The sequence below is a fragment of the Urocitellus parryii genome, chromosome 10 (genome assembly GCF_045843805.1).
Source record: "Urocitellus parryii isolate mUroPar1 chromosome 10, mUroPar1.hap1, whole genome shotgun sequence".
NCBI lineage: Eukaryota > Metazoa > Chordata > Mammalia > Rodentia > Sciuridae > Urocitellus > Urocitellus parryii.
The window spans coordinates 127,026,784-127,098,872 of NC_135540.1; the positions used below are offsets into that span (position 1 = coordinate 127,026,784).

General features: G+C 37.5%; 1 protein-coding gene across 1 annotated transcript; it reads left to right on the top strand.

Moving 5' to 3' along the window:
- Positions 1-4,907: 4,907 nt before the first annotated feature.
- Dhx15 (DEAH-box helicase 15) lies at positions 4,908-52,733 on the top strand. Its single transcript, XM_026403094.2, has 14 exons — positions 4,908-5,135; positions 11,187-11,622; positions 15,577-15,770; positions 28,703-28,862; positions 30,007-30,225; positions 35,009-35,176; positions 39,727-39,813; positions 40,688-40,837; positions 41,221-41,329; positions 42,087-42,278; positions 45,038-45,160; positions 48,370-48,560; positions 50,448-50,617; positions 51,551-52,733. The coding sequence occupies exons 1-14, from the start codon at positions 5,065-5,067 to the stop codon at positions 51,666-51,668; spliced, it is 2,388 nt and encodes a 795-aa protein (XP_026258879.1). The 5' UTR covers positions 4,908-5,064; the 3' UTR covers positions 51,669-52,733.
- The last annotated feature ends 19,356 nt before the right edge of the window (positions 52,734-72,089 follow it).

Consider the following 72,089-nt stretch of genomic DNA (forward strand, 5'->3'; position numbering starts at 1 on the left):
TTCATGGAAACAAACGTGAAATATTTGATGTCAGGAAAGGTCCAAGAAAGCAGATATTGGTTGGATTTTGGAGTTGGTCACCTGTTTTGTCCAGCAATGAATCAGTGGTGTCAGGTGCAACATAGGTAACATAAGCAAGCAGAGAACCGATCCTGTGCTGGGAAAACCACAAGGTATACAGCAAAACTGGGTGCAGTGTTCTCAAGTACAGGGAAAGGAGTAACTATAAAGGGACTGGAGTTTGATGCTATTGCTAAGTAGAATTGAGAGAGACAATGAAAGCCTTAGAGTGATTACTCTGCAAATCAGAGCTAAGTGTGAAAATGAGGAGCCCTTCTGAGGAGCAAGGAAGGCAGAGAAAACTGAGGCACAGTGTCAGGACTTACATGTAATAGTAGCCAGGCGTGGTGACTGGAGGATCCCAAGTTCAGAGCTAGCCTCAGCAACTTAGCTAGACCCTGTCTCAAAATAAAAATAAAAGTAAAAAGGGCTGGGGATGTGACTCAGTTGTTAAGCATGGCCCTGGGTTCAATCACTGGTACCAAAAAACAAACCCCCAGAAACAACAACCACCACCAAAAAAGCAACTTAAACATGATAGTAGCAAAAGATTGCCAGGTGTGGTGGTCCATGCCTGTAATCCCATGTCTCTTTTCTCAAAAAGCCTTCCCTCATTCTCAATCTGTAATCCCAGTAGCTCAGGAGGCTGAGGCAGGAGGATCGTGACTTCAAAGCCAGCCTCAGCAATGGTGAGTTCCTAAGCAATTTAGTGTGACGCTGTCTCTAAATAAAAAATACAAAACAGGACTGGGGGTGTGGTTTAGGGGTCAAGTGCCCCTAAGTTCAATCCCTGGTGCCTTTCCCACACACAAAAAAGAAAACCAACAAAAGACCATCCCCAGTACCTGGGCAGTAACTTCTAAACTTGTGGAATTTCCTGAGTGATATCTTCATTATTTATGGTGGGCCCTTGGGCCCCACCTGATTGACTCTAACCAGGGATGGGGAGCTAGTCATGCCAGAAAGACCAATCACATGATTTTAAAGGGTTGAAGCTTTGAGCCACATATCAGCCCAACCTCCTGACCTTTAAGGAGGGGAAGGGGGTTAGAAATTGAGTTCAATCTTGGGACAAGTGATTCAGACAATCACAGCCATTATAATGAAACTCCAGTTAAAATTCCAGACACTGAAACTCAGTGGAGCTTCATGGTTTGTGAGAACACAGATGTGTGGGAGGGTCACATGTCCTAATGTCAAGGGGACACGGAGGCTCTGATTTGTATCCTTTATAATAAGTACAGTGCTTTTCTCGGTTCCACAGGTCATTCTAGCAAATTATCATATATGATGGAATTGGGGGAAACCCTGATTTTGTAAACTTTATAGAAGTACTGCTGGTTTGTGGGCCCCGGAATTTGTGGATGCTCTGATGCGAAGGTATCTTCAGTCTTGTTGGGGACTCTTGTCTTTTAACTTGTGGGGTCTGAGGTAGCTCTGGAAGGTTAATGGCCAAATTGCCATTGTGGGCCACAGATGCCACCATAAGAAAGGACAGAGCTGATTCCCCAGGGAGCTCAGATTCTCCAACACACAACTGCCTGGAGTTTGGGAGTGGGGTCAAGTCTTCACACCTCTGTCATGTGTTCTGGCTGCCCTTGGCATAGCAGCTCTCTTTAACCAAGAGGTTTTCTGAACACAGCTGACAGCTGGGGGATGTCTGTGGGCAGCACTGTGGGTTGCTGAGCCGAGTCTCATTCTCAAGTGGGATTTCACTGCAAGTCAGAGCGCCCACTATATTTTGTAACTATTTCTATCTCTTAAATAGTAGAGAGGATACGGTGATTAAAAATAGCACTGAAAATTATTTCAAATTTGTTAGCATTTTGTAACTAAAGATAACTCAAGAGAGGGAGATTGGTGGGTTGATCCTGGCAAGTCTTTGTGAGTGATCATATTGTCTTCCCACTTAAATCATTTTGCTGTCTTCCAATTGTTCAGGGATCGTGTCTTACATCTTCAGCAGGGCTCCCTGGGCTCTGCAGGACGTAGGTCTTCCTTGCATCTGGAGAACCACATTTTCCTCAACTCATGGCACACAGGGCATTCTCTCCATGGGTTGCACATGACTTTTTGAAATTTCAGGCCTCTGCTTGGAATGTTTGTTTCCCTCTTGGCCTAGCAATTTCTTTTCTCTTCCTTCCTTCCTTCCTTTCTCCCTCCCTCCCCACCCTCCTTCAATGTCTCTTTTCTCAAAAAGCCTTCCCTCATTCTGTCTAGATCAAGGCCACCTGCTACACTTGCTCATGGTGCCTGTCCTGTATAGATGGCCATAGCTCTACCAACAAAGAGACTAGCTAATTACTGTCTATATCTCTCTCCCTCCAACAAGTTTCATGAAGGCAGGAACTGTGGCTATATTGTTCTTTTTTCTCAGCACTTAACTCAGTGTTAAGTGCCTAAACATTGGAGCTTAAAAAGTATTTGTTGCATCAACAAATAAATCAAGAAATTAAGGGACGGCAACGGCAATTCAGTGTAGTGGTTAAATGTATGGGTTCTGAAGTCAGACTGGGTTCTAATCCCCCAAATATTGACTCATCTACTGAGAACTCTCAATATTAATTCTCTACTTGGACAATACTGTCAATTCACATTGACGATATCAGACTGGGAGAATTCATCTTCAATAACCATACCTTAGTAGAATAATGTAGAATGAGAATATCTACTTAGCAGGCAGCAGCTCAGCACAGCAGTTAATCTCACATACTACTGGGCTGAATCCCAGAGCTGTCTGTTTGGTTGCAATACTTAGCCTCTCTATGCATCAGTTACCTCACTTGTAAGTGAGTAAAACTCACAGTACCTAACTATGAAAAGAGGATGAAATATGCAAGGAAGGGCGTCTGGTTTACTAATTTAGGTTAGGAGACACCTCTGGCTTGAAACCTGGAGCTCATAAGCAGCACAGAACATTTCTATCAGGTGACTAAGTTCAAATAATAGATCAGAGGGTTGTCTAGTAGATAGCAGGAGTACAGGAAATAGAATATAATCTGGAAATTTTCCAGCAAGCTGGGGCAGAGCATGGTGGGAGGCTCTTCTCTACTCTAAGGATAATTATACCTAAAAATCCAGTATGGTTTATTTAGTCCTGGAACTCCGCCCCTTCTCCCAAGGAGTGTGAATATCCTGGAAGACTCTGGACCTCTGTACCTTTTAAATTCTGGATTTCAGAAAGACCACTGTCCTTTCTTCAATCATTCAGGTTACAACACAATTGGTTAGGATAGTTTTCTTTAGACAAGCCCAAGGTCCAAGGGAAAAAATCTCATTCTTGATTTCTGTCCCCCTTTTACCAAGTCTCCTTGTACATTATTGAGAGGCTGATTCTCTTATGTTGGGGAATATCTGCAGGTAGAATTCTTCATTATTCTCCTATTTCTCCACATTTTAGAGCACTTTATAGCAGCTCCCAAACAGAACCTGGAACCTGGGACTAGACTAGTTAGTATGAAATCTGGATATTGATTCTGTCTTTGACACTAATTGGCTATGTGAACATGGTATTACCAAGAAGATTGCAGGTTCTCTCACTGGTAAAAATAGGGCAGAAAATCAGCTGGTAACTTTTTCAGGATTACAATCCAGTGATTATTCATCATGATCTCTGACAAAAGACAATACATGTAGTCAATGTAGACGTAGGGTGGAAAGCTGTACTGAATATTTTATAAGTTAAAAAAAAGAATATTCACTTTTCTTTGTGCCAATTTTGGTAGGTGGATTTGGTGTAAAAATAAAAGTCCTCTTATCAGTTTCAGTTGTATTTATCTTAGCTAGTTCAGTTCTGAGAATTTGCTGAGAACCAGAGTAACAGTCTTCAGGGGAGCAATCAAATAGGCTCCTGTGAAAGACAGAGACTGTGGCTGGGGATGCAGCTCAATTGATAACAGTGTTCACCTAGCATGCACAAAGCCCTAGTTTTGATCCCTGGCACAGCAAAAAATTAAAAGTTAAAAAAAAATTATAAGGGTTAACCCTGCTTGGGTTAGTCCATAGACCTTTTTCTCTTCTTTGAGAATGAATGCAATGAGCAAAGCAGACAGATTCTCCCCTCAAGTCTTAAGGGTCATCCTGCCCCACCAATTTGCTCTCTTTAGGGGCAGCCATAATGGCTGTGTGATTTATTGATCTCCCTTAGAGTTAACACGTCCTTGTCTATGAAATACCTTGCAGGGTTGCTGTACAAAATGAGGACAGAGGTAGGGCTAACACTGTGAGAGTGCATAAAAGGCACACAGGAAAAAAAAAAAGTAAAATAAAGCGAATAGTGACCCTATAGATAACTTTCTAGTAAAAACATCTATCTACAGCTTGCATACATGTCTGTACTAGGTTAAAACAGGACAAAGTGAATTATGGCAAGTCTTAACGCTCTTTTCACCTCAGTTTTCTCATTGCAATTAATGTCTGGTGCAAGCCTGCAAGTTCTAGGTCTGGAGTTATTAAATAGTTGTGTTCCAATTCTGCCTTTGCCACTTATTGGCTGTTTGGTCATCATCAGTTTCTCAGCCTCCTTGGATCTCAGATTTTCCTAAATCTAGGTGATACAGATGGGTAAGCCTTCCTAACTAGGACTGTACTTTTTCAACTTCCCAAATGAGAGGTTGAAATGGAGTGTCAAGGCCACCAGGCGCATCCCCGCCCTAGCAGCGGCTGGGACTGGCTCAAAGCTCGGGGAGGAGGGACAGGGCGGGAGGAGAGGAGCGTGTTCTGACCAATCCCGTGGCTGGCGGGACCGCAGTTCCCGCCTCTGGGTGGCGTGCGCGTGCATCACGCACGCACGCTCAGCACGCACGCTGCGGAAGCGCGCGCGCAGGCCCAGCCCTCGTCGCCGCCGCCATTTTAGCTCCTGGTTCCGGCCGCACGGTGTGGGCTGTTGTAGCGGGAGGGGTGGGGGTCCCCAAGAGTTAAGTCGCTGTCCTCCACTGTGCCGATACAGCCGCCAGCTTTTTTCTCCTTTCTTCCTTCTTAACCGCTCGCTCGAAGAGTGCGAAGATGTCCAAGCGGCACCGGTTGGACCTGGGGGAGGATTACCCCTCCGGCAAGAAGCGTGCGGGGACCGATGGGTAAGCCAGGCCGGGGGCGCGAGGCAGCGGCTCGGGCTTTGTTGGGGTCCGGGCGGGGAGCGGGCCACGACCGGCGTGGCCGAGCAGGTCGCGGAGCCCGAGCCTTTGTTTTCTTTGGGGCTCCGTTCAGCGGCGGTCCGGGCGGAGCGGCGCCGGTTCGGCCCGGCAAGGGCGCCGGGGATGTTGGCGGGGCCGGGTCGGGAGGTGGAGAGGCCTGTGGCGGCCACCAGGGCGCCGCCTCCGCCAGGCCCAGCCTGCCAGAGCCACTTTGGACGGAGCGGAGCGGGAGCGGAGCGCGGACCTCGTGGCCTCGGTTCCCGACTGAGGCCTGGCGAGGGTGGGGGAGGGCGCGGCGAGCGTTCGCGCCCAAGGGCACCGGGTTCCGGGCCGAGGGCCGGGAGAGGGCCTGGGAAGGGGACGGCGCCGGGCCGCGAGGGCGGGGAGCGCGTGGGTTCTCATGTGGGCTGCGGCGGGGGTGGCGGGAGTTGAGCGCGGAGTCCGGGGGCAGGGGGAGCGGAGGCCTGCGGGAGGAAGGCACCGGAAGGCTGCCTGGTGGGCCGGAGGCCGCGTCCCGGAGTCTAGGGGAGCAGCGTGGCGGGAGAGCGCGTCCCTCCGTCCATTCAAACACTTCGGAGTAGACGGCAGGCAAACTTCCGTCGGCCGCCCACTCTCCCGCCATCTCCTTTATTTCCTGCTTTGGTGAAGACGCTGCTAGGGCTAGGAGTTGGCAGGCATACTTTTCCCCCCTAAGTTTTTATTTGAAGGAGCTTTTGAAATACGGAGACTTATTCAAGAAGTGGTTTTCATGCTCATGGCAAAAATATCGCCATGTGGAGGTTGAGAAATACAAGATTCATAGTGTTCCGTATTCCTTTTCCTTAGCCTTTCCCTAAAGGTACCGAGGAATTTAGCAATTAACTTGAGGAATTGTATCACAGTCATTTTCTGGTCCAGTCAGTGTGTGTTTTCACTCTTGAAGAGCAGAATTCTCTGGGTAATAGGCAAAAAGAAAAACCTCAAACAAAAGTTCGAATGACCAAATACCTTGCATAATTTCATCAGTTTTCCACGTAATCTTTACTGTCAAAGTGGAGTATAAACCAGAATGGGATGTACTTTTTGATACCTTACATATATTTAATTGTAAATACAGAAATATTTATGCTGATTTATTTTTGTAGGTTTTTTAGAAATTATGATATTAGGTATAGTAATCATACAATAACATAATAACACAGCATCTTAGACTGCTCCCTCAAAAAACATGAGCACGTTTAAACTCTGTCACAGACTCTTAGAGTTGGAAACAACTTTCAAAAGAGTATAATCAACTCCATTCAAGAAATGAGAAATGGAGACTCAAGAAATGAGAAATGCAGACGGGGTGGCGTTAAGTGGATTGTGCAAGTTAACAGTTTTATAGTGGAATCTGGAATGCTGCTTTTTGAATTTCCACTCTCTGACACACAGTCTTATACTGTACTTAGAATCATTACAGCTTGTTTTAGTGACATTTATAATAGGTTGGTAAAGCAGGGAACACTTGGTTCTTGATTTCCTTTCAAGTAAAAATAAAATTGCTTGTCGTTGGCTAAGATGCAGCTAATATCTCCAGTAAGAGGTCAGGTTGGATCAAAGTATACTGGAGAATTGACTCATCAGGTTTATTGTGTATGCACCATTTAAAAGGGCTTTCCTTGGGATTAATAGTCTCATGATACACTTAGGTGAATGCTCCAAAACAGATATCCTAAGTGGATTTTTTGGGTCTCTGATTCCCCATAATATTTAAGATTTGCCTGTATTGTGGAGTTCATCCATGAAATAGTGCTTAAGGTCTGGATAAATTCTGGAGGAAGTTTTCAAACTAACTTATGTGTCATTTGAGTGCTATTTCTCACAGGGCTAGTTTTCTTTAGCAGTGGACTTCTGAAGTTTGTTATGGCTCAAGGCGTGAAATATCAAATTTCCCCCATTTGATAATTTTAAGTAACTTGTTGAATGACCAATAAACCTGTAATGTGTTTTTTTTGTTGTTGTCGTTGTGTTTTAGTGCTGATAGTTAGGAGGCGTATTTGTTTGAGAGCACAGGCATATCACTTTTGTGAACTCTTGTTAAACATGATTGTCCCGTTTCTCTAGTACTAAGAAGGGAGGGTCATTTATTTAGTGGGAGATTTCATCCATGCTCTTGCTCGTATATTATATAAGGGTTTATTTACTCCTGGCATGTTTTTGTTTGGGAGCAGGTGGAGAAGTTATAGGTCTCTTGCGTATTCTGCCTCTTTCCTTTTTTCCATGACCCCCAAAGAGTCTTCAATATAATGTTACTAACATCAAAACAAACCTCTATGAAGTGTGGAAAACACACTAGATGTTGGCTTTTCGATATTTCCTGATTGATACATTGGTTGTTTATTATTATATACATTGATATAATACAAATAGAGCACATAATGTACACGTGACACTTCCAGACTTTTTACATGTATAAACACATTTTTATGACAGTCCTATATGATAGGTGAAGAAAGTTGCAGAAACAAAACACAAAAGGCAAATTCCTGGAAATCTTCGAAAAACATTTTGTGATGAACAATTTTGGACAGTCTTGGCATTTTTACTCATGACTATGAAGTATAATATGAATATCAGTAGAATCTCTATTGTGTGCTTTTAGTTTTGCTCAGATGTCATTAACTATCCTTTTCATTGGATGTGTAGTACTCCACTTGTAAAGGTATATCATAACTTACCCAGTATCCTGTTCCTTGCTGTTTAGATGGTTTCCCAGTTGTCATTTTATAGATTAAAAGTATCATGAACATTCTTATGTATACATATTTGCACACTCATGGGATTGGAAGCTTGTGGAAATAAGATTGCCAGAAAAACAGTGTGTGTTCAAAATATTCTGATTTTGATGACCAGCTTATATCTTCATTTGCAGCATTTTAATACCTATTATCCCTCGTGAATTTTAAATCCCCCCCACCCCCCACCATACCAGGGATTGAACCCAGGGCTGCTTAACCACTGGGCCACTTCCCCAGCCCTTTTTATTTTATTTATTTATTTATTTATTTATTTATTTATTTATTTAAAGAGAGAGGAGAGAGAGAGAGAGAGAGAGAGAATTTTCAATATTTATTTTTTAGTTCTCGGCAGACACAACATCTTTGTTGGTATGTGGTGCTGAGGATCGAACCCGGGCCGCACGCATGCCAGGCGAGCGCGCTACCGCTTGAGCCACATCCCCAGCCCCCTTTTTATTTTTTATTTTCAGATAGGGTTTTGCTAAGTTGCAGAGGCTGGCTTTGAACTTGTGATCCTCCTGGCTTAGCCTCCTGAGTCACTGGGATTACAGGCATGTCCCTCCATGCCTGGCTTTAACATGGTAATTCTAACTTAAAAAAAAAAAAAAAAACTTTAATAATAACCAACATTTACTGGGCATTTTCAGAGTTAGACAACACTTTCTCGTGTTAATTCATTTAATCTTTTCAATACCTCACAAGGCATTAATAGCTGTGTTTTGAGATGAGAAAAGAAATACTGTTATATAGCTACCTTAAGTGCTGAGCCAGAATTGAGCTGAAAAATTGTATAGAATCATACAATTTTTGTGCTTGACAAAAATACATATTTAAAAAAGAAAATATGCATAAGTACAAGCCTATACATATTTATGAAGCAGAGGGTTTAAGTTCCCACTTAACAGACTTAATTTTTATCCTTCCTATCCTATTGAAGATAGATAGCTTGAACCATAAGGCAGAATTTCTAGGTGATTGAATTGTTTTCTACATCTGCCTCTTTCCTTTTTTCCATGACCCTATAAAGTCTTCTCTGTTACTTTCTTACTTTAATCTTACTAATACTTTTCACTATGCAAATTAATAAATTGAGGCTTACGCCTTAACCTGTGGTTATACCCCTTTTCTTTCTATACTGATTGCCTTCATTTCTTAGTCAGCTCCTAATCTTTGTGTCTTCAGAATGTATTTGATATTTGCTTCCTGTGTTGTAGAGTTTTTTTTTTTTTTTAAATCTATGGATGAAGTTGGTCTCTGAAAACCATTCTTTATTGGCACAGGACTACAAGAGTATGTAATACATAGTTTACTTCTTCCATAATCCCTCTTCCCCCCAGTTTTGTAACTATTGAATTTTTGGTCCATATCTTAAGTATCTGATATTATGTGAGAAGTACAAGAGGAATTTATTAAACATTTTCTTTTCTCTGTCCTTCTTTTCTCCTCCATGATGGTATGAGTATTAGAAACAATCCTTTTCATTTAGACCAGATGTTCTTAAAGAGTTCACTCTAGTTTTGTGTACCATTATCTTTCAGATGGCTACTCTGAATTATTTGTGACTATAGTGCTTCTCACTTGGTGAGCATATTTCTGCTTGCCCAATTGTAAACTATTCCCCATCCACATTTTGGGCTAATATGAATGCTTATTAAATTTGTTGAGCACTATAATAAGGTAGAAGGAGGGAAAGAAAGCGGGTAGTTGATAGCATATTTCAAAGATAGGTCAGGACTCTAAAATTTTGAATTGTGAGACTTCATTTTATGGTTAGTAATTTTTCACATTTTCTTTTGGTTTTGAGTAAAACTTTCTAGCTTGTATACCCTATAATTCTGTAGCATGTGGACATTGAAATGGAAGAAGGAAAAAAATCACCTGTTTAAAACAAGGATTTTCCCCCTTAAGTCTTTTTTTTTTTTTAATGGAATAGAATGGCATATTTTAAGAAGGAAAAGATCCGATTTGATTGGTCAGCTTACCATTTCTGTAAATGGACCATTCTGACTCAGTGCTGGGTTTAGTATTTTAGCTTTGGTCTGTCAAGAATTTACTATTGCCCCATTGATGTACCATTATGGAGAATGACTGCTCTTTCTCTGCTACTGATACTTACAGCACAGGAAATTTGTACTCATTTGTGTATTGTGAATAAGGAGCAATGACACATTTAGCTTCCTGTTGGTCCTCATTATTTTTAATCTGGGTCTCAACACCTTGTGGCAAGTTTCTTTGCTACAAACTCCTTCTTTGCTATAGGAGTTTGTCTGAAATAAAGTGGATTAGTAAAATGAGCAAGCAAAGATTATTTTATTTCTGTCACCAGGCCCTCAGAGGCCACCAGATACAGCCCTTTGTCTTGCTGCTTGTCAGGTTTCCTCACCTAGATTAGTTAAGGTTATCATTGTATTGGGACAATCTAGTAACTAGAAGTAGATATCATAATTGACTACTTAAAACTGGCCTAAGTTTAATAAAGTGGCTGCCTGCATAATTTTAGCATTTTTTTAAACAGCGGTAAAATGATGAAGCTAGTTTTAATTCTGCTATATTTCATTTATGGTTGGCCAGTATATGCGGTTTTACCTTGTACTTCCAGTGTTTTACTATCCCCAAAGGCTAAATGCAAGAGTAGACACTGAAAGCAAAGGAATAAAAGTGTTTTAGAATTTTCATTTTTCTTGTAAAGCAGTATACACTTACTGAATAAAATTGAGGAAGTACTGGAAAGTATAATTAAGAAAGCAAACTTGCAGATAATCCTCTAATTCATATTTGTATTACTTGTGATACTGTATGTAACATTGTACTGCGTTCTTTTCATTTAGCATTAGAACGTAAAGCAAAGTGCAGCTTGAAGGAGAATCTAGGAAAGATTGTGGGACTGTCTTCTTTTGCCCAATTTATTTCTGTCTTCCCCACTCCAGCTGCAGTCTCTGACTTCTGTTGTGGAAATAGGAAGTTTTTTTTTTTTTACAGATTTGTTTCTTAGGATGTCTTAACCTTATGTTGAAGTTTGTAGTAAGATAATTTGAGGCATCATCAAGGAAGGAAAAAGTTTATGGTGGAGTGTGGGAAATTCTTGATTGTTATTTCTAATAGTTATGTAATTCATTGAAATTTTACATTAATTCTTTCATTAGGTTAGTGAACATTTGTGCTCTTATGACTGTAATATTGCCTCTAACATTATGCTTAAATTTTAGAATCTGAATTCTAAAATTTTTGTTCTTAGGAAAGAACGAGATCGAGACCGGGATCGTGAAGATCGGTCTAAAGATCGGGACCGAGAACGTGATAGAGGAGATCGAGAGCGGGAGAGGGAGAAAGAAAAGGAGAAGGAGTTGCGAGCTTCAACCAATGCTATGCTTATCAGTGCTGGATTACCACCTTTGAAAGCTTCCCACTCAGCTCATTCAACCCACTCGGCTCATTCAACACATTCGACACATTCTGCTCATTCAACACACACTGGACATGCAGGACACACATCACTTCCACAGTGCATTAATCCATTCACCAATTTACCCCATACACCTCGATACTATGATATTCTAAAGAAACGACTTCAGCTCCCGGTTTGGGAATACAAGGATAGGTTTACAGATATCCTGGTTAGACATCAGTCATTTGTTCTGGTTGGCGAGACTGGGTCTGGTAAGACAACACAGGTGAGTTACTTTTTCTTTTTTCTTTTTATTATAGTTGTTTGGAACTGAATATTACCTATTCTTTCACAAAGTAGAAAGCATATGTAGTCATCCCTACCTCATGCCAGAACTAATAAGACATCTAGGATATTTTTCAAACATAGATGAGTCATTATTTACTGGGCTTCTGTTAATAGATAATGTAGGCTTCACATGGGCAGGTATGTTTGTAGAAATGGAAACTTGGGCCAGGATATCATTTGCAGTTAAAATACATGTAGCCAAATTGCCTTCCCTTCATAAGTAACCTGTCAGTTTACCTTTCCATAAGCAAGTGTGAGAGCATGTTTGGGAGTATCACTGGATTGGAGTTTTTACAGATCTAATAGGTGAAAAAAATGAATCTGGGGTAATTTTTAATTTGTGTGTGTGTGTGTGTGTTTCCCTGAGTGAGGTTAACTATCTTTTTAAGTTATATGGACTGCAAGTCAATTTGAGTATTTCATGGAGGCTTTTCGAAAACTACAGCAACTAAAATAGAAAAGCTTTTATTGAAGACTGAACTTTAGTGAGTACTATTTTCAAGTGATGGAAAACTTAGTGCTGATGTTAGGAAAAGAAACTGTAGCTTTTTTTTTAATTAAACAAAATTTTAAAAGTTTTAGAAATGTGCAAGTCTATAACTCTTAATTATGCTAATCTATTTCATTAAGTCCCATGTTTTCAAATTTGCAAATATTTCAATGAAATGGACACATGTGCATTCAGATACATTGGAAATAATGTAATACTAATTAATTATATCACTAATTAAATACTACATACTATATATTTTTATAGATGTTTCACATCTAATACAATTGGACAAAATGGAGCATTGTCAGAGTATTTTAAATAATCATATCAACTGTTTTACTGGTTTGCAGAATATTAACACACCTGTTAATTAATCAGGCATTGTGTACTTTACATGTATTATATCATTTTAAGTTTATATACAACTCTGCAGGGAAAGTAATCACATTTTATGGAGGACCAGAATTCGGCTTAGATTAATGAGAGAACTCTGGTTTAGTGGGCTCCTCTGGGTTAAATAGTTTCTGGATTTAGGTAAGTTCAGCATTAACAATTTTGTCCCTTTTCAATAACCAGTTATGTTTATTTCATACTGCTGTTCTGTGGTCTGATGTGGTTCAGAGGAGTTTTTATTAGTAGTTTGGATAATTTAATCGATTCAAGGCACAAGAGGCTTGTGATGATTTGGATTACACATGCTTTCAGGGGTTACTTCATGTGAATATTGAAGACTGCAGGGAATTTTGGGGATGTGAAAGGGAAACTAGAAAGTTTAATCAGTAAATTTCACCCAAATGCTTTTTAGTATACTGTTATCAAACTTGGACACAAACCTAATAAAGAGTACTTAGCTGTTGTTTTGGTTATCCCTGCCTATCAGAAAATGAAATCAAACATAATTTGAAATAATGACTTTAACTTTTGAAAGAGCCATAGAAAAGACATTTTGCATTCTTTTGGTGTGCACATACTGTGCCTATATTTGAGAAATTAAAGCTAGTTCAGTCAGAGGAAAAACATGAGTGAGGGTACAAGTTTAGAGAAGGGAACACTGCACACTTTTACTAGTGTACAGGGTGTGTGAAGGGTTGGTGGGGTAGGTCAGACTGGAGCCCTAGGTTGAGCCTTACTACCTCTTGCCATAGGTAAGGAAGCCATCAGAGTTTTTAATTGGAGGGGAGTGACACAAATTTTTATTAAAAATGTTCAGTCATGAAAGACCATATAGGAGATCCTAACAAGTTTTGACTTTGTGTGCAAGGTTAGTAGGAATGAGGAACAAAGAATGGAGTCTGTTTTTTACTGTCACTGAATAGGGGACATGGGAAGAATTAAAAGAACTTGAAGGAAGGTGAGAAATGGTTTTGCTTTGAAGTTGATGAATTTGAGATACCAATAAAATATTCATTATTCAGAAGGAGATGTGACTACTAGGTTAGGGGGTAGGAGCTAGAGTTAGGATTGACTTTGTTCTGTTGCAGGCAAAGTTGGAATTTAAGAGAATAGAAAAGGCTACTCAGGACAATATATAAAACTGGAAAGCCCCAAGGAACAAGGATTAGGTTTTGGGAAAATAGCCCCAAGTGGAGGAAGGAAGAGCAGAGCAGATGCCTACTTTGAGCAGACCAGTCGCCCACATCTTTCAGGATATGCATCCCTTCCAAATTATATTTCCTTCCAAATTATATTTCCTTAGAAAGTTTGAGTAGATGCCTTATCATAAGCTGTTTTGGGAACCCTTAAAAATCTCTGAAACCCTTTCCAGGGTCCAAGAATTTCTTAGTATTTTTCATACAAAACAAAATATTGCAGCATACTGAATGTAGAGACAGAATTGAGGTTTCTTCCAATAAGCTAGACATGAGAGATATGTAAAAATAATAAAATGTGCTCTACTAGCCAAGTATTATTTTATTTGAAAAATATACATTTTAAAAATAGAAGATAGGTTGTTACTAGTAATTAGTAAACAATTTAGCTGCTTTTCAGTTTTAACTTCGAAATACAATAAATGTATTAATTGTTTGGTATCCTCATTTATTTTAACGGTATAAGGAGTTCTAAAAGAGAACTGCTAAATTAACCAAAACTATATATTTTTAAATTATCAATTTCACTGTAGTGAAATTTTTAAAAATGTGAATAAACTTGCCTTAAGAATTACGAATTAATTTTAAATATTTTAAATTTGTAAGTCAGTACTTTTGAGGATTGGTAAAATGAGGGTAGATAATTAAAACCTCATAAGAAGACCACTTAACATGGGTCTGTTGGTTTGTAATACCAGGAAGACTCTGCTATTTTAGTGAAGTATGTTGTTCATTTAAAACCATGTAAAAATATTATTATGTTCTCAGAGAAGCAACATAATCATCTTTCATTTGTTTCTCCAGTTACAAGTTATTTCCAAATTAAAAAGTAACCTAACTAAAATGTAATAATAATGCAATAATCAATACTACTTATCAGATGTCATTGTACACATGGTGTACCCAAAAACCCCTTGTTTTTTCTATAGCATTAACACCTGATAGGCTTTTGGAAGCTTTGGTGAAGACAAATCATGTCCTTGTAGCAGTAGATTCCAGTTTTATGTGATGGTCATTTGCTTTTTTCCCATGGTTCTTTTACAGTTAAGTCAGTCGAGAAGAACCATAAGATGAGAGAATCTGTGAGTGTGTGGATAATTAGGAAGGAAATATGCTGTCATCCTGACAACCATCTTGTGGTTGAGATTTTCTCTTTCCCCTTTTCCCTTGATTGACCTTACTCAGCAAAGTGCTATTGCTGTAGGCCATATTGAATTTGAGACTGGTAATTACTTTAAAGATGGTACCCAAAGTGTTGCCACTGTGCATAACATTCCTGAAAGATGGATTGGAGTACTAGTAGGTGCTAGGATTTGGCTTCTGCTGGCTTACAGAATTTGAATTGAATTAAAAGATACTTGTGCAAGAAGGGAATATTTTCTACTTGTATCTGCATATTGTAACTCATTGTATGAATTTTGATGCTGTACTTATTGAAACTAACATTTTTGTTATTAAGTAGAATTTGTTTCAAGTAGGATTTTTTTTCATTGGGTAGACAAATAGTTAATGATGGGACCACTTAAACATTGGTGAGCATACCAAGCAAAGCTTATGTGGACCTAGCGCACAGAATGTAATCACATCACATCCTTGTTACACATGACCTCTTTGGATATTTTTCTATCTAAATTATATATGTTAAAGGAGTTATAATATGATATGTTAAGTTTTTGTTATAAATAATTCTCTGTCACTTGCCTAATTGAATTTTATTTTAAATTATTGGAATGAGATAAAAGTGCTTTGTATTAAACATAGTTGATATGCGGCAGAATAGAATTAATTTAAATGTGAAATTATTTGATAGATTCCACAGTGGTGTGTGGAGTATATGCGATCATTACCGGGACCCAAGAGAGGAGTTGCCTGTACCCAACCCAGGAGAGTGGCTGCAATGAGCGTGGCTCAGAGAGTTGCTGATGAGATGGATGTGATGTTGGGCCAGGAAGTTGGTTATTCCATTCGATTTGAAGACTGCAGTAGCGCAAAAACCATCCTTAAGTAAGTACTTTATCTTTAAAAATGGATGCTTTTTCTAATTGTAGCTTTTCTGCCACTTGTTAAGAATTTTGCAAGTGGACACTCAAGTTATAAAAATTTAAAATTTGAATAATTCGAAGTAGGCCACCTTTGACTTGCCAGGTGACATTTTAATGTGGATTCTTTTTCTTGGTTATAATATATGTTGCTTTTTAGTAGAAATTGAAGTTGGCAGATCAGGTTTTAGTTGCTTGAGGTTGTATCTTAAGTGAAAATGTTCCTATAAAATGTGTAGTTTTAGTAGACATGCTCTGAAATATCATTTAAATATGATAGAAATAGAAAAGTAAGATATATCTTAGTGGTCTGGGGATGTAGCAAAGGTAGAGTGCTTGCATGAGGGCCCAAGTTCAACCCCCAGTCTTGCCAAAAAGAAAAAAAAAATGGATTTATCTTTGTAGAAGGACAGCTAATGTTAGAAAGAATGATGTGTGAGTAAGATGGGATATGATTTAATTGTAGGCAAGGGACTTTTAGTGTTAATTTTGCAGATCTTGATATGCATACATAATGAACTAAAAGGCCAAATCTTGTTATGTAATGTACTCAGGGCACCTGAAGGTGTGTTGGTTCCTCTTTATAGCTGTGGTACATGTGGTCATACTGGTCTTTTTGAATGTTTTAACTTGACAAAAATGTTTTCTTCATTTTATATAGTTGCATTCTGCACAAGTGGTATATATTTCCGGATAGTCATTTCTTTAAAAATCTCATTTTTTTTCCTTATTGCTTTTGTTTATCTGCATTTATATGACATTTAAGTTATTTAAAAAGCTTATTTCTTGATGGGCACAGTGGCAAATGCCTGTAATCCCGGCTATTCTGGAGGCTGAGATTGCAAGTTCAAGGCTTTCATGGTCATGGTATTTGCCTGTACTGTGAAAATCATCCATGAAATAGTGCTTAAGGTCTGGATAAATTCTGGAGGAAGTTTTCATACTAACTTCTGTGTCATTTGAATGCTATTTCTCACAGGGCTAGGGGATCTAGCTCAGGGGTAGAGCACTTGTCTAGCATGTACAAGGCCCTGAGTTCAATCCCCAGTACTGTAAACATAACAAAAAACCTGTGTCACAATGCAATTTCCCAAAGTTTTAAAAAAAGACATGTTGGAACAAAATGTTATGTGGTCAGTGACATGAGTCTTTGTTGATGGATCTATCTGTATCCATCTATAGGATTAGGAAATAAATGGAATTCTTGTCTCTTTTTTAAAATTTTTATATTTTATAGGTATTTTAAAATGTCTGCAGAAGTATACTAGTTTAGTGAACTCCATCTTCAATCTTGTTTCACCTATATCCCAGTATTTTCCCTGTCTCATATTTTTTTTTTTTTTTTTTTTTAGAGAGAGTGAGAGAGGGGAGAGAGAGAGAGAGAGAGGGACAGAGAGAGAATCTTAATATTGATTTATTTTTTCTTAGTTCTCGGCGGACACAACATCCCTGTTGGTATGTGGTGCTGGGGATCGAACCCGGGCCGCACGCATGCCAGGCGAGCGCGCCACCGCTGAGCCACATCTCCAGCCCTGTCTCATATTATTTTGAAACAGAGTTTAGGTATCATGATTTCATCTTAAAATATTTTCTGTGTCTCATTTTCTTAAAATATAACTGTCACAACTTTAAAAAATCCCTTCAAACAAAATATTCAATCACTTCATGTTTTGTGTCCAGTTTTCCTCTAGTCTTTTGAAATATATATTTTGTTTCGGTAGAATTTGATATACAATTTCATTTTTAAGAGCAATTGAGCTTTAAAATGCTTAAGTCTCCTTAACTTTGATTTATAAGGGGTATTTTTTGTGTAAATCTTAATCTTAACTAAATAAATTTAGTGATCACATTATTTATTGGTTGTTTGTAATTACATTGTAATTGACAATAATTATGTGAAATCATAGCTCATTTGATACTACTGTAAAGTACAGATAATGTCTAGGACTTGAAAAAATAGAGTAAAATTTTACTTGTCTTTAGTAGGCATACCTTTCTGACATTTGATTCACTGTATCATATTTGGGCAAGTTACAGTTAAGATTGGAATTTAGAAATCAAATGTGAGAAAGTTACCAGTATTATGTGTTTGTGTGTCTGTCTAGTAGGGAGTACGCTTGTGCAAGATTTTAAGTTTTTAGTAGGGAGTGACAATATAAATATACATAAGTAAAACATGTTTAGCATTGTGATGTTTTCTTGTGGAGCAGTTCCCAAAGGTTATCTATAACTAAACCTCTTCAAGAAAATTTATTCCAGACAGGGTAAATTTATTAATGTTCCTCCTTAAGGTAGGGAGTAACCAGTGTTGTTTTTAAGTGACACTATATTAGTAAAAGGGTATATATTATTTTAAATTGCTTTAAAAGGAAACGTTAAAATTTCCAGTGTAATTCTTATTTAATATGAAGAGGACTAATGGCAGTTTTGACTGATAAGAATACTTCATTAAGAACAGTGGTTTATGATTCCCTTGGTGTATTTCATAGTCACATATCAACCCATTAAGAATCAACATGTTATAAACATCTAAAGTTGTAACTGACTGAAATCACTTATATAGTTAATTGGGTAGGAAGAATGCATTCATCAAAATATTCTCTGAAGATTCTGCTTGAAGGACTCAGAATTTAAGAGTTTTTTTGAGAATAGCCACATTGGTGTATTTTTTAATTGTACACAGAGTCCAAGGTAGTTTCTTCATGGTTTGAGATACATATGGATAGATGATGAGTCTAATATTGTGCTGTTTTCAGAGGATCAGATCTCATATAAGTTAGTGCGTACTCTGGTTTTGAAATCATTAGTAGCTAGCTCTTCAGTCCCAGTGGACAAGTTGCTAAATGGTTTTTGTGTTCTGTTAGGTATTTGCTTGTTCCCATCCTTTACTTCTTAAACTTATGCAACATATTTATTTTCCTATTGCTGTCTTGGTTAGAAATTGGGGGGGGGGGGGCAGCCCGATTGAGATGGCTTCAAAGAAGGGAAGACCAGATAGTAAAACACAATGATGCCATGCCATGTTTGTGACTGGTCAGTAAAAATCTTAATTCATTCTCATGGAAAGGAGAAGGTATCGATGGCATCTAGCACTTACTTCTGCAGTGGATTTTAAGAAGCATTTTGTAGTTGGAGTTCTACAGGATTTATTTATTTATTTATTTGTGGTGCTGGGGATTGAACCCAGTGCCTTGTGTATGCAAGGCAAGCACCTTACCTACTGAGCTATATCCCCAGCATTTGCAGTTGTACATGATTTAAGAAATTCATCACTTTTTTTGAGGCAGATGAGTTTTTTGTTTGTTCTTTTGTGGTGCTGGAGATTGAACCCCAGAGCCTTGGGCATGCCAGGCATTGCTCTACCACTGAGCTGATTAATTTTTAAGGAAGATAGTGGCTTGATAATCTTGTGCCTGTGAAGAAACACAATATTTGGTTGTTAATTTGGTAGCCAGTTTCATTGTTATTTTAGGGGATATGCCTTTTGTTTTATTCCAAAGCTGCAAAATTACTGAGGTGTTTTGATATCAAGGCAATCCACTTATGTACCATGTAATGCTTAGTCATTCACTCATTTAATTGAGTACTTTGTGTAGGTTGAGCAGTGCTAGGTATAGTAACAAAAAAGAAATCTGGTTCTTGTCCCCATAAAGCAAATCAAGTATAAATATAAAATTTCCAATTGAGGTAGAGTCCAAAATAGAATATATGGAAGTATGCTTTGAGGATTCGATTCAATTTGGAAAAGAGAAGTGTGTATTTAAATCAAGGCCTAAAACAAAAGTAGTACCAGCCAGAACAGGGATTGGGGTGCAGGGTGAGTACGTTCCAATCAGATGGAACAGTGGGGTTTTTTGTTTCTTAAACTTTGTTTTCTGAATGGAAAAAATCATGACCTTTTACTTGAGAAGGTCCTACAGTCCTATACCTACTGTATATTCTTTAAATATCCAACTGATTTGTCTAAGTCAACCTTTTCATATCAGATCAATTTTAAGATGTTAAAGGACTAGTTTGTGTACCATGTATAGATAGATGATTAAAGATAGCCTTTTTGGTCTTTCTTGCTTCATTAAACCATAAACACAGGGAATGGGGTTTGTGTCTGTATCTGTGTGTACTTGCCATGCACACAACAAATAGAACCTTTGTTCCTTTTTAATCTGAGGAAGTTAAAGTCACAACAGGAGTTTGAAATTTTGTCACTATGTTGTGGAATTTGGATGACTTAAGCATAGTCATGACAAATGGATAGATGATTCATGAAAAGACATTTTCTCTGACTTTGTTAAAATTTCTTTTGTTAAGATGGGGTATAGTATATATAATTTGCCTTTCCCTCCCTAAGTTTTTCCATTTGGGGTGTCAGATTCATTTGAAATTTGGAATTTTACAACACCAAGGACCCCATCTGAGATAAAGTTTATGAACCAGAGCAGCTTTTAGAGAACATGTGTGTTAGCTCTGTAAGACTGTGTACCACCTTGAGATGTTTATCTGGTGTGTAACTTCAGGGCAAACTGCTAAAAAGACAAGAAAAGGTAAAGACAAGAAGATATGGTTGAAATGTAATTTAATGACTAGAGAGATGAACAGTCTGGGATTTCAGGGTATGATAAACTGTCCCTTGGAAAGCTTGAGTGAGATAAGTTTTGAACAGACCAGCCAAAGAATGTGTTTCCATACAATTTGGATCATAAACATGTAGAATTTGTTTTTAATCTAAATAAAATAATCTTTGTAGGCAAGAAGATGAAAGAGAATACCAGAGTATTTTAACAAACACAAGCTTAATAAAAACACTACTACAGTAAGGAGCTGGAGGGTACATTAACCTTTAAGGTGGGCACTGTCATTGTAAGGCATGGCCATAGCAGATTCTTTCATGTCCCTGGCAGATTCTTTTTGTGCCCCAGGAAACAATAAACTGAAGCAGTTCTGTTTAAGGACTACTACAGAATTTCAGAGTGGTTGTTCAACAGGCACCCTCATATAAAAGTAGATGATTTGAGATGAGAACTGAAAGTAAGTAGATCCCAGAACACTGCCTCTGGGGTCACAGTACCTAAGTTGTGTCCTAGCTCTGCCACTTAGCAGTATGATTTTGACTGTTAATTAACCTTCCTGTACTTACTGCTTTTTCAGAAGATGGAAATTATAATAACTACCTTATGGGGTTGTTCTGAGATTCATGTTAATTTGTATGTAACCCTTAAGAATAATTTTCTGATACTTAAGCAGTGTTTCACCCAGCATTGCTGCTGGTAGTGGAGATTTCCAGCTTGAGAATGTATTGGTTCTTATTAATTAGCTAATAAAAACAAGAAAGGAACTTATAAAAGCAGTTTAATGAAGTTCCTTTTAACACAGTAATTGAATTGTAATTGAGAAGGGTTAATTGAATTCAAACTTGACATTGTCGAATGAATGAAGCCATATATTCTTCTAGGGCTGGAGGTCAGAAGTGAAAACAGGTGTGGTAATTTAAAGACAAGTTACAAACTAATTTATTGAACATCTGTTATGTGGGTAGACATTGTTCTCCTTCAAGTATAGCAATTACGTTATGGGAGTAAAAAATCAAAGTGGTTGGTTACCACTTTAAGCAGTTCTTAAACAGAAACAAGAAAGTTATTACCCTAGAAGTAAAAATTTTTTGGCTTTTGTTAATTGATCAGATGTTAACTTGATGTTTTACTCCTTATTACATTCAAATTTTGTGTATAAACTTATACACTTGTAAGGGATTAATTTTAGAAGGCTTTCTTTGCACAGTGTGACATCTTAGAAAATATTGAACAGAATTGATGCATTCATCTCAGCTTTCTGTAAGTGCTGTGGAGAAGGTGAAGGCATTTCCTTCAACACTTGTGAAAGTTTGAAGAGTTGGAAATGAATGTTGGGAAAAAATTTAGTCGCTTTACTTTTTATCATTGATTTCTTATGCTTTTTTTTTTTTTTTTTTTTTGCTTGATTTGGTATCTGGCTCTGAAACATAACTAAATATATTTTAGCTGTTGGCCATAACAGAGGTTTAAGTTCTGGTGTCTTAAACATTTTAGCTAAGAATGAATCCATACATGTTACAAAGGGTATTTGATATATTCTTTTTGTCTAGTTTATTGTATTTAGAACAGTAAAACAAGAGATTCCAGGTGTTCAAAATACCACATCTTGCTTGTGATCATTTACATACAGTAGTTTTCACCATAATCAGTATTATGGTGCTTTTGTGGTTATGGTGATTGGTGTTGCTCCTACAGTGTAATATTGTTGCTGAGAATATGTCAAATTGAACTTGAGCCTATGTAAAACATCCATAGGAATGTATGGGTCCTGTTGAAATGATGAGTCACTTTGAACTAGTAGTTACTGTGGTGTCCTTATGTTAATTATGGAAAACAGTGGTATGAATTATGATTTAAATCATTATGAGAATATTTATTTTTCACCAGAAATATGGTATTAAATACATTGAGTCTTCATTGACATATTTATATCCAAAGAAGTGGTTTGATTTTTTTTTAATTGATTGTGATATATATATACACACACATAAAATAAATTGCCTTGTCTGAATGTCTATACCTTGGTTAGGGTATTAATCAGGAGATTTTAATATTCAAAAACAAAATGTCTTTTCATAAACTGCTATGTTCACATGGATCAAAGTTTTCTTTTATATCATTAATTTACATTCCAGTAAGCCTGTTATTATAAAGTCAAACCATCCTAAATTGGGACCTTGGGGCCTGACTGTAACCATTCTGTCTTATGATACATGTTCAAGTTAACTATAATGTAGTGTGTTAATCTAAAAACTCAGTGGCAGATAGAAAATTTATATATACCTTAAATGTTTATTTTTATTTTAATATAAAACTTATCTATACATCAAGTTTATTAATATTGGGTCAACATCATTTTGTTGAGTGTAGGCCCTTTGTTTAGAATTCCATTTTGCTAAAAAAATCTAGTTCTTTAGCAAGGCCCTCAGCAACCTAGTGAGATCCTGTCTCAAAAAAGAAAAAAAAATCTGATTCTTAAGGTGGATTTTAACTCGGAATACTTAAAAAAATACATAAGTGTTGCTTTTCTGGAATAGGAGAGAGAATTCAGTTTTGAAATTTTAGAATTCTAGACCCCTTCCAATCTTTAAGAATTGTCTTGCACATTTGATAGTTTGTGTGTGTGTGTGAAAGGCTCATCTTTTTCATTTTTTCTAAAGTATGCAATACTTAAAGGTTCATATGTAGAATTTCTTTTTTCTGTGCTTAGAGGCTCTCATTTCATGTCAAATGTAATAATTTGTAATTTGTCATAAAAGTGATAAGTTCAGTAGTTGATCGAAATGCAAGTTTCATTATCTGAAACAATATGGCCAAGAAACAAATGAGAAACTGGTCAAAAATTGTATCTAGTATTCAAAGTGCTGATTTTGTTAAGAGCTCCTACAAATCAGTAAGAAAATGGCCAGCCTTTGAAGTCATCCAAGAATTTCTTTGGGTGATGTGGATGCATGTTTTAGATCTTTAGATACAATTTTGAGTTATCTGCATAGTTATACCAGAATATAGTCTATACTTGAAATGCAACCATACTCTTGACAGTATGGGAATAGCACTAACTAGGATTTTCAGAACAGATTTTTTGTTTTTGTGCTGTTCGATTCTTCTAGAACAGTAATATAAAGTTGTTTCACTCTTTTTTATTAATGGTTGCCTGCCATTTTTTATTGTCTTCTAGTTTGACTAATCTGATTGGTTAATATTTTGCAGTTTTTGGTATTAGAAACAGTTGGTGTCCTCAGCACCCTCTTAGAACTTTGTATGCACAGTTTTTACACATTGGCATATGTGAAATGAATTCCCTCAGTGAAATTGGTTGGATCAAAGGTTTTGCTTGAATTTTATCAGCCTTTGCCAGATTGCCCTTCATGAAGATTTTATCTACTCCCACCAGTAAGGAATGAGCAGATGAGTGTTTCTTTGCCTTTCCTGTTATAGCTTAGTAAAATTTATCTTTAGTGAATCTTGTAAGTGAAAAATGTAGTCTCCTTATAGTTTTAATTTGCATTTCTTTTGTATGAAATTGAGCATCTTATAGGTATGTATTAGCTATTTGTATATTTTTTGGGATCTGAGACTGATGCTTTTTTCATTTGTTGAGAAGGATTGCTATCTGGTTGGCAGCAGTTTATAAGGTGGTATTTTGAAATGCATATCAAATTTCAGAAAATTGACAAAACATACAGTATCACACAATTGATAAAATTTGGTATTTGTTTGGTTTCTTATCTTTCTGTGGTTGGTTCTTACTGATTTGTAGAAGCTCTTAACAAAATAGCATTTTGGATATAAATTGCAATTTTTAACCAGGTTGTCATTTATTTCTTACAGGTAATGAAAAAACTTTTGATTTTGATCAAGTACTGAGCTTACTGCTTTATATGATGTCCCAGGCTTTACAACATAACCTGCCCAAGCTTGTTTTAAGTTATTTAATTCTTATATTCTACTTTTGTGTTTTTATTTTAAGCATCTTTGCCCAATCTGGATTTGGTTGGGGAGGAATTCATAAGGTTTAGGGTAATTTCTCTTACCACTCCTTTTGCCACCTATACAAAATAACAAAACATTGAGCTATTGGGCCTTACTTCCCTGTGTAGTTAATTTTTTTTTCCACACATTTAGTCATTGACACTAAAGTGAGGAATAATTTATACATATTGTTTATTATTAAATTTTTAAATGATCTGTTTGGTTTTCTTTCTTTTTTCTTTTCTTTTTTTTTTTTTTTTTTTTTTTTTGTAGTGCTGGGGATTGAACCCAGGGTCTTGTGCATGCTAGGCAAGCACTCTACCAACTGAGCTATATCCCCAGCCCTTGTTTGATTTTCATTTAGAAAAATATGAATGTTTTTCTTAGTTTATGATTTTTCCTTAAGCCAAAGGAATGGGATGTTTCAAAAATTTAAAAATACATGAGTACAGAATTATAAATAATATATGTGAAGGATCTAATGCATTACTATGCTTTGTTCAGAATTGGTGATGTCATCTGGCTGGATCACAATTGGTTAGCTTGTAGTTACTCTTTCTGCATGTAGTGATTGGAATACTGTTAAGCTAGGATGGTGCTATCAGCACTTTGAGTTTTGGGTTTATTTCAGTAATTAAACAGTGCTTGAATATCTGAATTATGAGTTAATTCAAGGGAGTCTGATGCTACATTAGGCATCTATTTGTTTAATCTGCCTCTTGTTTAACTTTATTAATTTAGACTGTCTTAAACTTTAGCAAGAGTTTAAGACTTAAGTCTAGTGTATAGAATTTAACGGTTCTGTTAAAACACAGATTGCTATGCCTCACCTTCAAAATTTTTGATTAAGTAATTCGGGTGAGGCACAAGTTTTCTGTTTCTAATAAGTTGCAGATAATTTGTATGTCTTTAAGTGAATAGATCATTTCAAGTTTGGTTGTCTTATAGCATTTTTGTTTACTTATCCATTATTAAAACTTTAGAATTATGACTCATCTTTTAGCCTGGGTAAATATTTATTACTAGTAAGAAAGGTAGTAAAACTTGACTTAGATAAAGGGAAATGCTCTGTGGCTTTTAGGACCACCAGTATCTTCCTTGTTATGTCTTTTATGTGTTATGTGTCAGGTGGATTGATATCTCTCTCTCTCTCTCTCTCTCTCTCTCAAAGGGTTTCTTAAATTTAGCAGTATAGCAAATGATCAAGTACTCTTTTTTTTTCTTGCTTTAGTCTTAAATTAACAAATTTATTCTTTAAATTCTAGAGACCAGGGATTCAGAAGCATTGCATTGACAGAGTTGGTTCCTTCTGGAGATCCTGAGAGAAGAGCTTTTCATTTCATGATTCTTCCTAGCTTCTGATGACAACTAGCAGTCCTTGTTATTCCTTGCCTTATGTATCTCCAGTCTCTTTCTCCATCTTCACCTGGCTACTCTTTGTGTCTCAAATTTCCCTCTCATTTCTTTTCATTAAGGATATGTGTGATTGGGTTTAGAGAGCACCATAAATGTTTGTGATCTCATGGGAAGATTTTAACTTAACTACATCTGCAAAATTTCTGATTTTTAATAAGGTCACATTCCTAGGTACCAGAGGTTAGAACTTGGTCATATCTTTCTATAGGTACCTTTTTGTTGATATACATACATGTAGGTGTGTTCCTTTATAGTAGTTTTTAGGACAAGTGTGCTAGTGTAGGAGTGTGCTATCATAGCACACCTAAGATTGGGAATCAATGTAACATATAAACTAGTTTTAATAAGCTATTTAACTGGTTTTGAGACTCTGGAAAAGTTAACTGCTATTATTCAGGTGTTTTCATTGGAAAAGAAGAGCACATTTGACTCTCTTGACCTTCCAACCTTAGAATTGCCATTTTTTGTAAAATCTGTTGTTCATACAACAAGCTTCACTTGTTAGTAAACTTCACATATTTTGTGATGTAGGAGATATTTAACTACAGCATCTCATGGTTTGTATCACTGGGTGATTAATCAAATTAACATTGAGGAAACATTAGGAATTTTCTCCGGAATCTGAAAGACAGGGTTTGAATGTGGTTGACCATTTAATTTAGTACTTATAATAAACATGGTTGTTGATTAAAGCATGGCAAATAATAGTTCCATTAACTGATTTGTGATATTCATTTCCTCTTAGGAAAAATGCAGAAGAATGGCTATGCTTCTGTGTATCTCCATGTTGTGGTTGCCTAACGCTTGAGAAATGGGCAGAGGAAAAAAAGATCAAAATAGAGTGGTTTTTTAAAGTGTTTTAAGAAATTTTCAAGTTCAAGTTGTATTATTAGTTTTGTGATTTTCCTCCTCCCCCATTTTTAAAGTCCAAATCGATGCATATCTTATGTGGGATCATTATAATTGGTGGCCGTTTGGTGGTTCCCATTGCTTGTGAATGCTTGCACTTGATCTGGCTGTATATGTTATCGCTTCATTTGAGTATTGTTAGTTATCGGGACTACACGTACTGAATTAGCTAATTAAAATGCCTTCAAAAAATGTTACCCTAGGAGTCTCTGTTGAATGAATAGCTAGCTATTGAGTATCTGGAAAGTTGAGAAACAGTGATAGGATATAAATTTTCTAGTATTTGGGCAAAATAGTATTTGCTCGAATGCAAACATTTATTCTTTAAAGCCACAAATTAGTTCTATTGAAACTAAGGAAGTTACCCACAAATGGATTATGTTTTGCCATTGAGATAATGTGCAAGAGGATTGCCCACCTTGTGTCAGTAATACATCCAAAGGCACAAACTGCCAAATGTCCTCAAATAGATCAAAGAAATTCCAAAGGATCTAGAGGCCATAGTGTAGCTGACTCATGCACTGTGTTGGACTAACTTTAAGGCATTGAGTCATATTTTAATTGGCAGTGTTTTTTCTTTCACAATCTTAATAAAATAATCTTGTAGGTAATACGTTATGTAGTCCAGGTTGTTGGTTTTTTAAAAAATACCACCACCAAAGTAGAAGATAGGAAATATACAATTGGGACGAAATGGACTTGTTTGCCCCAAAATTGGTTAAATTTAGAGTTAAGTTTTAGTGAAGTGAAGAGAGGGATTCACTTCTCTTGTATACTGCCTGCCAGTTTGCTGAACTTACTGCTCCAGCAGATGGCATTAGCTAAAAATATCAAGTTGGTTCATGAAAGATTAGGTTAGACTAATCATGAAAAAAGAGCCAGAGGATGAAGTCATAAATGATGATTTCAGATAATTTCTACTGCTTTTAAATATGTAAATAAAATCATGGGCTTTTATTTACTGAATGAACAGTGAATTCAGCATTTAAAGGCATATTGTGTTTTGTCCATGGGCCAAACCGAGGATATAATTGTTTTGTATGAGTGTTAGCAGAGTGGAATGGACTGGGAATGAATGGCTGATACTTAATCTACATGGTGCTTTTCCTATGATGCTTAGATTCCATATTAACTGCCTTCTTTTGAGCCATTCCTAATCCTGGTTTCCCTCTCTTTGGTTCATTAATCATTCTTATGTTGTTTGCCTTTTATATTCCATTTACGTACCAGCATTTCCACAGTGCTGTTGCTGCCTCTCAGTCCTAAAACCTTTATGAATGATTTCTTTTTATGCTTCATTAAGGTGTTTTTTCAGGTGGGAAAATGGTAGGCGTATTTTCTGTGAGCCCCTTTCAACCAAGAACCTGAGCCTGTGAGCTTTGTTAAGAATTGTTAGGGCTTTACTTTTTTGAAATGTGCATTTGCATGTGGTAACATTTTAGTGGTGTGATGTCTTAAAGCAGCTGAAAATGGTTTATTGGTTTTATTTTGCAGGATGAATATTTACATCTAAGATTATTTTTAAGAAATTCATTTATATCTAAGTGTCCAATTTGTGTGAAACATGTGTGGTCATTGCCTTCCATAATCAGCAATATTTTGGTTTTTTTTCAGTACATTGCAGTATTTGAGAAGATTTTATGATGTATACCTTGTTTGGTGTGTGCTCTTAAGACATTCTCTTGAAACTTAATTTTGTAATTAATCGTGAAAAAATAACATTTTTGGGGGGAAAGTCCTGTCCTCCCTTGTCCCCACCCATGCTGGGAGTTGAATCTAGGGATGGTTTATCACCAAGCTACATACACCTTTTTCGTTTTTTTGAGACAGGTTCTTGCTAAGTTGCTGAGACTGGCTTTGAACTTGAGATCTTCCTGCCTCAGACTCCCAAGTCACTGGGATTATAGGTGTGCATCAGTGTACCTGGTTGAAGAAGTTTAGTTTTTATTTACCAAATGTCTTTGTTTCATCTCTCTGTTTTCAAGTTTTCTTTTAAAATGAACCTTGACCAACATGTTCTTTGTGAATATAGGTATATGACTGATGGGATGTTACTTCGTGAAGCCATGAACGATCCCCTCCTGGAACGTTACGGTGTGATAATTCTTGATGAGGCTCATGAAAGAACACTGGCTACAGATATTCTCATGGGTGTTTTAAAAGAAGTTGTAAGACAGAGATCCGACTTAAAGGTGAAGTAGTTTTCTTTACCCATTTAGTTCATTTTGTGTGTATGCATGTATTAAAGTGGGAAATATCCTGATCATTAATCAGCTTTTTTTTTTAAAAAAAATTGTGTCCAAGTACTGCCTATGTTTTTACTTTGATGTGGCTTCATTTTAGACTTCACTTATATTTCTCCTACTTTTTAGTAATGTATTTTAAAACCAAATCTCTCTTATTTCTAACCCATCTGATTCTTCATATTCTAACATTTTGTTTTGTTTTTTTTTTTTGATCATACTAGTCACTCTATTCATCATTAAGTGCAGACATCTCCTTAAAGGATCAGTTTTTAGTCTGAATAGTTTATATATTTTACATTTTTGAACCATAGTTTAGGAAGTTCCCCCTTTTGCTTTCTTGTGTGCGTGTACCATACTTTGAAACTTAAAACTCATCATGTCATCATTCCTTATTAGTATGTGTGCTGTACAAGCACCATATAAGTACTATCACTATTAAAAATTATGGATGAGCTGTCAGGGTTTCAGTGGAGAAATCTCATTTAAAATAAGAATTAAGAATTCTAGTGGAATGATGTATGAGGGAGACTTACAGTAAAATTTTATTAGTTTATATGATATATGATTTGTATGGGGGTGTGACCGCATAATCATGAAGTTCTGTACCTGAAAAGACTTTTTTTTTTTGTTCTGCCTTTGTACAACAAGTATAGAAGATCCTTGCTTATTTCAGGATTTTTTTTTAAAGATGTGTGTATTAAAGATTATTTGGAAGAAGTGAGAAAATTTACACCTGGTCCACTAGTTAATATTGCATTTTTTTTTTTCATGTGGAAACATGTTTTGTTTGAATAAATGTAGCAATAATCATGACATTAAGGTGGTTCTCCATTAGTTCTTTCACAAACTTTCATTTGGTATGTTTCAAGGTAATTGTAATTTACTTACTTAAATAGATATTTCTAAATATCTTTGAATATAAAGCTTTTACTGTACCTCAGTCTTTCTGTATTTCATTTTTAAAGTGGTTTATTTAAATGTCTTTACAGTTTTCTTTATATAGAACAGTAAATCAGTACTTTTCAATTTTTTTCTTTGAGGCCATGAAAGAACTTAAAGGTGACTCAAGTAATTTACTGTTTTCTTTCAGGTTATAGTTATGAGTGCTACTCTAGATGCGGGAAAATTCCAGATTTACTTTGATAACTGTCCTCTCTTAACTATTCCTGGCCGCACACATCCTGTTGAGATCTTTTATACTCCAGAACCAGAGAGAGATTATCTTGAAGCAGCAATTCGAACAGTGATCCAGATACATATGTGTGAAGAGGAGGAGGGAGATCTTCTACTTTTTTTAACTGGTCAAGAGGTACCGTTATTATTAGCCTTTGGCCTATCATTTCTGTTAAATGGCAACTTTAAACAATTTGGCATATATTAGCCATAGTTTCCTTATTGTGAAATTTTTTTCCTTCATATTGATGTATAAAATTTGTAACAGTTTTTCTTTTTACTCTTAGGAATACTTTTTAAACCACTAATACTTTTGTGTTAGGGTTAATTATCCTGAGTGTTAAATGATTTTAGAATTCCAAGATTTAGCAAATTGTATCTTCACTTTGGAAAGGCCAGCAAACTGGGACATGAATTTGCATCACAGCTGCTATGATTTCAGGCAGTCTTCATCAGTTATTTAGCTTGTGTGTAGACTTAAGTGCCAATCAATCATCAAAAAACCTTATTTTGTGTTTTATCTTCCATGTACTCTTTGAGAATTGGGAGGATAGCATGTCTTCTTTAGAATTTACCGCATTTTGATATACAAATCTCAGTTGTCTTATGTTCTAAACTCTTCCAATAGGGTATTTTTAGACATGTGTTCTGACGTTCTCAAGTGGCTAAAGAAGTTCAGGAAAAACTATTTGGATAAAGCAATTTTAGAAAATGTTTTTGTAAATGGTTTCTTAAGGTTTTTTGTTGTGAGTTTTGTGAATTTTCTAGAATGCACTAGAATTTCCTAGTATGTGCTCTTTAATGTACATGCAAATCACTTAGACCAACTTGGAGATTCTGATTCAGTGGGTCTTAGTGGATCCTGAGAGCCTGCCTCTAAGAAGCATGCTGGTGGTGCTGACTTTCCTTCTGGTCTTAGTGTCAGGGTCTAGAGCAGGTCCAACAGAACTTTTTGCACTGCTGGAAACATTCTATATTTGCACTTTTCACTGTGATCGCCACCAAGAAATAGGGCTTTTGAGCATTGCAAGGTGGCTAGTATGAGGAGAGACTAAATTTTAATTGTGTCTAAGTTTAAATAGTTAACACTTACTGACCCACATCCTGTTTTTGTATTTGCATGGCCCACTGGTTAAGAATTTCTTTTACATTTTTAAAAGGTTATCTCTGATAAAAGAACCTGACAACTGAGATCTTAGATGAATGAAAAACTTAATGTGTTTTGGCATCCCAAAAGATCTGACTTCTCTTCTGGAACTTTTTTTTCCTCAGGTGTGGTAGATTGCCCGCTTCTGAAGACAATTCTTTTAAAACAAAGCAAATTCTTGTCTCTTTTCCAAACTTGCTCTAACAGATGAAGTTTGGGGATGAAATGTAGGAATCTGCATCTTCTGTAAACTCCTGGGGCCATTTTTATGTCCTTTTGGTTTAAGGGTCACTTTTCCACAGGAATAGTTTATAGTATGATGCCTATGATATGATAATGACAGCCTAAACATTGTTAAGAGAAATTGCTGCCATTTGTCTCAGATACCAAAGGTCTGCTAAGCAACAACATCTCTGGCAGTAAATGGAATTCTCATTTATGTTCACATTCTACAGGGATATTTGGTTGATAATTTTTGAGCAGATGTCATTGTTAAGAGCTATGAATGTTGAGTAATTTATTTTAATCTTTGGATTTCTTCTGGTTTGTCTTGATCATTTGTAATTTATAATTTGTTGGCCTTAATTTCCTTTCTTTAGAGCACGGTCTCTTGATGTGGATGCTATATGTATTATATCAATATCAATGCTTTACGCATCAGATGCAATACTATTTCTTCCCTTGGTTGTGAAAACCAGATGTCTGCAGACATTACAAAATATCCCCTAGGAGGTTGCAGAGTCATTCCCTGTAGAGAAATATAATTGTCCTTTTGGAAAATAGGTGTGTTGCAAATTCAGTTTCCCAGAGTTACTTTCTTGGTGTACTGGTCATCTTTTCTATGCATTTTGATTAGGAAATTTCCTTACATTTTGTAAGCAGGAGTACTAAATGGTTTTTTTGGGGGGGGGATGGCATATAAATGACATGTATGTTGTAACTCATTTTTGAGGTACTCATTTTGTCCTCTTGTGTCTGGTCTCTAAATCACTTCTTTCAAAGTGCATAGTGTATTTTCTTAAATGACTAAAGTAGTCATTATGCGCAGATAACCAAGCATATCAGAGATAGCCTCATGGTAAGGACCTCAAAGAGTTTCTCTAGTTGGGGAAACAAAGTAGTATTCCCAATGGTTTTCATATGTGTACTGGAGTATGTCTTTCACAACATAAAGTGATACTGTTGTTGTGAACTATAGCTGTGTAAAGTTCTCTTTAGATGTCTAGTCTTGAATTTGGAGACTTTTGGGAAGAAGGTGGATTTTATTGATTTTGTTTAGTAGATATGATATAAAGATAAATAAAACATTACTGTTTCTCCCTTTTTGGTGAAACTTTGGTATTTTTAGTTGGTAGGTTAAATGGTAGATTTTGGGAAGTTGGTACTTGCCTTCATAAATTTGAAGAGCTTCCTTGAAATCTAGTAATCTTGTGAAATTTGAAAGATTTTTTTTTTAAGACGTTACCATTTTAATCACTTTTTAAAAACAATGGTGCTCCTGAAGTCATCTGAGCTAATGTGGGAGAGCACGCACCCAGTTTAAATTGGTGAAAATTGGAAATCTAGAATGTTTTTATTATTTCAGTGCATACAATTTGGACTTAAGCTGTTCGTGGTGGCATATGCCTAAAAAATCCCATTGACTTGGGAGGCTGAGGCAGGAGATTTGCCAAGTCTGAGGCTATCCTTGGCAACTTACAAAATCTTTCTCAAAAATAAAAAGATATGGGGATGTCACTCAGTGGAAGATTGTCCCCTCTTCCCCCAATCTCCACTACTTCAAAATAATAAATAATCAATCTGGACCTATGATAAGTGTTATCAAGATAGAAGTCCTCAGGCAAGTTATATACTACTGGATCAGGTAGGAGATTGTAATTGCAGTAACAAATATTTATAAGTGGATGCTTGAAGATCTGAAGATTCTTAGATCCTTCATTCCTTGAGCAGCACATAATTTTTCTTAGTAATATGCTTTTTCAGCATTTAATGAATTCGTAAGTAAGTTCCAATTTAATTAATTAACATACTTGTAAAGCTGAAAGTCTTTTTCTTCGAGTCAGAAACTCTTCACGACCAAGCAGATAGCTACTGATTGGGAAGAGAATCTGCCATTTCTGTCTTTCTGATGATTGTAGGAGAGTTTAATGGCATTCTAAACTGATAGTTTTGACTAAGAATGATTAAAACTTGAGGAAAAATGTATTGTGGAATTTTAACAACTATTTAGAACCTTATTTATATAAAAAGCACAAGTGATATGGATTTTTTTTCCTTCACTTCAGAGGATTATTTATATCCCTGATGTCAACATTTTGTTTTAGCTCCATACATGGCTGAACACATTAGTTCCAATTTGTAATTATCTAAAATATTGCTGTCTTAAAGCAAATATATGATTTGGGCTGTTAATTTTTTAAGATGTGGAATCTGGATGTTAGATGACATTTGACCATTTATTTTCCAGTTGTGTTTTTGGTAAAATTAACAATTGCAGATACTCTAAATATTGGAAGTATGATTTTTGTATTTATGTTCAAAAATTTAATTTGGTAGCGATCTTAATTTTGTATTTGCGTACCAGCAGGGGGCATTCTCATCTAGATTCAGCATTCGAAAGCAATTTTCTTTATAAATACTTGTTTCCTTTGTTAATGTTCTTTTGATGAATAGCATTATATTTTCATTTTCTCCTGGAAGCTTGGGATCTTAGAGGACACTGTTAATATCAGGTTCTTTGTAGTGATTTTTTTGGTGTCACAGTTTTTGAGACAGATACCAGTTTTCTTAAATGATACATAAAGTTATGTGTTTGAGGTAGGTGAAAACAATGTGTTTCTTAATATATCCAAGAACTTTGTATTCTTTAATGCAAAGTTGTACATGGATTTAAAGTCATTTTAAGGAAAATAATTCTAGTTTGATGTAAAATCACCTGAAATTACCCCCTCTTTGAATCAGTCTGTCTTATGAATAACATAATTAATGAGGATAGTCTCAGGTTGGGTTGTTTTGATTAGACTACCTACTATTTTATAATATTATAATAACCCTAATCCTAACCTTAATGTTCTTTCTTCCAAGTTGAATTATTTCAGTAAGGGTTAGGTAACATTTATCCCCCTGTATACTCTACCCTCCATATGTTAAACCCTTTAACCATCCCTAAAGTGGCCACTCCTCCCTTCTTCTCAGTATTATTCATTATGTCTCCTCCCTTTAAATTTTGATTTGAATACAAGTGCATTGGAATAGATTTAGGTGATAGGGAAAATTTTGAAGCTGCCCTAAGATATTTGGGTTAGCCTAGTTCTTAAATATCTTATGTTGATACTGTAAAGGTGTTTGTTCTCATTAGGCACAATGAAGCAAATCTTGCATATAATTGCATTAGTGATACGTGACATTAAAGCCTAATTGGCTTATTTAAAATATCTAGCACATCAATTTCTTTTAGATTGTGAAAATTGAAAAGGTCACAAGTGCAGTTAAATATTCCTGGGTGAGAAATTTCAATTTTAGTACAATTTGTTCAGAATTAATTAGGAAATCTGACTCTTTAAGAAAAGGGGTGTAGAATGCAAATAAGGTAGCTACATATTCAATTGAATAGAGAAATCAACATTTTTGAGGTGGTTTTAGAAATCCCACTGAAATTTGCTATAATAGTTTTGGTTAGTACATTGAAAATAGGGTATCTAGCACATCGTATACTTAAACTGCATAGAAATGTTCAGTATTTTTGTTTTTAGACTCAAAACTTATTTTGTAGGAAATTGATGAAGCCTGTAAAAGAATAAAACGCGAGGTTGATGATTTGGGTCCTGAAGTTGGTGACATTAAAATCATTCCACTGTACTCTACACTTCCACCCCAGCAACAGCAACGCATTTTTGAACCTCCACCACCAAAAAAACAGAATGGAGCCATTGGAAGAAAGGTAACAAAGAAACATTCTTTATAATATTTCATTAATATAAAGAGACTTGTGAGATATCAAGCTATGCTGTGGGTAATTGTGATTTGGGTCAAACAACAAAATAATCTTCATTTCAAAAATAAATAGAATAAAATGTATTTGGGTGGAGTGTATATATCTTTTTTAATATTTTTTTTTTGTAATAGGTGGGCAAAATATATTTTATTATTTTATTTTTATGTGTTGCTGAGGATCGAACTCAATGCCTCACACATGCTAGGGGAGCGCTCTACCACTGATCCACAGTGCCAGGCCCGTATATATCTTTTGACCATAGCAGAAGAAAATATACTTCTTTCTCCACACATAGGGAGTTCCTCCTTAACAAATGATAGAATGGTTAAGGGAAGGGGAAGATGGCCAAGTACTTTATTCCATTCAGTGAATGATTGGTAAAACTAAGCACTTCATTCTGTGGTGTTTTGGCTTCTAACTTATTTTTCTGATTTAATCAAATTTTTAGATATAGGTGTGGAGTGTTGACACTGCACAGAACTCTTCATAGCAGTGTTCGGTGGACACAACATCTTTTATTTTTATGTGGTGCTAAGGATCGAACCCAGCGCCCCGGGCAAGCCAGGCAAGCACGCTACTGCTTGAGCCACGTCCCCAGCCCCCTTGTTTTGTGTTTTATCTCAATCAGCTAATGCAGAGAAATTATGACTCTTAGCATGAGTCAGCTTCACCTTAGAGGTTAAGAAGAAAACTGTCATAGCTTTTGTAGGTGATTCCGGGGGGAGTGAGAGTAAGGAAGAACATCATTCTGATGGGAAAGACACTCTGAGCCCCAGCTTGTTAAAGCACAAATGAAAGATTTTCATGCAGGGCTGACTCATGGAGGAGCATCTAAACTTCAAGTCCACATGTTTTCAGTACTGGGCAAGATGGCTGCCCAGGCTGAGATGGGGGTAACTGCATCCCTGAGGTAATTGAAACATGCCCCATGCTCTGTTTAGGCACTGACCAGCAGGCAAGATGAAGAGGTGACCGGTAGGCTTAGGGCTTGACAGACCTATTTAGAGCCGCAAAGGTGCTAGAGGATTGTGGGAAGGAGGGAGGAGGTGTAGAGCAGGAGGAACCGCTTATTCAGTTGTTTTCTTAAAATAGGCACCTTAAGCGAGTGAAGGAGTAAGGGCTAAGGCTTGGTTCTGCTGTTGTTAATGTTACTGTGCCAGTTACTAGAAGTGTTTACTGTCACCATGATGTCCATAATTAATTTAAAATTATATAGGAACATTTAGAGGTTTACGCTCTGCTTTTTACTGGGAAAAAAATATATAACTATTTTGTAAAATGGTTTACTTTTTTCCTAACAAACATAAGATAACAGCTAGCATAGAATAGGTTATGAGACTATTGCAAGTTTTTGAACAAATTGAATATTTAATACAGTTTTTAAAATAACATCAGAATATTTGTAATTATAGCTTTATTTTATGGTGTTTTTTTGTTTGTTTGTTTTGTGGTGCTGTGGATCGAAGCCAAGACTATAGGAAGCAAGCATTCTACCAACTGAGCCCCTATTTATGTACCTTTTATAAGGCATTGTTATTTTTTATTCCTCATTCTGTTTATGCAGAATAAATTCTATAACCTGATTGTGTAGAACCAACAACAGTTTTTTTGTACTGAATTTTTAAATATGGGCTATGTGAAAGTTAAGTTTTGGGGGCATTTGAGCACTTAAGTAGCTTCTAACATTGGACTAATAGTGTAGTAGGTTGAAGTTTTTAACTATTGAGAAAGGTTGAGAATACGGTACTGTATTTGTATGAGGGTGTTTTTTTACCCGTTGATGCTTTTTAAAGTTTGTTCAAGTATTTCAGTAAACTAAAAACTATAGGAGGCTATTTTAAAATTATAATTATTGGTAAATCTTCTGGGCATCCCAAGACTTATAATTATTGTTCTATAGAATTGGTGTTATTTAAATCCAGCAATGAGTCTTTGATTAAAATACTTAGTTTTCATTAATTTTATCTATACACATAGCTGATTTTCTGTAACTTTCCTATAGCTTGCTGAATAATATGGCTCAGAATGTAGATTGCTCAATAAAAAAGGGAAATGGCCCATGTGAAGCTGGTTCTATAGTCTTAAAGGGAGACTTAATGATCCACAATCTGAAGATAGCTTGGTGTACAAGCAGATAAATTAATGTCTTTAAATTGGGCAACTCCACAGAGTTCCCTAGAGAATAAAAATCCAAACTAGCTTAACCTAAATGCATTATTGTGTTCAAACAGTATTCAAGTAGAGCAACACAAGTGCTCTGAGTTGTACTGTGTTAAAGTGTAATTACTGAACTAAATCAAAGTGGGTCCCATTAGAAGACAGTTGGGGAGGGGTCCTCTGCATATTTTTGCAGTGATGCCAAACCTTTACCATGGTATTTAGTCTTTTTGGAGTTATTTACCTAATATAGTTAGTGAGATTTGCACAGTACTTTAAAGACTCTTTGAGCACTTATTGCAAAGATAACAGTTATTATGACAGTTATGTAGATTTCTGCTAGATCTTGACATTCAGGATCACTTTTTTCTGACCAATTCCTAATTGGATTGTGCCTCCTATAATCTGTTTTGGAGTTGATTAACTGATTCACTGAGATTCAGACAGACCCCCCACCAAAAAAAAAAAAAAAATCCACAACCCGGACTTTCCAGAATGTTGGGGATTATTCTGGAGTCTACCTGTCAACGTTACTTACCTTGAAAGTTTGTTTCACTTCTGATTATATGCTGTAAATATCCTTAAGAATGCCTTTCAGTAATAACCACAGAATTATCTTTAGTTAAGAAACCTTTGCCTTTTGCCATTCCTTTTAATGAACGAAAAAGGAAGCCTTTTTGACATGTAAATAATATGAAATACCTGTTGATAAATGTCAAAGTTTCTTGCCAGTATTTAAGAAAATCTCCCACTGCAAGTATGAAATCAAAAAATGAAACTCTTAGTATTAAATTCCAAGTAATAGTGTAATGAAATCCTGTGAATTAATCCTGCGAATTTTTAAAACCATTTGATTTGCAAAATTAAAAATTTAAAGAAATAAAAGAATAGGGATAAATGGAAGTACTTTCATTTCTTAGATATTCCCATGGGACATTCTTAGGTACATATTCTTTTCTGAGCAGACCCTTTTATGGCTTGTGCCTTTTCTTCTTTTGTGAGTAGCTTTCACCTTACCTTCAAATACTGTCCTAAATGCCATTTTCTTGGTAAAACCTTCTTTGTCTTCATTGTGGAAATAACCCCTTTATAATCTCACAGCACATCTTCCAGTGTCATTTACACTTTCTATCCATGTCTAATCTTCTCTTAGAAACTGAAAGCTAGAAGAGCAGACTCTATCTGATTCATCTTCTGTGTCAACTGCTTACATATACATGTGTCTCTAGCTGAATGCCAGTAATCTGTTCCTGAAAATTAGATGTTCTGGTAAAAATACTAACAAAAAGTAACATTTCCTATTGTTTTAAAAGGAAGAAAATTATATCTTTGTTCCTTGGACTGTCTCCAATTTCCTAAATTGCAAAGGATCTCACATGCAAAAATAAGCTATCATATTAGTATAAAAATGATTTAAACATTATTCCATGTAACAAATGTGTGGTTCCCAACAGTTGCTATATATGCAGTGTAACACATTACATGTCACCACTTTGAGACTGTACACTTTCCAAAACATCTACATTTCTGATGATCTGCCAGTTCTTTTTAATTAATTTTTTTTGTAGTTGTAGATGAACAGAATGCCTTTATTTTACTTGTTTGTTTTTATGTGTTGCTGAGGATCGAACCCAGTGCCTCATGCATGCTAGGCAAGCACTGTACCAGTGAGCTATAGCCCTAGCCCGATCTGTCAGTTCATACTGGATTGTAGCTTTTTCTTGTGCTGTTTTGTTTAAAATGTTGATTTTTTAAAAAAATGAAATGAATATTTCCTTTGTAAAATAAATATTGTTTGTAAACATTCAAATAAATGGGGCTGGGGTTGTGGCTCAATGGTAGAGCACTCGCCTAGTACATGTGAGGGCCCGAGTTTGATCCTTAGCACTACATAAAAACAAATAAAATAAAGATATTGTGTCCAACTGTAAATAAAAAACAAATGTTTAAAAAAAATTCAAAGAAATGCATGTTTTATGAAGTTGGTCATTAATTAAAGTGTGTTGTAGCAATAAGGCATTCTGTAATTTAGATTTACATAATGACCTTATCTGTATTTTTCTTTTGATGTTGTACTTCTGTTTGAATAATCCAAATGTAGTGTAGTTGAGTGATGATCTGAAGGAATAGCTTTGTTGGAAAGGGGAATTACTATTGTGAGCTAAATTAAAATTTATATTTTTAAATTTTAGTTTGTCTTATAAAGCATTAACTACTGAAGATAAATCTTTACTTCCATTTATTTACTGGTTCAGAAGTCATGGTAGTGGTTAATCTTAAATGTCATGTTAACTTTATTGATGTGTAATAAAAATTTGTATACTGTATTTTTTTAATAGGTAGTTGTGTCAACTAACATTGCAGAGACATCATTGACAATAGATGGTGTGGTGTTTGTGATTGATCCTGGATTTGCAAAACAGAAGGTATGTATTTTAGTGCTTTAGTTGGATACTTTATAAATTGGTGTGACAGTTTTTACCACCCATTCATCTAATGACTAAAAATTGCTATTTTATTTTGTTTCATTTTAAGTTTCCTCTCTGCTGTATGATCCTTTTGCATTTAGCTGGCTATCAGAAGTTAAGGTAGCACTTTTATGGTTTAATTGTAGCCCCCCACCTCTTAAGGTTTTGGGGTGTCTGTTTACTGGGTATTTTGGTTTGTTTGCTTACCTAAGGAGAGTGGGGTTGATAATAAAGTGCAATCCCTGCAGATGACTCACGCATCCAACATTAGAGTTCCTGCCATGTGCTGAACACACTGTTTGAATATAGATTCTGTGCTGCTCCTTTAGTTAACAGTGATGGACACTGAACACTTTTGCTGGACAATTCCAATACCTTTTTTTCCCCAGACAACATATTTTTTGACTAAGTTGATTATGTTTGTAGGTATGTTATCAATGGAAAACATGCTAAAAGCATATATTTAACAATATGGACCAAGTTAAAAATAATTTTTGTGATGTCCACTTTTAACATTGGGTGTTGAAACTGCGGGTTTCTTTTTAGGAAAAATTCTCCACTATCCAGCATGGTGGAAGGGAAGATAAATTAGGAGGAGTAAAGGTTTTGTAAGCTAACTCTGTTATTGGATCTTTTCTTGTTAGCTTAACTCTTTTGGACTAATAGAATGCTAGAAAGAAAGGCCATGAGATAGCAAGTTCCTTTTTGGGATAGCCGATTGACAGTGGTCATTAATATTATTTTGGCATCAGCTGTGGTCTTTGGCTATTTCTAATGGTTCCAGTTTTATGTTTAGCTGAGAATTGTTCTTTTGTTATGTTCATTCTAATAGGTATACAATCCTCGAATCAGAGTTGAATCTCTTTTGGTGACAGCTATTAGTAAGGCTTCAGCTCAACAAAGAGCTGGTCGAGCTGGACGTACCAGACCTGGGAAATGCTTCAGGCTTTACACCGAAAAAGCTTATAAAACAGAAATGCAGGTAAGACATATTGCCATGTTCTTACTGTGTATTTGGAAGGTTAAATTGTGTTACCAGAAAAAAGTTGCCTTGTTTAATGTACCTTACCTTTTATAAGCTGCTTAGTTTTGAATAAGATTTATGGTGTAATCTACCAATACACCTACCCCCCAGTTTTGAGTTAAGGTGGACAGCTAAGCAGTTCCAGCATTATAAAGATGGTTTGGGAAAGTATCTGATTTCTCTCTAGTTTACATGTATTTTTCTTCTTGAGTTAGATGAGCTGTAGCAAATAACTATTGAGACAGAGAATAGAGATAGGATTTCTTGCCTCTGTAGGGATGACTAGTAAGGTTAAGCCTAACAAACTTTTTTTTCCTCCCCCCACCCCCTCCTCTCGCTAGGATAACACCTATCCTGAGATTTTGCGTTCTAATTTAGGATCAGTTGTGTTACAATTGAAGAAACTTGGTATTGATGATTTGGTGCATTTTGATTTTATGGATCCACCAGGTATGGCTTATCATACATTTTATTAGATCTTTTAACCAAAATTAAATCTTTGTTTCTTGGCATACTATTTAGTATATGTATCAAATACATTTTACTTAACATTTCTTCTAGCATGCATCAAGATAAGTCTAAAATGGTAACATTACAACAAAAAGGGTGATGTAGCCGGGCAGGGTGGCACATGCCTATAATCCCTGTGGCTTGGGAGGCTGAGACAGGAGGATCACGAGTCCAAAGCCAGCCTTAGAAAAAGTGAGGTGCTAAGCAATTCAGTTTAGACCCTGTCTCTAAATAAAATACAAAATAGGGCTGGGGATATGGCTCAGTGGACAAGTGCTCCTAAGTTCAGTCCCTGGTACCCTCTCCCCAAAATGGGTGTGACATACATGAGCACATTTTTTTCCCTCCCTTCGAAGTTATTCTGGGAGTTTAAATTAATTGAGTTTTTGTCTGGGCTTAAAAATGTGAGAATTTCATTTTTCTAATTTTTCTTATGAAAAATAGTTTGATAAATGCATTAATAAATTAACATACATTTAAGACAAAGACAGTTTTAACTACAGGAAAAAATTGTAATTTTGTGTGATTCATTGTTTACTTACTATGTCTGTATAATTGCATTTGACAGTTCAAGTTTCTATTAAGGTCCACTGTAAAATGAAAAATGAGATTGCTTATGATAGTTTGCACTTTGTCACATTTTTGCTTGCTTAAGGCAACTTGTCTAATGGATTGCCTTCTCTCCCCCTCCTCCCAGCTCCTGAAACTCTGATGAGAGCCTTAGAACTTTTGAATTATCTGGCTGCTTTAAATGATGATGGAGATCTGACTGAATTGGGATCCATGATGGCAGAGTTTCCTCTAGATCCACAGCTCGCTAAAATGGTTATTGCAAGTTGTGACTACAACTGTTCTAATGAGGTCCTATCTATTACTGCTATGTTGTCAGGTAATAGAGGGAAAGGAACTAAAAATAGCCCAGCTCTTCAGAGTTTGGGTGGACTTCACTTTTGTTTGTGTTTTTTAATATTTAGTATGGTAGTGGATTTTATAGATGGTTTTAAGGAATTCATTTTGTTTCCTAAATACCTTGTAAATAGCATCCTACTGACATAGTACTTACAGAAGTATGTTTTTGTGCGTAAAACATAGTAAAACATTGGCTCTCTTGAGTGCAAATAAAAATTCCAGTAAGAATAAGATTGAATGCAATTGTACCTGAATTCTTTGGTAGGTCCATCAGTGCTATCTTCGAGGTTTATTACTGAAAAGTACAAGAAGAACTTTGTTCTAGTACGTGGCACTATTCAGTGAGCCTGTGATATATTTAAATTGAACCTTTTCTCCATGTAAGATGTGTATTCCAGTGACAGTTAAACAAACCTGAATTTCAAATTTAGTATTAGAAGTAGTTTTAGGCTTAAAATATAATCTGATATTAATGTTCTTTTACAATGGCAGGAAAGCAGTTGGTAAAAGAAATATACTAATAAACTTGCTAATTTTTGAAAATTGGAATATTAAGCTGAGGAATTTGTGTTATTTTTAGTAGTAGTAAAACGTAATCCAAGATGATTAGTAATTTAGAAATTTAGATTTTCCAAAAAGGAGATGGAATATTGTTAACAAACAAATGGTTATTCTTACAGCAAAAAATAGAAAATTAAGCTTTTACTGATAATCTAAATATTGTATGCTACTAGTTTCAGTACTGGAGAGAACTAACTTCTAATTGTGGAGTGGTGTATTGATCTTGACTATTTAATGCCACGAGTACTTAAAAATCTTCTATGGAAATTAAAGGATAAATTGAAAATTTTTCTAAATATAAAATTATGGCTTAGTTTAGATGCGTGGTATATTCTAATGGTGTGAACTTTTTATTTAAGAAGTAGCTAAAATGTTTTCTTGCAGAGTTATGACTGATCAGACTCAGAGCAGATGGGCAGGGCAGTATTGAATCATTTAATTAAATTGTAGTCTCATTTGCGGAGGTGGTGGTAGGTTGTTGTCTGCCTTTCTTACATGTTTTGCTAGATTCTCAGGGTTGTACTTCTCCCAAGATTTTAGTTTGTAGGGAAAGTGTGGGGCCAGAGTTAGCAGATGATTTGTGTTATATAGACATACTGTATAATACCATTGTTTGAGTTTAGAATATTCTTTAATATTTGCCATTGTGGTGAGGTTGAAAATCGTAATAGGAATTATGCAAAACATAGGGTTTAGTGGTGGTCATCTTTTAGAGAATAAAAATTTATGTGCAGCAGTTTTTAAACAGGCCATTTGTGGGAAGTGTTAAAATAAGGAGTGAGGAAGAAATCATGGAATAAAAAGTTCTGTTGAGCTTTGTTTGCCACTTAAATATTTTTTAAAACTTTTTAGGTGCATATCAGAGGCCTTATGGGACATTGCTTATTCATTCCCATTTAACTCTGGTGGCTAGTTTACGTTAACATTCACATCTGTGAGACATTTCTGTACTTTATGAATTACCTTGCTTCACTTATTAAGCAAGACTTATTATTTACTGTGATCATGTTTCGTTGTCTTTATTGGCTACCTTGGCATCTTTTTAAAGGGGAAACTGTATGGGAAAGAGTATTTTTCACACTGTATTTGATCTTGTTGTTGATTATTCCCATTATCTTTTATCTGAACTGATAATTTTTTTTTTTTTTACTGATAAAGTTTTAAGAGCTTTAAAAATGTGTTGAAAAAGTCCCAAGCTTGTTAAGTATTTATTTTCATATTGCTTCTATGACTATGGAATTGCTAAAGTGAATTAAGGAAAGTTGTATTTCAAAAAATGTAGTGCACACTTTGTAACAACTTAAAAGTTTTATGTGAATTAATATTGAGGCTCTAAACAAATACTGTAGTTATATATTTTGATGACCCTTGAAAATAATGATTGTTTCAGACTAATTGTCAACTTTTTAAATAATGGAGTTTCCTTTTATTTTGAGGTTTTGATCCAAATAAGCCTTTTTTTTTTTTTTAAACTTGGGGCTTTGTTTACTAATCATTTTATTAAAATGCTGGAACACTAGCTGAATATCCCAGCCTTTTTTAATATTCTTAATTCTAAGGCGGTTTAACCTTCCACCACTACTGCTATCATCAAACTCAAGATTTCTTGATATTCTTTATGTTTACATATGCTTCTGCTCACCAGTGCTAATAGTGATACCCACCAGTTGGTAATAGCCGGAGAATGAGGGAACAAATTCTGGTAGAAATATGGCAGTAGACTGGTTGCACAGTTGTTTTAGTTCTGCAGTGGGCAACTGTAGTTTCCTAACTTGCACGGCCATTCAGGGGTTCAGTTGATGGCCTTTTAAAAAATGAACTAAAAAGGCTATTGTCACCATAATTCTGGTTATTGGTAGAGCTATCAGCACTGGTTTTTGAAATAAGTTCAGCTTTTTAGTATCTTGATGGCCTTCAGAATAGCTGTTTTGATGCCTACTTTTAGATCTAGTTAAAATAATCAGGTACTCTGTAGCTTTGAAACCCTCTTGTCTTACAGATGTGGTTAGGTGTTGATGTACCAAATCAAGGTAGTAAACAGTCCAAGATGCAGTTGGAGGCCATCCTGCCCTGCCCTATGCTCTGTGAACTGACCTAGCTAGGCCTTGTTCCTCTATCTGTGAATGCGTGACTCATCGATATGGGCGTTTGTGTTGGGCCCATACCAACCTTGTTTAGTCCCACAGTGTTTTGTTCGCCCCACGGAGGCCAAGAAAGCTGCAGATGAGGCCAAGATGAGATTTGCCCACATAGATGGAGATCATCTGACACTGCTGAATGTCTACCACGCTTTTAAACAAAGTAAGTGAAAATTAGATTGAAGGCACTCTTTTGTCTAAATGTCATTTCCAGCATATAAGATGTTTCTTCATCTCACTTTCATTTATTATCTCTGACAACTTTACATTAGAAACCCAGAGGTACTTTAGAAAAACTCCTGACTAGCATTTAAAGTAGAAATTGTCAATCTTTTTCAAAGTTGCTTGTTTATAATCAAAGTAGTAGACACCAATTATAAAAATCCTGAAAAATAAAGGTGATAAAAATGTAAGACTTACATAAATTCTTCACGGAAATACTAATTATTGTATACTTTGTTCTCTCTTTTATTTCTATTTTATTTTAAAAAAAGAAATGTGTATGTTGAAAAAGGTACCATTTTCTTACATTAATGTAAAGGTGACAACAATTAAAGAAAAAAATATTCCTTACCTGTGTGGGAGTCAATTTAGTGACACAGTCATACACAGGAGCTTGAAATATAAATTATGTGATCTTTACAAAACGCAGATTTTGTGTTACCTGTTACCTTAACAACTTAATACTTTTTAACCCAGAAATAACTATGATTAAAGATTTTCATCTCAGAATTAATGATAGTAAAAAGTTGGAAACTATACCTAAGTGTCTGGAAGTAGAAAGACGGTTTTGTGAATTTTGCTCTAGACACATGATGAAATAATCAAATTATCACTAACTGCTTTTGTTGGAACATACCATTTATAAAAGTTAAATGAGAGGGAGAACAATACAGAAATGAATTGCAACAGAATCTGAAAAGGTTTGTTCCTGCATATCCAAAAGCTAACCTAATGTATGATACAACCAAAAACTGGTAGTCCTATATAAAATTGTGAGATTATCATTCACTTTTTGAGTATATGGGTTTTTGTAAAGAAAATTTTTCTTATTTATAAAGTTTTCTTCCCAATTTTGTACCTTTTATATTTGAGCTGATTTTTATTATTTCATTAAAATGCCATTTATATTCCTAAAATTAAGCCTGTTGACACTGGCATATCTCCATAGGTGATAGTAGTGCAGAGGTGGCCTAAAAGTGGTAGATGGGCAATATGTGAAACACAACAGCACCTAAATTGCTGCACAGTTGCTACTTACATACACTGGTATGATTTGAGTAGCATTGCTGACTATTAGGGAAAGAAAGGGTGGAGCCCTTCAGTTCCCAGATCTAAGAAACTGGCAAATGTGGGAGGCAAAGAAAACTTGGTGAGAAATCCAGTGTAGAGACCAGCACATGGTTTATTTCACTGTATTTATTTTATCCCTCTCCTGTCCACTTATTGCTGATGCATGATGTTAAAGACTGTCCCTAACAGGATATGGCAGTTCAAGAAACCCATATTCCAGTTTGCCAAACATCATACTGGTTGATCAGGGGACAAAAAACCTGCCCTTGAGAAAAGGAACAGATTCGGTCCATCTTGGTTCTCAGAATCTCCATTGATGTTATTATTAAGATACTATTTTAAGTGATAATTGAAAGATTTTTTGAAGTAACAATGTGGCCTTCTACCCTATTATTAACACATTTTAAAGACTATTTTAAAATTGGGAAATTAATATTTTTCTCATGTAACCTTTTTATAACTAGGAATGGCAGTATATTTGGGTTTAATAGTGATGTTTTGAAGATGAATTGAAATATCAAGGAATAATAATATTCTGAAGCTGTTTATACAGCTTACTTTATATACATTATATGTGCTTTTTATATGCTATGAATACGAACAATATTTGAAATTAAAAATTTAATATTTAAGATGGTGAAATTAAGTAAGGCTTGTTAAGTAAGGGGTTTTCTGTCAAAATAAATTGTACACAGTCAAAGGGCCCGTATCAAATGAATTAGAACTATTAGAACTATAGCATTGAGTTATTATATGTGGGGTAATTTTCTAATGAATACTTCCCACTGTCAGAGGGAGGTGAAAACAAAGGATGGCATTTAACCCAAATCTGTATATTTGCCTTAATAAGTCAAAGGAAAGAGAATGACTTGATATTTGATATAACTGTCTCCTTAAAGGGAGTTACAAATAAAAATACCTCTAAAGCATAACTTCAAATGGTTGTCTTTTATCTTAGTTTTTGATGGATTAATGGATATTTCAACTCATTAAAGATCTATTTCCTACCTCCCCTCTTAATTTCTGAGATTAATTTTGTATTGGATAAGAATTTACTGTTTGTTTGCTCTAAAAATCTATTAAAGACAAAGTTGTGCATTATTAAGGTTAGAATTCTAGCATGAAAAAATTTATATCACAGTAATTGGAGAATGATGAACATGGTTCTAATTTTATGCCTTTTATTCCCACCCATTTCCCAAGACCCCTCTCAGTTTTATTATCTAAGGACCTGTGAAGTAAATGATGCAATTTTCTACCATGACTGATTTTAGGACATAAAGATGTCATTGTAAAATTTTTTTAGTGATACTTTTCTTTGAACTCTTTCTTTAGATGAGCAGAACTAGGTTAGTTGAAAATTTACCAAGGATTTACAGTAGAGAAGTACAATTTTGATAATGTGAAATTACTTTAAGTACTTGCTTATTAAACATGAGTTGAAGTTTCAGACTTCTTGAAAACTTATCATTTGTATTTTAGATCTTGCTTGTAAACTGCTGAGAGGCACATGTTTTGTAATCCAACTTTAACCTCTTGAGGTTTAGGGGTCTTTAAGTCCAGCATAATTAAAGAATAGCCTAGAATAATTGTTTGAAGTTTATACTCCTCTAACTTTAAGTGAGGCCTGAACCTAGAGCACTCCACCACTGAGCTACGTCCGAGACAGACTTTCAAGTAGCTGAGGCTGGCCTCAGACTTAGGATCCTGCTGCTTCCGACTGGTTAGCCACTGCATTTTTATAACTTTTATGTTGTATTGAGTTATCTTAATGTAAGGCTCTGTTTTCTTTAAAGATTAACAAGGCATAACATGACCAAATTTTTCAACCTAGCCCTGTGTAATAGATCAGTCTGTTCACAAAAAGGTGATTATTTTGACATCTACTAGTCTAAAACTCTTAGAATGGTTTCTGACTTTGAATCATGGTACAGGTTATACAGGTCTTTAGAAAGTTGATTAAAGAAAATGATATGGGTAAAATTTTCTTTCTGGATTATGTAGTTTTGCTTGTTAATAGAAAATATTCCTGTGTGGATGATTCATGGTCCCCGTTTTTCCTTTCCTTCAACTTTTTAGATCATGAGTCGGTTCAGTGGTGTTATGACAACTTCATTAACTACCGGTCCCTGATGTCCGCAGACAATGTACGCCAGCAGCTATCTCGAATTATGGATAGATTTAATTTGCCTCGTAGAAGTACTGACTTTACAAGCAGGGACTATTATATTAACATAAGAAAAGCTTTGGTTACTGGGTATTTTATGCAGGTAAGTAGATTATAAAAGAATTCATGATTAAATGCTTACATAATATTAATTGATTTGTTAAACACTTCAATCCACCTAAGCGCCAAAGTCAGTTTCTAAAGAACACCAATAAGAGTTAATCTTAAAAGTGTTGTTGCATCCAATTTGTTTGAATTAATGTTTAGAAATTGTTCTAATGAGTTACCAAGAAGTTAATGTCCTAAGTGGTAAAGTTAGAAGTTGAGTTATGTTAGATGCAACTTTAGAATTACATTTTTTACTCCAGGAGCCTTTGTTATAGCAAATGGGTACTTGGTGGCAATTTTGGGGGGTCCTGGGGGTGAATGAGTTTCAGCTTTTGGTAAATGTATTAAGGTTTCCCTAGATCTTAATATTAATTGGAAATGTAAAAGTACTAAAAGGAAAGAATTAATATGGGTGCATCCAGAAGTACAGTTCACTTTATCTAGAAACTAAGCACCCTCAATTTAAAGTTTATAGTGGTTGTTGCTTATAAGACCCTTGGGCATTGCAAATCGAAAAATGCCTTTTGGCATAAGCAATAAAGATGAAAAATAATTTAAAAGATTTCATTTAGTTTAGTTGGAGAGTACAATATGGAAGGCTGTCAGAACTGAAATTAAAGTGTTGGGTAATTACTGTGAGCATTTTATTTTAAGGGGTATAAAACATGGAGAAACTATGTTTGGCAATTTCAAAAAAAATCTTCCAATAATAAAATTGAAAATGAATAGTCCATTACTTAAGTTGGGATTGATTTTTAGTTGTTCTGTCTCCTGCTTGATTGTTCATTTTATCTTTGTCTTTGACTTTGTCTGTTAAACAGACTGCCAACATTAAGGCCCCGGTTATGCTCAGTTTGGTGAAATTAAACACAAATCTAGAGTCAAAGATCAAAGGAGATCTGTGGGGTATCTCTATTTGAATCAAAATAATAGTAAGAATACTCATGTTGGCAAAACATCTTTTGTTTATTAAGAAATGGGTGAATACTATAGTTGAACATGAAAAATTTTTTCCAGATGCTTGCCCATTATTATTTATTAAATATGAACTTGTATGCACTAGCTTAGTTTTTTACGTTTCTTAAGTTTGCGGTTAATATCTGAAAAGACTGATAAAGCTATATTCAAGTTCTCTATAAAGTTTCTTGTAAGCAGCATTCCATGTAATATCCAACACCTAGTGGGTACTTATAAATATATACTGAATGAACTTGAGTTTATTTTCTATTATTCACACACAGTCTTTATGCACAGAATTCTAGAATTGGAAAGGGCAATTGTCTTTTGATTCTTTGTTAATTAAATATTAGATGTCACTAGTCAAGGTATTTGATTTTTTACAAAAAGAATTATAGGGAAGAATTAGATGTAACTGTTCCCTTTTATCTACTTTAGGGTTGGCACGTGGTGCTAGAGAGCTCATTTTAGATAGTCTTAAAGGCAAGAAGGATCAGATACAAGTATGACTGTGGACCCATTAAATCCTGTCATAATCATTGGTAGTGGATCAGTAACCAAAGACAAATGGGTGTTTCTGTGTTCTAATAAAACTTCGGAATGCTAAAATTTGAATTTCATGTGATTGTCTTGCTTCACAAAATGGTTTTCTTCTGATTTTTTTTTTTTTCTGCTCTAAACATTGGAAGGTATTTAGACAAATAGAGGTTGTAAGTTGAATTTGGCCTGTGCTTTGCTTTTAGCTTTTTTCTTTGGTTTTTAGCTTTTTTTTTTTTTTTAGTGATAAATAGGAATAGCTATAGAATAAAAGGCAAAACATGAAGCCCATTTTCTTTGTTATGTGGTTAGTTTTACACTAACTAGTTATACTTTTGTAACTAGTTTCTTAGAATCATTATGTTAATTTACTGGGTTTTGATTTCAGGTGGCACATTTAGAACGAACAGGGCATTACTTAACTGTGAAAGATAACCAAGTGGTTCAGTTGCACCCCTCTACTGTTCTTGACCACAAGCCTGAATGGGTGCTTTATAATGAGTTTGTTCTAACGACAAAGAATTACATCCGGACATGTACAGATATCAAGCCAGAATGGTAAGCATGGTTTTTGTTTAATATAACAAAAACAGCAGGGGTCATGGCCTTTTCTTTGCTTGTTGGAGAACTTTGTGTTCTCCTCAACTAGGAGTCTATACTCCAGTATCTCTGTCCATTGTATGGACAGGATTTGGATGAGTACCATCAAGAGTTTCTATGAAGCCGTTACTTTGCTGCTGTGCTTAACTCTAGTCCATAGTATTTTCTGGTTCCAGAAGTCTGTCTGATATTTTATTTGTCCCATTGAAGTTAACTGTTTAATATGTGGTGGTACTTTAGGAGCTATGCAAGTATTAAAAAAACCCTGCTCTTTGTATCTTAGCATATTTGCTTTTTTAAAATGTGATTAGAATGGACTTTAATTTTAAGCAAAATAACCCTGTTTTTTTTTTTTTCTCCATCTATTTGTTTTTGCCAAACCCATTCTGTAACTTAATAATGAGAAATGTCTACCAAGGACTGAAACACTTAGGGTGATGTTACTTATTGTGCAGATTTTTTCTTACAGGTTTATTCATAGTTGTTTTCGCTTAGCGTTATAGTTATTAAAAGATTGAAAATGAGAAGATGCAATGATTTGAATGCTAAGATGTTTTCTTCCATAGAACCTGTATTATAATCTTGGATAAGCAGATTGATGTAGTAAGCTGGAGTGATAAAGTCAACAACCTTATATAACATCTTCATGTGGACAAAAAGAACACTTTTAAAAGAATATATCATGAAGTTCTTTTTTAAAGTTCAGAATAAATTCCACAGAAATTTTATATTTCACTAAATGCATTTCTAAAAGTGGTATTTTTTGTCATTGATTTGGATTGGTAGATTTGCCTTTATTCACCAGTATTATTAATGATTAATGCTAGCTTATAATGCAACCCTGATACTTGAGTTAAATGTTAATTTGGTTATTTTTCCTCTTCTGGACAGGTTGGTGAAAATTGCCCCTCAATATTATGACATGAGCAATTTCCCACAGTGTGAAGCAAAGAGACAGTTGGACCGCATTATTGCCAAACTTCAATCCAAGGAATATTCACAGTACTGAATTCCATGCTTAGAACTGAAGTTATTCAGAGGACAGCTTTAAAAGATGAATGAACTCAAAAGTTCAAGTTGTGCTCTTCACGTTGGTTCAATAATGGCCTTTATTTGAAAGCTTTTTAATTTTTCTTTACAGTAAATATTCCATTCTGATTTCATAAATTAAACATTTATGCCTCCCCTTTGTGTTGACACTGTAGCTCATACTGGAAAAGTCGATCAATGTTTTGCAGTTTATTGAAAGTAGTTCTATATATAACAATGTTTAAGCATTTCTTTAGAAATGGTTGAAAATGCTTCTAAAATGTGATTATCGACCATGGTATGCATGATCGTTGTAATTGTTGACATTCCTTTTAGAAGTTGTGAAATGTTACAACTTGTGCTTATGTAGACACAATCTTCTGTCTCAGTACAGAGGCACTGACTTCAATAAAGTCTATTTATACTAATTTTTGTCAAAGCCCTTTGGTATCTTTATTCCAGTCTCTTTAAGTATAACTGCTTCTCTTCCCAAATGTGGGGCTTTTTCTTTTTTATTATAATTATACTATTTCGTACTTAGCTTTTTTCCACAAGGAGTACTCCCTAAGTAGTTAAAGCAATATTTTTAAGAGCATAGAGTAGGTAGCACTTTGTTAGTTTAATCAGTTTATGATCTATGTTAGTTTAATTGGTATGTGATCTAATGAGATACAGTATGTAATATCTTTTGAAACTGGATCTTAAGAAAGAGAATGAAAGGATAGGTTTCTCTTTTTCTTACAGTTCATTTCATAAAGCTGATAATTTATTATCTTGTTACTGCATTTTTGCCAGATCTTTTTAATAACAGATAAACGTTTTAAAGTACTCTATCCTCTGAAACATGTTTATTTGTATTAGATAGGAGAAAATGATATTGTATTGTATAGCTTGATGAGTTTTACTAAATTTTGAGTATTGGAAGTTTTATGCAATATACAAAGTCATTTGTATAGTGTGTTAAAATAAGAATTTGATCTTCCATTTCCTATAACAGGCGGTAGACAGATTCATACCCCTTTGGAACCAAAAATGGGATGTTTGATGTGGCCCATCAAAGATTCTATAATAAATCAGTTGTTTTCACTTGAAGACTAAATACTGTACTCATTAATGTCTGGACTCCCCCTTTCTCCTCCCTTTTTTTAAAATTTCAAGAAAAAGTTTATAGGATGTGTTAGATTTAAATATACTTGGAAATGATTTTAGTATGTGATACAAGGGCTTAGTTGGGCAAATTACAGGCTGATACTTTTTATTGTGGGTCACTGTTACTAAATAATGCCTAGTGGCTTCTGTGATTTACGTTCTTCTGCAGGTACCTCATTTTGTTCCCATGGAATAATGTTTTAGATTACATTTAAATACTGGTATGAGTTTCCAGGAATTATGAATGCATTGTCCATTTTGTAAGCTATGAGCCTGCATTGGAAGTAACCACATGGAGACAGCAGTGCAAGCTGAACTTCATTCCCCATCGTGGTATCTGCCCCACAGCCTCTGGTTTTGCTAAACTGGCCACATACAACCAAACCCGGGAGTTTCTTACATATTGTTGGCTGAGGTATGACTTCTAAAGTTATGGTCTTTAACCTTTATCTTACAGACTTGGCAACTAGACAACTAAGATGTCACAGTTTTCTTCGTTCTACAGATTTACACTGTCAGTAACTGGTATAGAACCAAAAAATAAATTTTAAAATTACCATCAACACTAATATTTGGAATCCTTTTTGAAGATTATGCTAAGAGGTTTTCTTCCTTGGCCCTCAGCTTATACAATGCCTTTTTCCCTTTATTTTTTTGTCTATGTGCATGCATGTTGGGGACCAAACCCAGGTCCTCACATACAAGGCTTGTTCTTTGCCACTGTGGTATAGCCCTAGGTGAGCTCCATTTTGTTGTGAATTTGATCTAAGGAGAGTTCATCATCAGTAAATAGAACCCTTGGCCCTGTAGAAGTTAAGGAAATTAGACAGTTATAAAGAAAGACAACTGGTAAGATGGTAGACAATTTAAAGTATAACCTAACTTAAACCCTATATGGGATAGCATTCTACCCTCAGCTTTTCATACAGCTGAGGGTCTAGACTCCTTCCTAGAGTCATCTGAGTCCTTCCTAGGTTTATAGTACTTGGGAATAATTTTAATTTTAATGATATCCCCTTTGCTCAGATATATTTAATTACCTTAAGGCTACTTAGTAGTTTCACTAGAAAGGCTGAGCTAAAAATATTTCTAAATTTTTCTGTATATAAGGCTATTTGGTGATCATTTAGCTATTTGAAGTTATTTGTCATCCTCCCTGTTTCCTTTCCCTGTCATTCTTCCTCTAACATGGTTTCTAGATATCCTGAACATTGCTGGCTAACCTCTGCCAGGTGGCACTGGATTGCTGTCAATACTATGGTCTCAACTAGCAGACTTCAGAAGACCACGCCTGCCATCACTTCTGTTAATGCAGCTTAAGATTACATTAACCTTCCAAGCAACCACAGCATACTTTTGGCTCATATTAATCTTACTTTGAATTTAAGGCACCTAATTATTACATGAGAGTTTTAATCTTTGTGGTTCAGGGCTGAGAATGGTCCTTCACAGAACTTGGGCAATGTTTAAATGCATCTTTAAACTCATTAAACAACATTTAAAAAATTAAAGCCTTTTAACTACTTCTGTTGGTGTGTTAATGGATGTATTTTGCTTACTGTGATTCTCTAACTTGGAATCTGGATAATTGCTCATTTCTAGGACATTTGCTCTTAACCTAAGAAAGGCAGCACTTGCTTGCCAGCTCTCATTAGTTATGTTGCAAAGATTAGCTCAAACCTGGGAGTTTCATGGTTATATTTCTTCATTTGTAATTAATGTCTTGTAAATTGGAACTGAGAACTCAGGTCATAAATATAACTTAATAATTGTTTTTAAAAAACTATTTAGTTTTATTTTACTTCTTAGTGGTATTCCTTTGTAGGATTTATAATTTGATTAGTGACCATTGTTCACTTTATTAAGCACCAACTCAGAGGCGTATTTATGAGGCTAGCTATAAAGATAAATTGATAGAGGCCTTCTCCAGTTATGGTCTAGTGGAGTTTAAAACCTGTCCAAAAAGAACTAACATAAAGCCAAGTGTGAGGAATGCAGTATTAAGGAAAGAGCTGTCAGAAATAAAAAAAAGGAAAGATTGGTTAAGATTAAACAAGTCTTAAGAATTGACATCCTCAGAGCTGCTGGGAATAAATGTGAGCCGCCCTTTAAGTTAACTGGTCAAGTGTGAGCTGCTGGAAGTTGGGGAGGCCTGGCAGGCAGAGGCAGATCAGCACTTTCCTGGGTTTAGCCATTGTAGCCACATCATAGCACTAGTGGTATTTCATATAATGAAACTAGAAACCCAAATTTTATATATATGTAGGGTCTCCCTACTAGAAATATAAAACTTAAAAAAAATTAGAAAAGCTGGATTTGGGGCCACTATTTGTAATTTCTGGGTTCAGTAATGAGGTAAAATTTTATGGAGAAGAAAAATGTTTTGGTTGTACCTTGAGCAATTACTAGGATTTCAACAGTATTCTCTGCATTTCTAGCAGCATCTTTAAGGTGCTTTTTTAAAGAGTTCTGTTCTATTAGGGTACAATTAACATGTATAAGCTATACCTTGTTAGATGGACATTTTGATAAAATTTGACCGCTTCATTCTGCTATGTAACCACAGTCAATAAGTAAAATTTTCATCACCCCAGAAATTCCCCCCATCTTTTTGTAGCTAATAATTTCCCCTTACTCCAAAGTGCTTGGCAACTTATGAACTTTCTGTTCTTAGGGTTTTTCCTTTTTCAGAAGGTCATAAATGGAATCATATGTGTCTTAGGTTAAGTGACTGGTCACGGTTTTGCCCTTTTAATTATTAATTTGTTTTATTGTTCAGAGAGTGCACTTTAGATTCTACACCTTCATGAGATAAATGTTTTGCTGGGCCGTTGCCTTGGCTTTTTTTTTCCAAGAGTGTCTTCTGAAGAGCAGAACTTTTAAATACTGATGAAGTCCAGTTTATCTGGTTTTTGTGTGTGTTGTCTTAAATGATTTGTGCTTTTTGTGTGGGGGTGTGTAGAAAAAGTAGCCACGGGTGCAGTTGGCCTATAGCATCATATATCCTGTGTAGAAAGAGTAAGGACAGATGAGATTGTGAGCTTAGTTAGGCTTGAGCAGTGAAGGACCTTGAAGTGGGTGGATTCAGTATAAAGGGTGGATTGCCAGAGGAGAAGACACTGAAGCTGCTTAAAACCAAAAAACAAAACACTGCAATGGCCAAGGTATGAGATTGAATCCGAACAGAAGAATAGGAATGACAGGGCAAGAGATGAAGTAGCATTGTAAAGCAACAGGCTTAGTCCAGGTAGCTAGTGTAGGATATGTATATGAGTGTGTAACTTTGGGGTGCCAATCATGATTCTAGGCTAAAGATCAATTTAAAATGGCATAAATTACAATATAGGTCCTTTTTTGTAAGGGAGGTGGAGAAGATGAGACAATTTAGATAGTAGAGTTTTGTGTTGCAGATAAGGTATGTTAGGTGAAAGTTGCAGCTTGATCTTATCCATTTGTTTTATGCTCTATGGAAACTGTATGAAGGTAGCCTCAAGGGCCCAGGTGCAGCATTTTATGTGACCACTTTGGGATGTAAAGAATTAAAAAATATGACTTTCAAAATATCTGTAAGTCTGACATGGGCCGTCTCCTTAAGATAAGCATCATGCAATAATTGGACACATTGGGGTCTTATCTGCCCTTAGCAGGCATGTGTCTTCTTCAGTATGCCAGCACCTTAGCTTGCCAGCATTTGCTCTACAGGATTTCAGTACACTCATTTTTTTTTTTTTTTTTTTTTTAAGGGGGCTACTGGGGACTGAACATGGGCGTGCTAGGATCACAGGTGTGCTCCACCATGCCCAGCTGATTGTGGTCTTTTTTTTTTTTTTAAAGAGAGATAATTTTATTATTATTTTTTTTTTTTTTTTAGTTTTTGGTGGACACATCTTTATTTGTATGTGGTGCTCAGGATCGAACCCGGGCCGCACGCATGCCAGGCGAGTGCGCTACCGCTTGAGCCACATCCCCAGCCCTGATTGTGTTTTTTGAATGGAGGAGTGATATGGCTAATTGAAGGGAACATAATCAATCCAAAAGTAACTTACTCATTTTGGTTGGAAATATTTCCAAAGTGGTCATACATTCTCTCCTGCTATTTACACCAAATTGCTTTTCCCAGTGACTTAGAGCCACCATGGTGATCATTGTCTTTTTATCTGTACTTGGAATGAAGTATTCGAGGCTGTTTTCTTCTGTCAGACTGTTGAGTTCCTTAAGGGTTAGTGCCTTGCACTATGTCCCTAGTACCAGGTCCAGTATGTGATAACTTTTTAACAAATCTATTGTAAAATATGACTGCTGTGGCTTTCTTGTGTTTGCTTTGTATAGTGCTGGTCACCTTTTTACTGGTGGTGATAGGACTTCTTACCTCATAGATCTCCTGCACACACACACATACACACACACACTCCTGCCCACCTTTATTTAACCCATTAGCCTAGAAACTGGATTGTCCAAGTGTGTGGTGTGGAGTGTAGTATGATAGTTAGAGCATGCACCTTGTAAGTAGACTGGTGAGATTTCCCAATCCTAGCTCTGCCCTCACCTAGCAGTGAGGTAGTGAATTAGTGACTTTGCTAAGCCTTTTGCTCATTTCTTAAAAGAAAGATTGATAATAATAGTTATTAAAGTGGTTGTATTCACTAAATGAAGTAATACATGAGCATCTCTCCTCCTTTACAGATAGGATTAAGTAGATAGTTGGTAAGGCCTATATTGTGACCTTCAGGGTTTAATGCAGGGTTATTTTTAATCTGGAAAGAGATCCTGTGTGTAAGTGTTGATACTGTTGTGATACTAACTAGAGGGTTTCACCTGAACACTTCCCTTTTCCTCATATATGAGGTGATGCTGAAGGGGAATGTCCAGAAAGGATGTATGGAAAGGAGTCAGAGGTCTTGCTGGATAATCCACATGTATTTGTGAGCAGAAAGTGGTATATTGGTGACAATGTATATAGATACTGTAATCTGCTGAAGTCAGTATCTGATTATAAATCTATGACCAAAATGTGTCTCTAAGGGGAACCCGGAACATTGAATTCTAAGAATCAGTTTAAGTTTACAGGGAGAGGCTGTTTGTTTTGACCTTCCAATTCCTGAGAGGGTTTTGGCACAGCCAGACCAGGAGCATGTTTAGGCCTAGAGAAGATTTTGAATTCTGCATACAGGCTTTTCTTCTGTAGTCTCTTTTTCCCTAGTTCAATAAGGGCAGAGGGGCTGGGGCTGGACCTCTGTGGCAGCGCACTTGCCTGGCACGTGTGAGGCACTGGGTTCAATTCTCAGTACCACATATAAATAAATGAAATAAAGGTCTATCGGCAACTAAAAATTTTTTTAATGAAAAAATAAAGGTATAAAAGTAATATTGAAATAGTATAAACAAGGTAATTAGCTTGTTATGTACTTTGTACTAAAGTAAAAGTAATAGCTTTTTATAGGTGTGAGATCAAGAGAGTAATTTATTCAAAAATAATTTTTCACAAGTATTAAGTACTTTTTTTCCCCAAATATTATCTAGTTAGTATAAATTGCACCAGTCCCATTTTCGTATTATGTCGTCATATCCAAACAGTATAAAAATTCTAGTAGTGATCTGAAAGTTTCCTATAGTTGTTGGGTTTCCTATATAATTCCTAGGTCTATTAGATTTATTTTTGTAGTGCATGTTTAAAGTTTTACTCTTAGTTAGAAAGAGGAGATAAGAAAAATAGAAGTCTGACTGTGGCATTGCGACCTGATCCCTTCATTTGCAATAGGTATGCCCTTGGCATTGAGGAAATCCTCGACCTGGTGCTGAGGGGTTAAAAGAAATATAGCGACAGGCTATGAAATAGTGTTGTCATACCTTATCAGGGCTAGGGTAGTTGCCTTCTGACACTATTTTGAATGAAGGCAGTTTAATTGCATTGCTTCTGTTTATGATAAGCATTTGGAATCCCCAAATGTGTGAATGCAGTAGTTACAGTATCTAAATTTGATTTTTTAAATGATTTTCCCCCCCTTAAGTTCCACTTAACATCAAAAGTTATTTGGAAAATGTCTCTCACAGCATATATGTTCATGGAGAAATTCAGCATTTGGTTGTATGGAAATCCAGTGATAGTAAGAAATTGGAAACTTGCACACACTTAATTGACAGTTGGTGATCTATCTCCATATAACCCCCAAATTGTTATTAAACAACACTGTTAAACAATTTAGATTAAGAATTCTGTAAATTTTTAGCTGTTATTTCTACTTAAAGAAGAAGAAGACTTGGCCGTTGGGTGAAGATTCTTCGTTCTGAGCATATCACATTCAGTGCCCAGCCTCACTGCTTCTTGCAGCATAAACAAGAAACACTCAAACCACTGAGCATTTATCAGGATACTCATAGAGGAAGGTTGCAGCCATTTGAGCTAATTTTTGCATGCTTTGTCAATTCAAATTTTCTACTAGGGTGAAAATCCACTTTGGTTTGCAGTGGTGATGGGTTTTATCCTCTGATGAGTCAACCTTTTTGATTTTTGAAAGAGAACAGTTTTAACCTTTGCAGTCATGTAGCACTTTTAAATTCAAAACAAGAATCTGACTTCTTGGCTCTTAAAATAATACTGTGTGTTTTGTTTTTGTGGAATGGGAGGGCCAAATGGGTAGTTAGTTGCTTCTGCAATTGGAATAACTGTCATAAAATCAGAAAATGTTGGAAGGGACCTCAGGAGTCATTGATTTAAACCCTCATTTTCAAAGAAAACCAAAGCCCAGATAGCCAAGTCCTGTTAGGCTCAAGGTCATTCTATTTGTTGTTTTTCTCCTCATCCCAAGTGAGGGCTTTTCTTCTCTGTGTGGTATATTTCTGATGGAATTTTTTTGTTTTTGTTTTTCTGCTTTCCCTAAATAAACTTTTTGAACTATGGTGGTGTCATTAAGATAATGGGATGTGAAACTTGATGGTAGCTACATAAGAACGTCTTTTCCCCATTATTTTACTGATTAACTATGGAGGATGTTTTAAATCTTTGCTAATTTCTGACTGTTTTTTTTTCCTAATGATTTTATTAGCTTCTCATAATGCCATGAAATCCTGATTATTTTAACTAAAGATTATGGTTATTTCTTTTTCATTCAGTTTGCAGGTAACTGGGCTGGGGGTATAGCTCAGTTGGTAGAGTGTTTGCCTTGCATGCAAGGCCCTGGGTTCAATCCCCAGCACCATGGGGAGGGGGGCGGGGTTTGCAGGTAACTGATAACCGTATCTTGACTTTTAAAGGAAAAGTTTGTTCAATTCTGGGATAAAACATTTCTGGTTTTGATTTACCCCTACCATTTCTTTGAACACTTAGTGTTATGAATCAGGTACTGTGCTGAGCACATAACATGTGCTATTTATGCTTTCTTTATAATATCCCAGCAAGACAAATGAAAAACGAGAAACTGAGGTTATGTGGCAGGACCAAGGCCTAGAACTAGTAAAAAAGAACTGGGTCATAGATCTTGGGAACATTTGCCCATCGGCTTAATCTCCACTTAGTCTACCCCATTCGATCTTCCCCCCACTATAATACACAATCGTACTGCCAGTATATTGCCCTGTGCCCTTTGGGCCTTGCCCTTTGAAGGCCCGTGTAAAATCCTCAGTCCCACTGTATGTCCTGTCCCTGTATGTCAAAGCATACCAAGTCACATCATCCTGTTAGAATTTGCAATTCTTCCTTTCACCTGATCCCAGGACTTTTCCCTATCCTATTTTCCTCATAAGCTCAGGAAAGGTGTTTTATTTGCTTCCCTTTGTCTCTGGATGTTTTTTTGCAGGAAACTTTCTTGTGGTTTTTGGAATTTGTAAAGAAGTGGACCACTCTTAATCTCTAAACCAGAGGAAAGGATTGAGGTCATGCCACCGTGTTATCTAATGAGCTATTTGTATGGATGTAGGAAAGATACTTACTGATGTATGCAGATGAACGTTCAGTAAGCTTTCCCTGACACATTGACACACTGGGCCAGCTCGTTTTCACTCCTTTAGCAGGTCTCACTTGAGTTCTGTTGGCATAATGAAGTGAGGTTGATAGATCTTTATTTCTTTTCCTTCCCCTGAAGCCTGATAATACCCAGTGTTTAGGCTTTGAAAGTAGACCATTCCTGTGGGGATTAACTAGCTACCTGTTTCTTACTGCATCTCCATTGTGGAATAGGCAGGGGAGAGCCAAGTAGTTTTGAGTTTCATCTGACTCCATAACCTTAAAGAGGTGGAGATTTTGAGCCACTTAACTGCTAAGACACCATTCCCTCTTCATCTGGAGAATGCAGTGGCATCTCACCTCATAGCCAGGTGTCAAACTTTAGGCCAATTCTTAAAAGCAGAAGTCATGCTGACATTTGGGGATTGTTACCATAATGCTTAGCACAGCCACCCTCACTGACTATATAACACTTTGTCTAATGCAGTCTTGTGCTATTCAGTTTTGTAGTCAACGAGGTTTATAGTGAAAGTACAGTTGTGAATTGTATTTAAAACTGTCTTCTGAATTCTTAGTGGAAGATTCTCCAGCGATGTGTTTGAGCCAACCTCTTCCACTAGCCCCACATGAGCAGGAGCGGAGGTTTGCTATCTCTTGTGATCACCTTTTCTGGCCATGACTGTGCTGGACCTGTTTGCACAGTGAGATCAGTCCTAATGTCAACCCAGAGCACTTCGAGGTGCTTCAGATTGGTACTTTAACATCACAAGGCTAGTTTCAGCTTAAACCTAGATATTTGATAAGACTACCTACTTGCTGAAGTTTAGTAGGTCAGTTTAAGGGTCATTCTGGATTGAAAGTGGAACATTCAGGTCTCTTCACTTTTCTCGCTGTTATTGACCTTGCAAAAAGTCATCCTGAAGTCAGGCATGGTGGTGCACTCCTGATATCCCAGCAACTCCAGAGACTGGGACAGAAAGATCACAAGTTCAAGACCAACCTTAGCAACTTAGTGAGGCCCTGTCTCAAAAAATAAGAAGGGCTGGAGATGTGACTCAGTGGTTAAGCGCCCTTGGGTTCAGTCTCTGTTATCCAAAAAAGACAAATGTCACCCTGAGCTAAACAACATAAATACCTAACTGGCGGGTGAACCTGTCCTTTGCTATTGGATGTTAACTAGCTCTTGTGTGGGCAGTGTTTGCTGGACTCAACTTTACCTGAGCCCTTTGATTTATTTTCCTGATTTGTGTGTATGTCTTGTCTTGAAAAGAGAAAGCCCTCAAAAACCAAATGTGAGGTGAGTTATCAGAGTGCTACACCTTTCAAATTCAGTTTTTTTTTTTAAAAATTGCAAAGCCAAATATATTCATTTACATTTATTACAAGTTACTATGAATTGCTGAGTTTGTGACATTTAATTGCTTCAGAATATCATTTACCACACATTATAAATCCATCTTGGTTTATTATGTAGCTTTATTAATTCACTTTAATGCATTTCTATTAAATTATTTATTCTAAATTGTATATGACAGCAGAATGCAATTCATTTCATATTACACATATAGAGCACAATTTTTCAAGTCATTGGTTATACACAAAGTATTTTCACATATTCATGTCTCCATACATGTACTTAGGGTAATGATGTCTAACTTATTCCACCATCATTCCTATCCCCATGCCCTCTCCCTTCCTCTCCCTCCACTCTATCTAAAAAGTTCCTCTATTCCTCCCACGCCCCCCTCCCCACATTGCCATTAGGAGTCAGCATCCTCATATCAAAGAAAACGTTCAGCCTTTGGTTTTGGGGGATTGACTTACTTAGCATATTCTCTAACTATCCATATTTACCTGCTAATGGCATTATTTTATTCTCTTTTAATGCTGAGTAATGTTCCATTGTGTGTATATACCAAAGTTTTCCTATCCATTCATCTACTGATGGGCATCTGGGTTCCACAGATATATAGATATATAGCTATATTCCACAAATATAGAGATATTTATAGCGGTACAATTCACAATATTGTGCTGTTTTTAAGTCCTCTGTGTATAAACTGAGGAGTGGGATAGCTGGGTCAAATGATGGTTCCATTCCAAGTTTTCCAAGGAATCTCCATATTGCTGTCCATATTGGTTGCACCAATTTGCAGTCCTACCAGCAATGTATGAGTGTGCCTTTCTTCCCACCTCCTTGTCAACATTTATTGTTGTTCGTATTCTTGATAGCTGCCATTCTGACTGGAGTGAGAGGAAATCTTAAGAGTAGCTCTGGTTTGCATTTCTGTAATTACTAGAAATGTTGAACATTTTTTCATGTTTGTTGCTTAATTGTATAGCCTCTTCTGAGAAGTGTCTGTTCCTTGCCTATTGATTGATTGGGTTATTTGGGTTTTTTTGGTGTTAAGATTTTTGAGGGCTTTATGTATCCTAGAGATTAGTGCTCCGTCTGATGTGCTTGTGGTAAAGATTTGCTCCCATTCTGTAGGCTCTGTATTCACCTCACTGTACAGATTCAATGCAATCCCAATCCAAATTCCAATGACATTCCTCATAAAAATAGAAAAACCAATCATGAAATTCATTTGGAAAAATAAGAGATCCAGAATAGCCGAAGCAAACCTTAACAAGAAGAGTGAAGCTGATGGCATTACTAGTCCAGACCTTAAACAATACTACAGAGCAATAGTAACAAAAACAGCATGGTATTTTCACCAAAATAGACCTGTAGACCAATGGTACAGAATAGAGGACACAGAGACAAACTCACATAATTACAGTTGTCTCATATTAGACAAGGGTGCCAAAAACATACATTGGAGAAAAGATAACCTCTTCAACAAATGGTGCTGGGAAAACTGGAAACCTACATGTAACAAAATGAAATTAAGCCCCTATCTCTCACCATGCACAAAACTCAAAGTGGATCAAGAACCTAGGAATTAAACTGAGAACTTTTGCCTAATAGAAGAAAAAGTAGGCTCAAATTTCCATCATGTCAGATTAGGCCCTAACTTCCTATAGCACAAGAATTGAAACCAAGAGTCGATACATGGGATGGATTCAAACTAAAAAGCTGCTCATCAAAAGAAACTTTTATGCATTTCTATGCACAAACAAGGAAAGGGGGATCAGCAATTCACTAGTATTTGGGGGGCTGCTTTATAATATGGTTAAAGCAATGGTTCTCAGTTCAACACCTCACCTCAAACCAATTAGGTCAAAAGTGTAGGGCCCACGTGTTGGGACAAGGTCCTGTGTGGTTCTAACACGAATCCAGGGTTGAGAAACGTGGGATTGAAATCCCATGTCAGACTTGCATTCAATTTGGGTGCATTGAGAAAGTCACTTAACTTCTCAGTGTTGTCATCTGTTAAATGGGGAGAGCATTTGCCATCGTAGGTTAAGTGTATTAAGTCTAATAGCTGTTAAATAGCAAAGTCCCTAGCCACAGTCAAGTAAGTTATTGTGGTTTGTGGGAAGTATACACCATGGGTCAGAGCTGGAAAGAATGTCTGTTTTCAATGATGCAAACCCAACTGGACCAGGTTTGAGAAGTGACTTGCCCAAGTTTGCGTATCTAGGCTTAGGATCCTATTTTCTTCCTCAAAACTAGATCTCTTTACCATCTTTCCACACCACGCCCGCTCTGAATTTCACCTTCTCAGTTGCATCAGTAGCATTCCAAGGGATATGAGTCCAGCATCTTTCCAAGAGGAACGTCAGCCCTGAGTACCTGAGCACCCACCCAGTTCCACCTCCCCGTTGCTCCTGATCCCCACTTCTCGTTGGTGACAGCCCTCAGGACCTGGAGAAGCCAAGGGCCTTTTTAGGGAATGGTGACATGGGCCTCAGTAAGATGCCCAAGTGAAATGATGGGACACTGGAGTTGGCCCTGGCTTCACACTGCCAGCCCAGGGCCTTCCCAATTGAGGGTTGGCTTCTGTATGGGTTCATTGGCGATTATGCCTACATTTTAGGGCTGTGAGTGGGGCTGAATATTACTGACTGCCATTTCCCAGTTGTGTGAGGTTGGTTGGTCATTAAGTACTGAGACCATGATAATGTCATCTGTGAAGCAGGACAATGACACTGGTACCAGCCTCATAGGGTACTTGTGAAGACTCCACAGCTGATGGGGCTACCTTAGTTGTACCTTGTTACAGGAAACGGCCAGTTTCCATCCCTCCTCATCAGATGGGATGAGGTGACACTACTGCAAAGGCTGCCCCCCCTTCAGAGGACTGATGGACAGTGGTCACAACTATTGTGGAAAATCCTTTCCCTCCTCCTCTTGCTATTCTGGGACCATCTCAGGTTTTCCCAGCGCGCTTCCCACTGTGGATCCTGGTAGTCTGCAGTTTCCCTTCTCTGCCTTTCCTCTGGTTACCTCCTTATTAGTATCTCTGCCCAGAATGGGAAAGGGAAGTAGGACACATGTCCGCACTGAATTTCTACCTTTCTGTCACCCCTTCACATTTGAGAAGCTGTAGTTCACAAGGCACTTGTGGGTCTGTTGTTTCTGAACCTTATTACCCAGCTTTTGCAATAGTAAAAACTGATGGTCAAACAGAAGTGATTTCCAGTGCTCTCTTAGTTATTGAAGTCAAAGCCTATTTTTTTTTTGTAACTTTAGGTTCAAAGGATTGAGTTAATCATGCACATTCTTTAATAAATGAAACTTTGTCATCATTTGTTCAAATAAAGTTCCTCTGATGGTACATAAATGAATGGGCATAGCTGTGTTCCAATAGTTTTTTTAGAAATGGACTAAGGGTGGTTTTGACCCAAGAGCCATGATTTGCTGATCTCTGCTCTCAGATCACTATTCCATTTCATGTGAATTTTCTTGTTTATCTGTGCCCTTCCAGATGAATATTTTATTTTCTGGGGCCGTGTTTTGAATTTACATTGTGTGTATCATTTTGTCTCTTAATTTTTTTCCTTTTGTTTGCCCTCCACTTGATCCTTAAGGACCATTCTTGTTATGGGTGCTTCTAGTTGATGGCTTCTGACTACTCCATACTGTTGGTGAGTACTACCACCAACTCTTACCCACCCACTCAACTATTGACACACGGGTTGTCTCCAACTCTCCCTGCCAAATGTGAAGCTATAGTGGGGACTTTCTTGCACATGTTCTGTGTCATACTCCAGACCATAGAGGACTTATGCAAGCATGGAGCACCATATTGCTCTTCCGATGGTGGCCCAGTGCACACTATCACCTGTATCACTGTCTGCAGATGGTATCAGTCCACTTCTCACTTTGGCCAAGTTAGTGTCTTATTGTTCTAATTTCTATTTCTCTGGTTGTTAACCAATTTGAACATGGCTCATTTGCATAGTGAAGTTTTCTTTCCTTCTTCAGTTGGTTCTTCTCAAAAGACTTCAGATTTTTTGATGAGATTTTTCAGACATGCCCCAAAGGACAGTTATTTTACAGTGAACTCCCCGTACCTCTCCAAACACATCAACAGTTAACATTTTGCCAAACTCATATAGCCTTCCCCAACACTTTTTTAGGTGTCACAGTTAAGTTTTTATTATTGGAGTGGGGGTTGCCGGGGGATGGCTTCCAGGGCCTCACACTTGCTAGGCAAATGCATTACCATGGAGCCAGCCAAAGGCAAAGTTAAAGCCAATCCCAGGCCACACGTCATCCCACTCATAAGTCAGTTTGCAGCTCAGCCTGAGCAGGGTGTTTTTACACACCTGCCACTATCCCAGGAGGCACCCTTTCCCTGAAGGTGTTTCCTCCTGGTGTCACCTAGCTTGTTCCTCTGTCTTGTGCATCTGCAGCCTTCCTTCCGGTGGGAGCCCACCTGGGTGGATGAAGGTTGCCCAGCTTGTGGCTGCTTTTCTATTAGTGTTCCCTGTTCTCTGCCTGCCAGTCACCTACTCCTGGGTCCTCTCTGGCCACCTGACCCAGGCCAGACCATGAAGACTAAGGGTCCCAGCCTTATAACTAATCAAATCTTGGCTGTACACCAATGTGGTGGGCCCAACATTGTCCCCAACATTGATCCTGTCCAAATCCACAGAACCTTTGGATAGACTGTTTTCCATTCCAAAGGGGGCTTGGCAGGGGTAACTAATTAAGGATCTTAAAATGAAAATACAATTCTGGATTATTTGGCGGCCCCAGTGTGATCAAAACATCCTCGTATGAGGGAGCAGGAGGGTCACAGAGCAGGACACATGAGGCCAGAACAGAGGTTAGAGTCTCCTGAGGTAGGGACCAAGCGCCAAGGAATGCAGGTGGCTTCCAGAAGCCAGAGAAGGGGAGGCAGACCTTTTCCTGGAGCACAAGAGGAGGAATATGGGTCTGTTGACACCAGGGCTCAGCCTCTAAGACCCATTCAGGATCTTCCAGAACTGTGACAATGAATGTGTGTTGTCTTGGTCACTGTGTCACTGGCTGTGATAGCAATGGGAGCGCCTGCAACCTGTGCGTGCTTTGGGCAAAAGCTGCAAATCGGGATGCTCGTGCCTTCTTTGTGCCTGTCCAGAAGCGCTCTCTGCCCTTGAAGCCCCTGGGCCTCTTTCACCCGAGTCCCTGCTCGGATGCCCCCCACTCAGAGGAGTCCGCTTCCAGGGAGACACACCCCATCGCCATAGGCCGTACTTTTCTTGCCAGCAATGCTTACCACCTGACATGCAACGGAAGTGAGGGCAGGGCCTCGCTCGCAGTGCCCGCTTCTCCTGGCACCAAGCCGGAACTCTGTGAAGAAAGCAGGGTGCTCGCCGTGACTCTGACCTTGGGGCTTCCTAAACGACAGTCCCGCCTCACCTGTGCTCTTGGTGTTGTTTACATTCTTCCTCGATCTTTCAATGAAGCAAGGACACTGCTTAATCCCGGGGCGCTTCAAGCGTGCGGCATGTTGCCAACAAGAAATCAGCATCCACCCGACACTGCAAATGAGCGCCTGGTCCAGGGCCAGCAGCTTTTTAAAACCATAATTGTAGGTTTTGAGCCACTGTGCTGGGCCAAGGGCAGAGGTGAATGGTGGTGCTGAGCAAATGGCTCACCTGGGCCTGGAGCGGTGAAGCCCAATCTTAACGCACCAGCCAAGGTCAGCTGACTCGGGAGGGCTGAGGAGGTCATCTGGATTCCCTCCTTGTCTTTGAAATGTGACTTGAAACGTTCCCCTGGGCTCTGAGTTTAAGAAAAGCACCCCACTCCCGAACAGCCAGCTCTTCCCATTGCCGGGTTGGGACCCATCTTTCCAAGCTCTAGCAACCTGCCAGGTTTATGCCCCTCCTGAGGCTCTTCCTGTGTCCCCAGGGCAGGCCTGAAGAGTTGATGGCCCCAGAAGCAGCCTGGCACCAAAGGTAGCTCACCAACTTCAATGCCAGTTGTCTCAGCAGAGACGCGGCTCTTTCTGGGAGATGGCTGCCAGCCACGCTCCACTGAGCCAATCGTGGCTGGGAAGCTGGAGCCCTGTTGGCTGCCAGGGTGGGTCCTCACTTCACCCTGGACAGGAGTGAGGTGGTGGACGATGGGGCATGGAGCCCCATGGGACTCATGGGACTAGGGGTTCCTCAGGGAAACATGGAGCTCTGCTGTCATGGGGCTGGGGGTGTGGGTTTAGGCAATTTACCTGACAAACTTGTTTCCTCATCTATAAAATGGGATAATAATTATAGTATCTACTACAAAAAGTGTTGTCTTAGTACTTTCATGCTGCTATAATTATGTGCCGTAGGCTAAGTGGTTTATAAAGAACAGAAGTTTGGGGGGAGGGGTAGAGTACTGGGGATTGAACTCAGGGGCACTCCACCACTGAGCCACACCTCCAGCCCTATTCTGTATTTTATTTAGAGACAGGGTCTCACTGAGTTGCTTAGGGCCTTGCTGTTGCTGAGGCTGGCTTTGAGTTCACGATCTTCCTGCCTCAGCCTCCCGAGCAGCTGGGATTACAGGCATGCGCCATGTTGCCCAGCCAAGAAAAGAAGTTTATTTCCCACGGTTCTGGAGGCTGGGAAGTCCAGGTCACAGCCCTGTCAGACTCACTGTCAGGTGAGGGCTGCTCTCTGGTGCACAGGTGGTGCCTTCTCAATGTGTCCTCACAGAGTGAGAGGCCAGGTCTCGGGGCCTCTTTAAAAAGTGCACTAATCCCAGGCATGAAAGTTGTACCCTCAGTCCTCGTCACCTCCTGAGGGCCCACCTCCTAATACCATCATCTCAGGTGTTACAATCTCAACATTAGAATTTGGGGGAAGGGACAAGCACATCCAGACCATAGCAGAGAGTTAATGTAGTGCCTCAGAACATTGCCTGACCAGTGGAATGTCCTCAATTAATGTTTCCTTCCACATGGAATTCCTGATCCTAAAGTTCATTTAGAAGAGTTAAAAGACCCAGAATAGCCAAAGTGATTCCAAGCCAAAAAAAAAAAAAAAAAAGCAATTCTGAAGGCATCATAGTACCTGACTTCAAACTGTACTGCAGAGCTATCGTAGCAAAAGCTGCATGGTACTGACATAAAACAGACTCATAGACCAATTGTACAGAATAAAGACAGACAGACCCACACATCTACAGCCAGGATCCTTGATAATGGTGCCAAAAACCTACATTGGAGGAAAGACGATCTTCGTAACAAGCAGTGCTGGGAACACTGGTTATTCATACGTAGAACCATGAAACCTCTCTCACTCTGCAAAAAAGTCAACTCAAAATGGATCAAAGACCTTGAAATTAGATAAGAAAACATGCAACTCTTGGAAAAAAATACAAGGTTCAATACTGTAGCTTTTAGGTACAGGTATTGACTTTCTCAACAGGTCCCCCAAAACTCAGGAAATAATGCCAAAAATTAATAAATGGGGTGGTATCAAAATCAAAAGCCTTCCCATAGCAAAGGAAACAATCAGGAATATGAAGAGAGAACCCACAGAAAGGGAGAGAAATCTTTGCTAGCTTCTCATCTGACAGAGGATTAATACCTAGAACATGTAAAGAACAAAAATAATTTTAACACCCCCAAACCCCAAAAATAACCCAATTAATAAATGGGAATGTGAATTAAACAGACACTTCTCCAAAAAAGACATACAAATGGCCAACAGATATGAAAAGATGTTCAACTGTTTGTTTGTTTGTTTTTCCATTAGAGATAAAGCCCAGGGTCTTGCACATGCTCAGCAAGTGCTCTACAACGGAGGCCCAGCCTCTCCACTCAGTGGGGGACTGGGTAAAGCACATTGCCCTCTGTAATGTGGGGTGGGCCTCACCCAGTCAGTTGAAGACTGTAAGAGAAAAAGACTGGTCTTCATAGAAGAAGATAGAATTCTGCCAGCAGACCAACCACATCTGGACTTAAACTGCAGCTCCTCCCTGCCTCTCCAGCCTGCTGGTCTACCCCGCAGATTTTGAATACCAGACTCCCAAATCTTGTGAGCCAGTTCCTTAAGGTCTCTGTCTCTCTGATTGTCCAGCTGATTGGCAGAACTTCTGTAGACTCGGGAATCACCCGTAGGGACAAGTGACGTTTGTGTCTCACTGCTCCTGGATGGGACCGAGCACTTGTCTTGGTCAGTGTTCTGCATGGTGAACGACAGGAGTGGACGTGGGCTCACTGGGCTGAAGAGGTGGTTATGGAGGAGTTGGCGAGGTGCTGGGGACGGTGCTCAGAGTCCACGAGCCTCACCTGAAGGCCTGGGTCCGGCTGAGGAGGAAGGGGCCACAGACACGCTGCCACCAAGCGGCAAGTGGACTTGTCTAACAGGAACCTGGCTTCAGCAGAGACACCCCCGTTGCCAGCGCAGATGCCAACTCCGTGCCAGAAAGTCAGCTTCGTGGCCGCCACCGCCCTCAGACGCCAGCCTTCTTGTTACTCTGTTCTGAGTCCATCTGTGGACGCCCTGGGCAGTGGGCTCCGGGTCTCAGCCTGAGCGCCTCTGCCCGGAGGCTGGGAAAGCGAGGCCCCAGGCGTTGGCGTGGAGGGGAGAGCCGAGGGGGGTGTCGCCTGGCACAGGGAGGGCGTTCAACAGGGCTGGTGAGCCAGGAAACAGGACAAGGGTCCCAAACGCACTCTGAGGGGATGTGCTCGGCCGCCAGTCACCTGCTTGTATCGCTCCAGGGCAGGCAGCCACGCGAGGTTCCTCACCTGTGAAACGGGGTAAGGCACCTGCCGGGCGAGTCGGGGGCAAGGAGTGAGTGAGGCCTTCGGGAGGACCAGGCTGGGGACGCAGTTACCAGGGGATGAGCCCTGACCCTTCTGCACACCGCACCGTTCAGGAACTCCACGGCCCCTGCCGTCCTGTCCCTGAGCCACCTCAGGCCCCAGCGCCTCCTTGTTCAGGTGAACATGGGGTCCACTGGAGGATTTCTGCCCCCTCTGAGGCCTGCCCAGCCCATCTCCGTCCTCTCCCTCCTTTTGACCCTGTGTGGGACCAGGCCTTCTCACTTGGTGTCCTCACGTGCTGGTCTCCCTCCTTCCCCTCTGCCCTCCCCACCCGGGCCCTGTCCCCAGGTCACCTCCTTCCCACTAGCTCCATCTTGAAACCTCCCTGTTTCTGTTTCTGCTCATGTCTGCGCAGACCCTTGAGGCTTGAAGCTTAAGGGCTGCTAGACTGTTGTCTTCCATTCCTCCTGTGACAGGCTGTGGGCCCCTCGAGGACCAGATCTTACTTTAAAGGCACCTCTTTCCTTAGGCGTGTCTGTTTGGATGACTTCCTGTGGGGTCTCCCTTCCTGTGGGGTCTCCCTTCCCTTCCTGTGGGGTCTCCCTTCCCCTCTGGCCCTTCACTCTTTTCAGCATCCGTCTCCCCTTCTTCCTCTTCCCGACCTTCACTCATGGAAGTCAACAGTATGTCAGCCACTGTGAGAGATCACTACCTGCACCAGCTCATTTAATCCCCATCAGCCCTGTGGAAGTAAGTAACACGATCCCTGCCCAGGCGGTGATGTACCTGGGCCAGAAACACAGAGTCAAGGGCTAGTGAATTTCCAGAGGACTAATCCCTCTTAACCACTTAACTATACATCCATCCTTTCATCCATCAATCTGTCCATCAATCCACCTACCCACCCATTCACCCATCCATCTACTGACTCACCCAACTACTCATCCATCCATCTACCCACTTTCTTCCCATCCATCCACACATTCATCTACCTATCCATCTATCAACCCATCTACCCATCCACCCATTCACCTATCCATTCATCCATCCACCCACCCATCTATCCATCCATTCAGCCATCCATCTACCCACTTTCTACCCATCCATCATCCATCCATCCATCCATCCACCCATCTATCCATCCATCCATCCACCCATCTATCCATCCATCCATCCA

Bases quoted from the DNA above. Each gene is read 5' to 3' on its own strand.
- Dhx15 (XM_026403094.2), top strand. From the start codon at position 5,065: ATGTCCAAGCGGCACCGGTTGGACCTGGGGGAGGATTACCCCTCCGGC. The intron at 11,623-15,576 runs GTGAGTTACTTT...ATTATTTGATAG, and splicing joins GGTCTGGTAAGACAACACAG to ATTCCACAGTGGTGTGTGGA. The intron at 50,618-51,550 runs GTAAGCATGGTT...TCTTCTGGACAG, and splicing joins ACAGATATCAAGCCAGAATG to GTTGGTGAAAATTGCCCCTC.